Source organism: Dermacentor albipictus, unplaced genomic scaffold (genome assembly GCF_038994185.2).
Source record: "Dermacentor albipictus isolate Rhodes 1998 colony unplaced genomic scaffold, USDA_Dalb.pri_finalv2 scaffold_249, whole genome shotgun sequence".
NCBI classification, from domain to species: domain Eukaryota; kingdom Metazoa; phylum Arthropoda; class Arachnida; order Ixodida; family Ixodidae; genus Dermacentor; species Dermacentor albipictus.
Window position 1 is genome coordinate 1 of NW_027225803.1, and position 59,430 is coordinate 59,430.

Here is a 59,430-nt window from a genome sequence, read left to right on the forward strand (position 1 = left end):
GGTGTGCCTTCATGGCTGCTAGAATGCCCTCTCGGCGGCCGCCCGCACGTAGGCAGCAGTGCTCCGGACTGAAATTCAGAGCCGCGCCATGCCAGTGCCGCATCGCTGTAGCAGTGGCTGGCGAGCGGAAATGGGTTAGCACGTTCACGAAGCAGCAGTGCGTAAGGGATATTTTACACTGTTATTACAAATGTATGTGTGAGTGGCTTTAAAAGGGGGAAAAGGAAGAGATAAGTACAGCGCTGTTACTGCCTCTCGTGCGAGGGCACCTTCACGGCGCTGTACGGGTGAGGGGAAAGGGATAAGAAAGGGTAGTGAAGAAAACAGAGTATAAAAGTGAATTATTACAAATGTAAGCTCTCCGCACACTTACATAGCTAGCGGTTTCGCGCGCGCCCTGCGTATAGCTGCCTTCGTACGGGGCGACGGGAGAGGGAGGAGGTCGGAGCGCCGTCAACAATGCCCTCTCTCTCTTCCGTCCCCTAGAATGCTGAATTGGGCTCGCGCGCGCGTCTTACGCTGGTTTCGGTGACGTTATCTGCGAGGCTACGTAAGCTATCGCGACGAAATTTGACGGTCGTGTAGGCACCAGTGAGCGGTGCCGGCGTGCGAAATTTGAAACGCCTGAGGCGAAGAGAGCATGAACGCGCCCTGTTTTGCGACTAGTGATCAAGGGAACGATGTTGGCGTGGCTGAGTTTGAAGTTGTGCGCACGGTGTGCTTTGCGGCAATGACCAGAGTGCACTTGCAAGCGTATCCGAGCTACCGGTGAACAGAACGAGTAATCATAATTACGAGAACACAATAAACTTGTTCCTGGGGCGCGACACGAGCAGTGAGTGCGTGCAGCATAGGACAATAACGTTGTTGACACGTTCATTTATTTATTTATTTTTTTTCTCTTGGCGCGTCGAGCAAAAGAAGAAGTGAGGCGGGTTGAACATCAGCAGTCAGAGGTGCCAAAGAGAAACAACATGAGAAAAAAAAAAAAAAAAAGTAAGCTCCGCGATTGTGTTACGAAGCCACTTGTCTCGAACTCAGTGCGTGGCCTAAGAAGGGCTCAGTGCAGCCACCCGCGACTCACTCGCGAAGAGAGGCCGCGCTGCCCGTGAGCCAATCGGCGCGCGTTTCGCCTCCTCGCCCTCTTTTTTGCGGCGCGGCTTCCTCGCTCGGTCGCGGCGCAGGGACTCGGCATTCGCTCTCCTGACTCGCTTCGAAGCAGCAGCAACAGCCGAGATGTCTGGACGTGGCAAGGGCGGCAAGGGGCTCGGCAAGGGTGGCGCGAAGCGTCATCGTAAGGTGTTGCGTGACAACATCCAAGGCATCACCAAGCCTGCCATCCGTCGCCTCGCTCGCCGTGGTGGTGTCAAGCGTATCTCTGGCCTGATCTACGAGGAGACACGCGGTGTGCTCAAGGTGTTCCTCGAGAACGTGATCCGGGACGCCGTCACCTACACTGAGCACGCCAAGCGCAAGACCGTGACCGCCATGGACGTGGTGTATGCCTCAAGCGTCAGGGCCGCACCCTCTACGGTTTCGGAGGCTAAGCAGCACGCGTGCGCGCCGTCGTCTGCAAGCAGCGCATCAGCTCCTCTGAAGAACCCAACAGCCCTCTTCAGGGCTACCCACCTGGTGCTTCGGCAGTGACGCGCAGGATTTGCGATCTCCTGCTCCGTTAGCCCTCTTTTGCATGCCATTATCTCGCATTCGGCCGCACGAGACGCGCGGTGAACTTGGGTCAGGTGAGCGAGCGCAACCGCATGTATTTGCAAGGCGTGGTAGCATTGCTTTTCGCCCTCGCAAGGCGAGCTTTGCTCGATTGCATTTGCGCTCGCCACTGTGTGCTGTGTTGCTCCCATTTCAGTCGCCGTCAGTCTGTCCGAGTTGCGACGTGGCGGTCGTTCGTGCAGCTCAGTTGTCGCCTTTGGTTGGACCCTGGTAGAGGCAACCAGAGTGGAATGATGATTAAAAGCAAGAGGTAATCATAAGCTCGTCGATGCGCATTTTGTCGCTTTGAAGTGGCTCGCTTCCTCTACTCCCTTGGAGAAGAGTACGAGCCGCGCGGCAGCGGGCGCATTTCAGTTAGGTAAGTTTTATATTTGACAAAGATAGCTCATGTGGGTACGCAACAAAGCAAAGCACGAGGAAAATATTGCCGGGCACGGGCCAGTGTGTAACAGCTGAAAGCGAGTTTTCTACAGGCAGCGTTTATTTGTTCTTTCCAGTGCAAGCGTTAAATGATTGAGCCTACTGTGTCTTAGCTCAATTCGCATGGCTTCGTTGGTTTGCGTGTGTGCGTCGGAGAAAGAATAACGAGCCAGTCCTCTTGCCCTACGAGCTGAGCGCCCGTCGTGTCCCTCGTCTAGCCTGCGGTTGTTGCAAGCCACCACCGTGCGATTCACAATTGTGTAACTCTTTTGAGCGACGCAAATGAATGCTAAGGTGAGATTAGCTAGTTAACTTTCGCTAGAACCGAGCTCACTGCGTTGTATTCAAACGGACGAGGGTGCGCGCGGTGGACACCGAGGCGCGTGCTGTTTTCATTGATGCTGTTGTTTGTGATACTTGTGTACAGGGTCACAGTGGGATTTCTTATTAGCGCGCTATAGGTGATAAGCAGTTGGTTCGATGCCTACGTGGCTCTTCTTGCAAGCCAATGCACTCCTTAGTTGACCAGAACAAGCGGAAAATAAAATAGAGGAGCAGAGCGGCGAAGTGTGCTTACTGAGACAGAAATATGCTTGCACAGTGCAGACTCACTTTCTCTCGTTATTTCTATACGACTGGCTCTTTCGTCATGCGTGCGTGTAGGTGATGCTGGGCGACCCTTGTTCGCGCCATATACTTAGATCGGTCAGGAAGCGGGCGCTGGACATGCGCTGTATTTAAAGAAAACAAAACTTTTTCGAGCGACGTATCCGTGCATGCCACACGCCGCGCGAGCTGGGGAAAAAGAGAGAGAGGGATGGGCGATTTGAGCGGTGCATCACGTATTTGTCGAACTCTTCGCCGCCAGAGGGAGCCGCCTGTCCTACATACGAACATTTGTCCTTGTGGCAGCTTATGTCCGGCGTATTACGCGCTGTAAGGCGGTTGCGTAATGGCATGGACGCGCCAAAGTGCACAAGACTACCTCTTGCCGCTGCATCCCTGGAATTTCGTGTATGTGCAAGCTGCTGTACAGAAAGATTCCGAATTCGAACCGGCTCCCTCACTCGTGGCACATGTATTGGCACGCGAAGGTAAGAGAAACTGACACACGCCGGCCGTCGTCATTGCACGGATTTCGCATTCGTGTTGCGCTTAATGAAAGCCAAGCTCGCGCCTATTATTTTACATTTGTCCCACGAAGCCGCCGGGAAATAGCAACGTGAGGTGATGGCCAAACAAGTCAACAAATGGGGAAGGAACAGTCAGAGAAAATGTACGGGCCCCTTGCTTTGAAGAAGCGTGGCACCATTGGTTTATTTCTTTTCGCTTGTCTATGTTTGGATTACTACTGCGAAGTCACTGGCATGTGCGTGCAAAGGGCATAGCCGAGGACCAAGCAAGGCGTACACAGTGATGTGTACGCCTCTCATGACAACAACGGGTTGTCATGAGAGAACTACTGCAGCCATGTAAACAAGGTTCTTGTTGCATTGTGAGAAAGAAATGTCTGGTGGTGCTGTGACGTTCCTTTTTTCTTTTTTTTTTTCCTTCCATAATGCTCGAGTACTGGCAGGTTAAGAGGTACAAAGTTTCATATCTCAACAATACAAAGCGGTACCGCGATCGTGTGAGCTGCACACAACTACTCACGGAAGTTTTGTCTAAAAATTTTTATCCCACCGAAAACGCCTGTAACGTCTACGAAGGTATTGTAAAAGCCATACTCACACATGACTGGTATATCTCATCGAGGCGTGTAAATTGTGTTCCCTTTATACATATCGCCTTGTGCAATTAACAGAATTTCCAAATCCAGTTCCATCGCTGTGTGACGGAGCCTTCAAGCGCACAGTGGAACTGTTTTTTCTCTCTTCCATTTCACAGTTTTCCACACTCACTGGGAAAATAAAAAAAAAGAATATTAAGAAAGAGGCAGAGCTCGGCATCAGTTGAAAATTGCACTGTTGCAGGCGCGGCCTTTGAACATCTTCGTTTACACGCAATTAGGCGCACCAAATTCGGTGCATTAGTTGGCGAGGAAATACATTTCTCCCGGCGGCTGCCGAGCTGGAGCTTCGCTATAAGATGACAACAACGCCGTCGATCCTGTGGCGAAGTTGCGTGCGTGAATGAAATCGAAAAAGCTAGCTGACGAAATGTAGGCACTGTATAGAGCAAAGTGTTGCGTTTCATGAGTGTTTGTCAAAACATGGGTGTCCCTTGCAAGTGCGAAAACTGTGTGCCGAATGCGTGGCACGGGGAAGCCGCGCTTGGGATCGCGCCTGCGAAGCGTTGGTTGATGCTACCTTGACATATTGTTTAAGGACCCTTCATACACACGGAAGTACCGCTTGCCTGTCCATAGTTTTGAGGCCCCAATTAGTTGCCCATGTCTCCTAACGCGCGTTCAACACCTGTCAATATTGTATTCCAAATTCGCTCTTAGAGCGGAAGTACATCGTTTTCCCTGCAACTCTCAAGTGGTGCTGGTAGTCCGTACGTGAGTTTGTCGTTAATCTTGCGAGGCGCATGCGTTCTTCTATGCGTGGACGGCAAAGTGCGGTACTGGCATGTCTGCACATGCGAGACGGTTTGCCTCCGAGTGCGGCCAAAACACGACGTTGTTGCCCCTCGAGAAGGCACCGTGGCGCGCACTTGTAGTTCGTGAAACGAGCATCAGCATGATCAAATCAAGGCAGTGGACAAGCAGTAATGTACCCTAAACCTGCCACCCATCTCCGTCGCGCGGAGATCGCGATAACAGCTCCGATGGCGTTGGGCGTGGAGCGCTAACCACTGTCGAGATCAGTGGTGTGGTCTCACACTCGGCACTGGCAATTCGCGACGCGCGGCGGTATAAGCGAGATTGTGGTGTTGGCTGAAACGGAAGAGAACAGCGCGGCATGCTGTCGTGTTTAAACTCAATTAAACCGCCTGCGAATGTGCTTTCCTTAGCCGCGAACAGGGCGGCCGCGCGAAAACGTGCCTCCTCCAGCATCCTGGCGAACGGCGGCGGCGTGCGCACCGCCCGAGACGGCTGCGCTGGCGCTGGCCAATCGGCGGGTGACTTGGAGAGGAGAAGAGTAGTGCGGCGAAGCACGACGCGCGCGGCGCAGGGGTCATTTTCACTCCGGCAGTCGACGACTTCGGACGCTCGCTCCGTTCGCCATGGCCAGGACCAAGCAAACCGCCCGTAAGAGCACCGGTGGGAAGGCTCCGCGTAAGCAGCTTGCTACCAAGGCTGCTCGCAAGAGTGCACCTGCCACAGGAGGGGTTAAGAAACCGCATCGCTACAGGCCTGGGACCGTGGCCCTTCGTGAAATTCGCCGCTACCAGAAGTCGACCGAACTTCTCATCCGCAAGCTGCCGTTCCAGCGCTTGGTGAGGGAAATCGCTCAGGATTTCAAGACCGACCTCCGATTCCAGAGTTCGGCTGTGATGGCCCTTCAGGAGGCCAGCGAGGCCTACCTGGTCGGTCTCTTCGAGGACACCAACCTGTGCGCCATCCACGCCAAGCGCGTTACCATCATGCCGAAGGACATCCAGCTGGCCCGGCGCATCCGTGGCGAGCGCGCCTAAGTTCGGCCGCTGTCTGCGCCGCAGCCTCGGTCGGTCAGGCAAGCAACACAAAACGGTCCTTCTCAGGACCACCTACATGTTTGCTTCGGCCACGGGAGCACGCGAGACCACGTACTCCAACCGTACCCTCTCGGTCTGTCTGTTCTGTTGTTGTTTTTTTATTATTAATATTTGTGCGTGTGTGTCTGTGGTGGGCTGCCGGTGCGAGGTGTTGCCTCGTTTGGTATGCATATGGTAAGTATTGCGCGCGCTCGAGCACGAACAAGAAGAGAGAGGAAAATAAAAAAAAGAAACAAAATGCGCGTTCGTTGCGAAACGGTTCGCGCATTCATGCGAAGAAGCCGCGCCCCAAAACGAAATTAACGCGGCCGATGTTGCGTGCAAGCTTTCGTGTATTGGAATGCCATGCGTGCGTTTGTTCACGTTCCTCATGCATACCTGCCTGGCTCATAAGTAAGTGCATGCTGGTTGCGGATATGGCCCATTTGTTGTTTGTTTTTAAGGGCCCATATCACAGTCCACTACGCGAATTGCAGTGAGGCTCGTGCCTGTGCGCCCCCGGACACCCTGAAGCTCGCTTTCTATCTACATTCGTGCACTGACATGCCAGCTAGCTAGCAGCAGCAGCAGCGTCAGTTCAAGAGTGGGCACGGTTGCGATAATTCAAACAGAGGGAAACGGGCGCAGAGAACGGGATTGCCAAGCAAAACCCTGCCGTCACACGCATTTCGGTGGTCCTGACAAGGACCGTTGGGTTGTGCGACGAGCGCGACTGTAGTCCGGCGGCTGGGAGCTCGCTTACGCCTTCTTCTCGGTCTTCTTTGGGAGAAGCACCAGCTTGGATGTTGGGCAAGACGCCGCCCTGCGCGATCGTCACGCCGGAGAGCAGCTTGTTCAGCTCCTCGTCGTTGCGGATGGCGAGCTGCAGGTGGCGGGGATGATCCTGGTCTTCTTGTTGTCACGAGCCGCGTTGCCAGCGAGCTCGAGCACTTCGGCAGCCAGGTACTCGAGGACGGCCGCGAGGTAGACGGGAGCGCCCGCTCCGACGCGCTCGGCGTAGTTTCCCTTGCGCAGGAGACGGTGGATACGGCCCACGGGGAACTGGAGACCCGCGCGGCTGGAACGCGTCTTGCTCTTGCCCTTCGCCTTGCCGCCTTTGCCGCGTCCGGACATGCTGGTGCTGTTGCTGAGACTGAGGACGAAACAACGACTTGCACAGTCGCGATCGGTGAGCGATTTGAGCCGTGCTCGTAGCGCCTTCGCCGCTCTCGCCGCCGCCGGTCCCAAAGGAAAGCGCGAGCGAGCACGAGGGAGAGGGAGAGAAGCCGCGCGGACCAATGGCGAGCGCGGCAATGCGAGGTCCCGTCAACACCACCCTCCCGCCATAAAAGCGCGGCGCACGCGACCGGTCGCGCGTATTCCGATCTCGTTTGTTCGGCTACTGACACTGCCGCGATGCCTCCCCAGCCCAGCGGTAAGGCCGTGAAGAAGGCCGGCAAGGCGCAGAAGAACGTGCGCGCCACCGACAAGAAGAAGAAGAAGCGCCGCAGGAAGGAGAGCTTCTCCATCTATATCTACAAGGTGCTGAAGCAGGTGCACCCGGACACTGGAGTCTCCAGCAAGGCCATGTCTATCATGAACAGCTTCGTGAACGACATCTTCGAGCGTATCGCCGCGGAGTCGTCCCGTCTGGCTCACTACAACAAGCGCTCGACCATCACGAGCCGGGAGATCCAGACGGCCGTGCGTCTGCTGTTGCCCGGTGAGCTGGCCAAACACGCCGTGTCCGAGGGCACCAAAGCCGTCACCAAGTACACCAGCTCCAAGTAGGCGACCGAGCGCTCGTCCGCGCAGCCAACACCCAACGGCTCTTCTCAGAGCCACCCAAGGTGTCTGCATTGGCATTGGGATGTAGCGAGAATCTCGACAATTCCGTCCGTTCCCTCTGTTTGACGCTTCCTCGTTTGCAAACGCCAGGCGCGCGCTGTTTGCGTTCTCGTTGTGACAGCGCGTGCGCTGAAAGATTTGTAGCAGAAACGCACAGAACGCCATGCGCTCAGCACAACAACACACACACAAAAAGGGACTCTCACGCGCCGATAGGGCCATTTTACTCCGCATTGGCTGCTTCAACACAGCGCAGCGGATGTCTCGCCATTCAGTTCCGTTTGCCAGAACTGCACTGCTGGCGTTGATGAAACTCTCGCACACGTACTTCTCGACTGCGCCGCATATATCTCAGCTCGTGAAATCCTAATCGACGCCCAGGACTCCCCATAGCCCGTCCCGAGGACTTTCTGTTTCCTAGGGGTCTTGCGGGTTTACTCAAAAGAGCCTTCCCAGCTCTCATTGATTTCTTTGAGTCGTCGAACCTTACCACGCGGCCATCGGCGCCGTTTCACGCTTCTTTTCTTCACGGCCTTACGCTCGTCCTCTCCCGTATTTGTTTCTCTTCACTCCTTTATTCGCCTTACCCTCCCCCGTGCAGTACTGTTGAGGTGACCTCCTAAGCGAGAGACTGTTGCGGTACTGCACTCTTCTCTTCTTTTACCAGTTCAACGTCACTTACTACTACTTCTTGTTTACAAACACGCGGCGCGCGCTGTCGGACAGCGCGTGTGCTACAACTTTTGTAGCAGAGCCGCACAGGAAGCCATGGGCTCAGCACAACAACACGCACAAAGCAAGTATGGGATGGGGCGCGTGAGGCGACTCTGCGCGAGCGGCCACGTTCGCCTGCACTAATTACCACGGCGCGTGTTTCACACACCTAGGACGATGAGGCGGTCGTTGCTGCACATTTACTTAATTCTGGTGTAGCGTAACTTTTAAAAGCAGGCAGCCCTCATCCCTCTTTTGTTTTTTTCACGCTTTATGTCTTCTCTTGTTTCGACGCGCTTTTAAAAGCGGGTCCTGAGGTGTGCCTTCATGGCTGCTAGAATGCCCTCTCGGCGGCCGCCCGCACGTAGGCAGCAGTGCTCCGGACTGAAATTCAGAGCCGCGCCATGCCAGTGCCGCATCGCTGTAGCAGTGGCTGGCGAGCGGAAATGGGTTAGCACGTTCACGAAGCAGCAGTGCGTAAGGGATATTTTACACTGTTATTACAAATGTATGTGTGAGTGGCTTTAAAAGGGGGAAAAGGAAGAGATAAGTACAGCGCTGTTACTGCCTCTCGTGCGAGGGCACCTTCACGGCGCTGTACGGGTGAGGGGAAAGGGATAAGAAAGGGTAGTGAAGAAAACAGAGTATAAAAGTGAATTATTACAAATGTAAGCTCTCCGCACACTTACATAGCTAGCGGTTTCGCGCGCGCCCTGCGTATAGCTGCCTTCGTACGGGGCGACGGGAGAGGGAGGAGGTCGGAGCGCCGTCAACAATGCCCTCTCTCTCTTCCGTCCCCTAGAATGCTGAATTGGGCTCGCGCGCGCGTCTTACGCTGGTTTCGGTGACGTTATCTGCGAGGCTACGTAAGCTATCGCGACGAAATTTGACGGTCGTGTAGGCACCAGTGAGCGGTGCCGGCGTGCGAAATTTGAAACGCCTGAGGCGAAGAGAGCATGAACGCGCCCTGTTTTGCGACTAGTGATCAAGGGAACGATGTTGGCGTGGCTGAGTTTGAAGTTGTGCGCACGGTGTGCTTTGCGGCAATGACCAGAGTGCACTTGCAAGCGTATCCGAGCTACCGGTGAACAGAACGAGTAATCATAATTACGAGAACACAATAAACTTGTTCCTGGGGCGCGACACGAGCAGTGAGTGCGTGCAGCATAGGACAATAACGTTGTTGACACGTTCATTTATTTATTTATTTTTTTTCTCTTGGCGCGTCGAGCAAAAGAAGAAGTGAGGCGGGTTGAACATCAGCAGTCAGAGGTGCCAAAGAGAAACAACATGAGAAAAAAAAAAAAAAAAAGTAAGCTCCGCGATTGTGTTACGAAGCCACTTGTCTCGAACTCAGTGCGTGGCCTAAGAAGGGCTCAGTGCAGCCACCCGCGACTCACTCGCGAAGAGAGGCCGCGCTGCCCGTGAGCCAATCGGCGCGCGTTTCGCCTCCTCGCCCTCTTTTTTGCGGCGCGGCTTCCTCGCTCGGTCGCGGCGCAGGGACTCGGCATTCGCTCTCCTGACTCGCTTCGAAGCAGCAGCAACAGCCGAGATGTCTGGACGTGGCAAGGGCGGCAAGGGGCTCGGCAAGGGTGGCGCGAAGCGTCATCGTAAGGTGTTGCGTGACAACATCCAAGGCATCACCAAGCCTGCCATCCGTCGCCTCGCTCGCCGTGGTGGTGTCAAGCGTATCTCTGGCCTGATCTACGAGGAGACACGCGGTGTGCTCAAGGTGTTCCTCGAGAACGTGATCCGGGACGCCGTCACCTACACTGAGCACGCCAAGCGCAAGACCGTGACCGCCATGGACGTGGTGTATGCCCTCAAGCGTCAGGGCCGCACCCTCTACGGTTTCGGAGGCTAAGCAGCACGCGTGCGCGCCGTCGTCTGCAAGCAGCGCATCAGCTCCTCTGAAGAACCCAACAGCCCTCTTCAGGGCTACCCACCTGGTGCTTCGGCAGTGACGCGCAGGATTTGCGATCTCCTGCTCCGTTAGCCCTCTTTTGCATGCCATTATCTCGCATTCGGCCGCACGAGACGCGCGGTGAACTTGGGTCAGGTGAGCGAGCGCAACCGCATGTATTTGCAAGGCGTGGTAGCATTGCTTTTCGCCCTCGCAAGGCGAGCTTTGCTCGATTGCATTTGCGCTCGCCACTGTGTGCTGTGTTGCTCCCATTTCAGTCGCCGTCAGTCTGTCCGAGTTGCGACGTGGCGGTCGTTCGTGCAGCTCAGTTGTCGCCTTTGGTTGGACCCTGGTAGAGGCAACCAGAGTGGAATGATGATTAAAAGCAAGAGGTAATCATAAGCTCGTCGATGCGCATTTTGTCGCTTTGAAGTGGCTCGCTTCCTCTACTCCCTTGGAGAAGAGTACGAGCCGCGCGGCAGCGGGCGCATTTCAGTTAGGTAAGTTTTATATTTGACAAAGATAGCTCATGTGGGTACGCAACAAAGCAAAGCACGAGGAAAATATTGCCGGGCACGGGCCAGTGTGTAACAGCTGAAAGCGAGTTTTCTACAGGCAGCGTTTATTTGTTCTTTCCAGTGCAAGCGTTAAATGATTGAGCCTACTGTGTCTTAGCTCAATTCGCATGGCTTCGTTGGTTTGCGTGTGTGCGTCGGAGAAAGAATAACGAGCCAGTCCTCTTGCCCTACGAGCTGAGCGCCCGTCGTGTCCCTCGTCTAGCCTGCGGTTGTTGCAAGCCACCACCGTGCGATTCACAATTGTGTAACTCTTTTGAGCGACGCAAATGAATGCTAAGGTGAGATTAGCTAGTTAACTTTCGCTAGAACCGAGCTCACTGCGTTGTATTCAAACGGACGAGGGTGCGCGCGGTGGACACCGAGGCGCGTGCTGTTTTCATTGATGCTGTTGTTTGTGATACTTGTGTACAGGGTCACAGTGGGATTTCTTATTAGCGCGCTATAGGTGATAAGCAGTTGGTTCGATGCCTACGTGGCTCTTCTTGCAAGCCAATGCACTCCTTAGTTGACCAGAACAAGCGGAAAATAAAATAGAGGAGCAGAGCGGCGAAGTGTGCTTACTGAGACAGAAATATGCTTGCACAGTGCAGACTCACTTTCTCTCGTTATTTCTATACGACTGGCTCTTTCGTCATGCGTGCGTGTAGGTGATGCTGGGCGACCCTTGTTCGCGCCATATACTTAGATCGGTCAGGAAGCGGGCGCTGGACATGCGCTGTATTTAAAGAAAACAAAACTTTTTCGAGCGACGTATCCGTGCATGCCACACGCCGCGCGAGCTGGGGAAAAAGAGAGAGAGGGATGGGCGATTTGAGCGGTGCATCACGTATTTGTCGAACTCTTCGCCGCCAGAGGGAGCCGCCTGTCCTACATACGAACATTTGTCCTTGTGGCAGCTTATGTCCGGCGTATTACGCGCTGTAAGGCGGTTGCGTAATGGCATGGACGCGCCAAAGTGCACAAGACTACCTCTTGCCGCTGCATCCCTGGAATTTCGTGTATGTGCAAGCTGCTGTACAGAGAGAGAGGTTCTTGTTTGGGAAGGAAATAATTGGGTTAATGTGCAGTGCAGTAACTGTCTCTCGGATGAGGACACCTCAACCGCACTGCACAAGAGGGATAGGGAATGGAAAGAAGGGTGAGATAGACGCGGCAGCGACTGCCCTGACAGCGCGCGGGCAGGTTGTTTGCATTCGCTTGTAAGGCGCGGTGACGCTCCTAGTCGCGGTGAAGCAGCAAAGCTTCCTGTGCCGCTATAGCCGCGTCGCACATCTGTCGGATGTTGCTGTCGATGGCTGGGCACTGGTCTAGTACGGCACGGAGTGCAGCCGCGAGGGCGGCTATGAGTGCGTCCCTGGGGTCGTTGCTTGGTGCGGTTTGAGGGCCGCGTGACGACTCGGGAGCGGCCGTCTGGGTGTTGCGGCCACGCAGGGCGTCACTGTAGGATCGGCCCTGCGGGGCGCGAGCATCCTTCGAAGGTGTGGCTAGATGCGGCTCGTGTGATGTGGCGCCGGCCAGCTGAAGCGCCTTCTTCCTCGAGAGGGGCCGCTCGGACGAAGACAACAGCACGGCCGCCTTCCTTTCGCGTTGCCACTCCGGACAGCTCGGCTCTGTCGAGGGATGTCGACCACCGCAATTCACGCAGCGTGCCTTCTCCGCGGGGCAGCCTCCTGTAGGATGCGACTCACCGCAGCGGAGGCAGCGGGCGTCGCGGAAACAGGTGGCACCGGCGTGTCCGAAAACGCCGCAGCGGTCGCACTGTAACGGTCGAGGAAGTCGGGCACGAACGGCACGCAGCTGCTTGAAAAGCCGCACGCTTGGAGGCACCACACTCCCGACGAAAGTGACGGTGACGCACGCGCCACTCCGCGAGCATGCCAGCACCGCGACGGGCGCTTCCAGGTTCTCGCGAACTGTGCGGGCGTCGAAGGAAGGGTCGACCCGATGGATGACACCCACACAGGAGTTGTTGTGGAGAGCCTTGGGGCGCACCGTCACGCCGCCGAGGTCGCACACGTCGAGGAGGGGCGCCAAGTCGGCGCCGCGCATCACGTCTGCAGCCACCACATTCCGGCGGAAGTTGACGCGAACGCGTCTCACGCCTGGCACACAGGAGAGCTGGGCAGCGATACCGTCCCGTGTGAGTGCGAGGAAACTCGCCTTGCGCCCGGTGGGACGGTAGAGTACCGTGACGTCGGTATCGCGGGCGACGCCATCGTCAACGGGTGGGGCGAGCGGCTCAAAGTCGACGAGCCGTCGGCGACGGCGTCTCCTTCGTGCGGCTTGTTTTTGCTGCGCCGCTGCCGGCTGGCAGGCTTGGGCATCCTCGGCGGCCGCAGGCAGCAGCGGAGGATTTTCCTGATTGAGCTCCCTTGATCCCCCGGCAGCTGGAGCAGGGGTGGGCGCACTCGGCCGGCTCTCGTTGGGCGAGGGGCCGTCAGCTGGTCTGTCGTCGTCGACGGGAGCAGCCACCGCCGCCGCGCGCGAGCCCTCCCCCGCCGCAGGAGCGGTGGGCTCGATGTTGGAGAGTGGGGGCGACGCGCAGGCCGCCGGCGACGACAGTGATGGGGTATCCGGCCGGACAGGACTTGCCTCGGGCGAGGCCGTCGTGTCCATACAGGAGGACGAAGTGTCGGCACCAATCATACTTGCGGTTGGCAAGAAGAAGCTGCCGGCACTCTCGTCGGTGTCGCCCATCGACGCGCAGCTAGCACCGTCGTCGGTGGAGGCAGCCGAAGTGGGGGCCTCTGTGGTGGTATCCGTTGAGGCGGACGGTGCGGCGTCGTGGCCGCTGGGACTCGTCTTCTTCTGCACATCAAACGGAAAAGCGCGGAAGGGAGCGTCCGTGGATGATGGGGCGCGCACGGTCGGCGTCCCACTCTCGCGCGACGGCAGGCATGACGGCGAGGAGTCCGTCGAATCAGCCGACAGCGCACGCAGCGCGCGAGCCTTCAGCCCACGCTTCCATCGTAGCGCGGGAGGCGATCCGCCGGTGCGTGGTTGTTGTCCACGCGGCTGGTGCTGCCGGGCCCGTCGGTGCTCAGAGTCGGTGAGGCCAGGAGTTGCCTTCTTCGGCCTCTGCCGATGCTGCTGCTTCGGAGCGTCACCCATGAGATGGGGCCTCCGTGTAGCAGCGCGGCTCAGGTAATCGGGCCAGCTGCCGTGCGAGCCCTGAAAAGGGCTGCGCTCGTAAGCGCGGTCGAAGGAGGAGACGCACGCGCGCAAGTAGTGGCGGGCGAGCCGTAGTCGTCGGAGCGAGGGGCGATGCGACCGCTCGCTTCGAAGGTCCGGGAATGGAAAGATTCCGAATTCGAACCGGCTCCCTCACTCGTGGCACATGTATTGGCACGCGAAGGTAAGAGAAACTGACACACGCCGGCCGTCGTCATTGCACGGATTTCGCATTCGTGTTGCGCTTAATGAAAGCCAAGCTCGCGCCTATTATTTTACATTTGTCCCACGAAGCCGCCGGGAAATAGCAACGTGAGGTGATGGCCAAACAAGTCAACAAATGGGGAAGGAACAGTCAGAGAAAATGTACGGGCCCCTTGCTTTGAAGAAGCGTGGCACCATTGGTTTATTTCTTTTCGCTTGTCTATGTTTGGATTACTACTGCGAAGTCACTGGCATGTGCGTGCAAAGGGCATAGCCGAGGACCAAGCAAGGCGTACACAGTGATGTGTACGCCTCTCATGACAACAACGGGTTGTCATGAGAGAACTACTGCAGCCATGTAAACAAGGTTCTTGTTGCATGTGAGAAAGAAATGTCTGGTGGTGCTGTGACGTTCCTTTTTTCTTTTTTTTTTTCCTTCCATAATGCTCGAGTACTGGCAGGTTAAGAGGTACAAAGTTTCATATCTCAACAATACAAAGCGGTACCGCGATCGTGTGAGCTGCACACAACTACTCACGGAAGTTTTGTCTAAAAATTTTTATCCCACCGAAAACGCCTGTAACGTCTACGAAGGTATTGTAAAAGCCATACTCACACATGACTGGTATATCTCATCGAGGCGTGTAAATTGTGTTCCCTTTATACATATCGCCTTGTGCAATTAACAGAATTTCCAAATCCAGTTCCATCGCTGTGTGACGGAGCCTTCAAGCGCACAGTGGAACTGTTTTTTCTCTCTTCCATTTCACAGTTTTCCACACTCACTGGGAAAATAAAAAAAAAAGAATATTAAGAAAGAGGCAGAGCTCGGCATCAGTTGAAAATTGCACTGTTGCAGGCGCGGCCTTTGAACATCTTCGTTTACACGCAATTAGGCGCACCAAATTCGGTGCATTAGTTGGCGAGGAAATACATTTCTCCCGGCGGCTGCCGAGCTGGAGCTTCGCTATAAGATGACAACAACGCCGTCGATCCTGTGGCGAAGTTGCGTGCGTGAATGAAATCGAAAAAGCTAGCTGACGAAATGTAGGCACTGTATAGAGCAAAGTGTTGCGTTTCATGAGTGTTTGTCAAAACATGGGTGTCCCTTGCAAGTGCGAAAACTGTGTGCCGAATGCGTGGCACGGGGAAGCCGCGCTTGGGATCGCGCCTGCGAAGCGTTGGTTGATGCTACCTTGACATATTGTTTAAGGACCCTTCATACACACGGAAGTACCGCTTGCCTGTCCATAGTTTTGAGGCCCCAATTAGTTGCCCATGTCTCCTAACGCGCGTTCAACACCTGTCAATATTGTATTCCAAATTCGCTCTTAGAGCGGAAGTACATCGTTTTCCCTGCAACTCTCAAGTGGTGCTGGTAGTCCGTACGTGAGTTTGTCGTTAATCTTGCGAGGCGCATGCGTTCTTCTATGCGTGGACGGCAAAGTGCGGTACTGGCATGTCTGCACATGCGAGACGGTTTGCCTCCGAGTGCGGCCAAAACACGACGTTGTTGCCCCTCGAGAAGGCACCGTGGCGCGCACTTGTAGTTCGTGAAACGAGCATCAGCATGATCAAATCAAGGCAGTGGACAAGCAGTAATGTACCCTAAACCTGCCACCCATCTCCGTCGCGCGGAGATCGCGATAACAGCTCCGATGGCGTTGGGCGTGGAGCGCTAACCACTGTCGAGATCAGTGGTGTGGTCTCACACTCGGCACTGGCAATTCGCGACGCGCGGCGGTATAAGCGAGATTGTGGTGTTGGCTGAAACGGAAGAGAACAGCGCGGCATGCTGTCGTGTTTAAACTCAATTAAACCGCCTGCGAATGTGCTTTCCTTAGCCGCGAACAGGGCGGCCGCGCGAAAACGTGCCTCCTCCAGCATCCTGGCGAACGGCGGCGGCGTGCGCACCGCCCGAGACGGCTGCGCTGGCGCTGGCCAATCGGCGGGTGACTTGGAGAGGAGAAGAGTAGTGCGGCGAAGCACGACGCGCGCGGCGCAGGGGTCATTTTCACTCCGGCAGTCGACGACTTCGGACGCTCGCTCCGTTCGCCATGGCCAGGACCAAGCAAACCGCCCGTAAGAGCACCGGTGGGAAGGCTCCGCGTAAGCAGCTTGCTACCAAGGCTGCTCGCAAGAGTGCACCTGCCACAGGAGGGGTTAAGAAACCGCATCGCTACAGGCCTGGGACCGTGGCCCTTCGTGAAATTCGCCGCTACCAGAAGTCGACCGAACTTCTCATCCGCAAGCTGCCGTTCCAGCGCTTGGTGAGGGAAATCGCTCAGGATTTCAAGACCGACCTCCGATTCCAGAGTTCGGCTGTGATGGCCCTTCAGGAGGCCAGCGAGGCCTACCTGGTCGGTCTCTTCGAGGACACCAACCTGTGCGCCATCCACGCCAAGCGCGTTACCATCATGCCGAAGGACATCCAGCTGGCCCGGCGCATCCGTGGCGAGCGCGCCTAAGTTCGGCCGCTGTCTGCGCCGCAGCCTCGGTCGGTCAGGCAAGCAACACAAAACGGTCCTTCTCAGGACCACCTACATGTTTGCTTCGGCCACGGGAGCACGCGAGACCACGTACTCCAACCGTACCCTCTCGGTCTGTCTGTTCTGTTGTTGTTTTTTTATTATTAATATTTGTGCGTGTGTGTCTGTGGTGGGCTGCCGGTGCGAGGTGTTGCCTCGTTTGGTATGCATATGGTAAGTATTGCGCGCGCTCGAGCACGAACAAGAAGAGAGAGGAAAATAAAAAAAAGAAACAAAATGCGCGTTCGTTGCGAAACGGTTCGCGCATTCATGCGAAGAAGCCGCGCCCCAAAACGAAATTAACGCGGCCGATGTTGCGTGCAAGCTTTCGTGTATTGGAATGCCATGCGTGCGTTTGTTCACGTTCCTCATGCATACCTGCCTGGCTCATAAGTAAGTGCATGCTGGTTGCGGATATGGCCCATTTGTTGTTTGTTTTTAAGGGCCCATATCACAGTCCACTACGCGAATTGCAGTGAGGCTCGTGCCTGTGCGCCCCCGGACACCCTGAAGCTCGCTTTCTATCTACATTCGTGCACTGACATGCCAGCTAGCTAGCAGCAGCAGCAGCGTCAGTTCAAGAGTGGGCACGGTTGCGATAATTCAAACAGAGGGAAACGGGCGCAGAGAACGGGATTGCCAAGCAAAACCCTGCCGTCACACGCATTTCGGTGGTCCTGACAAGGACCGTTGGGTTGTGCGACGAGCGCGACTGTAGTCCGGCGGCTGGGAGCTCGCTTACGCCTTCTTCTCGGTCTTCTTTGGGAGAAGCACAGCTTGGATGTTGGGCAAGACGCCGCCCTGCGCGATCGTCACGCCGGAGAGCAGCTTGTTCAGCTCCTCGTCGTTGCGGATGGCGAGCTGCAGGTGGCGGGGGATGATCCTGGTCTTCTTGTTGTCACGAGCCGCGTTGCCAGCGAGCTCGAGCACTTCGGCAGCCAGGTACTCGAGGACGGCCGCGAGGTAGACGGGAGCGCCCGCTCCGACGCGCTCGGCGTAGTTTCCCTTGCGCAGGAGACGGTGGATACGGCCCACGGGGAACTGGAGACCCGCGCGGCTGGAACGCGTCTTGCTCTTGCCCTTCGCCTTGCCGCCTTTGCCGCGTCCGGACATGCTGGTGCTGTTGCTGAGACTGAGGACGAAACAACGACTTGCACAGTCGCGATCGGTGAGCGATTTGAGCCGTGCTCGTAGCGCCTTCGCCGCTCTCGCCGCCGCCGGTCCCAAAGGAAAGCGCGAGCGAGCACGAGGGAGAGGGAGAGAAGCCGCGCGGACCAATGGCGAGCGCGGCAATGCGAGGTCCCGTCAACACCACCCTCCCGCCATAAAAGCGCGGCGCACGCGACCGGTCGCGCGTATTCCGATCTCGTTTGTTCGGCTACTGACACTGCCGCGATGCCTCCCCAGCCCAGCGGTAAGGCCGTGAAGAAGGCCGGCAAGGCGCAGAAGAACGTGCGCGCCACCGACAAGAAGAAGAAGAAGCGCCGCAGGAAGGAGAGCTTCTCCATCTATATCTACAAGGTGCTGAAGCAGGTGCACCCGGACACTGGAGTCTCCAGCAAGGCCATGTCTATCATGAACAGCTTCGTGAACGACATCTTCGAGCGTATCGCCGCGGAGTCGTCCCGTCTGGCTCACTACAACAAGCGCTCGACCATCACGAGCCGGGAGATCCAGACGGCCGTGCGTCTGCTGTTGCCCGGTGAGCTGGCCAAACACGCCGTGTCCGAGGGCACCAAAGCCGTCACCAAGTACACCAGCTCCAAGTAGGCGACCGAGCGCTCGTCCGCGCAGCCAACACCCAACGGCTCTTCTCAGAGCCACCCAAGGTGTCTGCATTGGCATTGGGATGTAGCGAGAATCTCGACAATTCCGTCCGTTCCCTCTGTTTGACGCTTCCTCGTTTGCAAACGCCAGGCGCGCGCTGTTTGCGTTCTCGTTGTGACAGCGCGTGCGCTGAAAGATTTGTAGCAGAAACGCACAGAACGCCATGCGCTCAGCACAACAACACACACACAAAAAGGGACTCTCACGCGCCGATAGGGCCATTTTACTCCGCATTGGCTGCTTCAACACAGCGCAGCGGATGTCTCGCCATTCAGTTCCGTTTGCCAGAACTGCACTGCTGGCGTTGATGAAACTCTCGCACACGTACTTCTCGACTGCGCCGCATATATCTCAGCTCGTGAAATCCTAATCGACGCCCAGGACTCCCCATAGCCCGTCCCGAGGACTTTCTGTTTCCTAGGGGTCTTGCGGGTTTACTCAAAAGAGCCTTCCCAGCTCTCATTGATTTCTTTGAGTCGTCGAACCTTACCACGCGGCCATCGGCGCCGTTTCACGCTTCTTTTCTTCACGGCCTTACGCTCGTCCTCTCCCGTATTTGTTTCTCTTCACTCCTTTATTCGCCTTACCCTCCCCCGTGCAGTACTGTTGAGGTGACCTCCTAAGCGAGAGACTGTTGCGGTACTGCACTCTTCTCTTCTTTTACCAGTTCAACGTCACTTACTACTACTTCTTGTTTACAAACACGCGGCGCGCGCTGTCGGACAGCGCGTGTGCTACAACTTTTGTAGCAGAGCCGCACAGGAAGCCATGGGCTCAGCACAACAACACGCACAAAGCAAGTATGGGATGGGGCGCGTGAGGCGACTCTGCGCGAGCGGCCACGTTCGCCTGCACTAATTACCACGGCGCGTGTTTCACACACCTAGGACGATGAGGCGGTCGTTGCTGCACATTTACTTAATTCTGGTGTAGCGTAACTTTTAAAAGCAGGCAGCCCTCATCCCTCTTTTGTTTTTTTCACGCTTTATGTCTTCTCTTGTTTCGACGCGCTTTTAAAAGCGGGTCCTGAGGTGTGCCTTCATGGCTGCTAGAATGCCCTCTCGGCGGCCGCCCGCACGTAGGCAGCAGTGCTCCGGACTGAAATTCAGAGCCGCGCCATGCCAGTGCCGCATCGCTGTAGCAGTGGCTGGCGAGCGGAAATGGGTTAGCACGTTCACGAAGCAGCAGTGCGTAAGGGATATTTTACACTGTTATTACAAATGTATGTGTGAGTGGCTTTAAAAGGGGGAAAAGGAAGAGATAAGTACAGCGCTGTTACTGCCTCTCGTGCGAGGGCACCTTCACGGCGCTGTACGGGTGAGGGGAAAGGGATAAGAAAGGGTAGTGAAGAAAACAGAGTATAAAAGTGAATTATTACAAATGTAAGCTCTCCGCACACTTACATAGCTAGCGGTTTCGCGCGCGCCCTGCGTATAGCTGCCTTCGTACGGGGCGACGGGAGAGGGAGGAGGTCGGAGCGCCGTCAACAATGCCCTCTCTCTCTTCCGTCCCCTAGAATGCTGAATTGGGCTCGCGCGCGCGTCTTACGCTGGTTTCGGTGACGTTATCTGCGAGGCTACGTAAGCTATCGCGACGAAATTTGACGGTCGTGTAGGCACCAGTGAGCGGTGCCGGCGTGCGAAATTTGAAACGCCTGAGGCGAAGAGAGCATGAACGCGCCCTGTTTTGCGACTAGTGATCAAGGGAACGATGTTGGCGTGGCTGAGTTTGAAGTTGTGCGCACGGTGTGCTTTGCGGCAATGACCAGAGTGCACTTGCAAGCGTATCCGAGCTACCGGTGAACAGAACGAGTAATCATAATTACGAGAACACAATAAACTTGTTCCTGGGGCGCGACACGAGCAGTGAGTGCGTGCAGCATAGGACAATAACGTTGTTGACACGTTCATTTATTTATTTATTTTTTTTCTCTTGGCGCGTCGAGCAAAAGAAGAAGTGAGGCGGGTTGAACATCAGCAGTCAGAGGTGCCAAAGAGAAACAACATGAGAAAAAAAAAAAAAAAAAGTAAGCTCCGCGATTGTGTTACGAAGCCACTTGTCTCGAACTCAGTGCGTGGCCTAAGAAGGGCTCAGTGCAGCCACCCGCGACTCACTCGCGAAGAGAGGCCGCGCTGCCCGTGAGCCAATCGGCGCGCGTTTCGCCTCCTCGCCCTGAGACGTTCCCGGACCTTCGAAGCGAGCGGTCGCATCGCCCCTCGCTCCGACGACTACGGCTCGCCCGCCACTACTTGCGCGCGTGCGTCTCCTCCTTCGACCGCGCTTACGAGCGCAGCCCTTTTCAGGGCTCGCACGGCAGCTGGCTCGATTGCCTGAGCCACGCTGCTACACGGAGGCCCCATCTCATGGGTGACGCTCCGAAGCAGCAGCATCGGCAGAGGCCGAAGAAGGCAACTCCTGGCCTCACCGACTCTGAGCACCGACGGGCCCGGCAGCACCAGCCGCGTGGACAACAACCACGCACCGGCGGATCGCCTCCCGCGCTACGATGGAAGCGTGGGCTGAAGGCTCGCGCGCTGCGTGCGCTGTCGGCTGATTCGACGGACTCCTCGCCGTCATGCCCGCCTTCGCGCGAGAGTGGGACGCCGACCGCGCGCGCCCCATCATCCACGGACACTCCCTTCCGCGCATTTCCGTTTGATGTGCGGAAGACGACTCCCAGCGGCCACGACGCCGCCCCGTCCGCCTCCACGGACACCACCACCGAGGCCCCCACTTCGGCTGCCTCCACCGACGACGGTGCTAGCTGCGCGTCGATGGGCGACACCGACGAGAGTGCCGGCAGCTTCTTCTTGCCAACCGCAAGTATGATTGGTGCCGACACTTCGTCCTCCTGTATGGACGCGACGGCCTCGCCCGAGGCAAGTCCTGTCCGGCCGGATACCCCATCACTGTCGTCGCCGGCGGCCTGCGCGTCGCCCCCACTCTCCAACATCGAGCCCACCGCTCCTGCGGCGGGGGAGGGCTCGCGCGCGGCGGCGGTGGCTGCTCCCGTCGACGACGACAGACCAGCTGACGGCCCCTCGCCCAACGAGAGCCGGCCGAGTGCGCCCACCCCTGCTCCAGCTGCCGGGGGATCAAGGGAGCTCAATCAGGAAAATCCTCCGCTGCTGCCTGCGGCCGCCGAGGATACCCAAGCCTGCCAGCCGGCAGCGGCGCAGCAAAAACAAGCCGCACGAAGGAGACGCCGTCGCCGACGGCTCGTCGACTTTGAGCCGCTCGCCCCACCCGTTGACGATGGCGTCGCCCGCGATACCGACGTCACGGTACTCTACCGTCCCACCGGGCGCAAGGCGAGTTTCCTCGCACTCACACGGGACGGTATCGCTGCCCAGCTCTCCTGTGTGCCAGGCGTGAGACGCGTTCGCGTCAACTTCCGCCGGAATGTGGTGGCTGCAGACGTGATGCGCGGCGCCGACTTGGCGCCCCTCCTCGACGTGTGCGACCTCGGCGGCGTGACGGTGCGCCCCAAGGCTCTCCACAACAACTCCTGTGTGGGTGTCATCCATGGGGTCGACCCTTCCTTCGACGCCCGCACAGTTCGCGAGAACCTGGAAGCGCCCGTCGCGGTGCTGGCATGCTCGCGGAGTGGCGCGTGTGTCACCGTCACTTTCGTCGGGAGTGTGGTGCCTCCAAGCGTGCGGCTTTTCAAGCAGCTGCGTGCCGTTCGTGCCCGACTTCCTCGACCGTTACAGTGCGACCGCTGCGGCGTTTTCGGACACGCCGGCGCCACCTGTTTCCGCGACGCCCGCTGCCTCCGCTGCGGTGAGTCGCATCCTACAGGAGGCTGCCCCGCGGAGAAGGCACGCTGCGTGAATTGCGGTGGTCGACATCCCTCGACAGAGCCGAGCTGTCCGGAGTGGCAACGCGAAAGGAAGGCGGCCGTGCTGTTGTCTTCGTCCGAGCGGCCCCTCTCGAGGAAGAAGGCGCTTCAGCTGGCCGGCGCCACATCACGCGAGCCGCATCTAGCCACACCTTCGAAGGATGCTCGCGCCCCGCAGGGCCGATCCTACAGTGACGCCCTGCGTGGCCGCAACACCCAGACGGCCGCTCCCGAGTCGTCACGCGGCCCTCAAACCGCACCAAGCAACGACCCCAGGGATGCACTCATAGCCGCCCTCGCGGCTGCACTCCGTGCCGTACTAGACCAGTGCCCAGCCATCGACAGCAACATCCGACAGATGTGCGACGCGGCTATAGCGGCACAGGAAGCTTTGCTGCTTCACCGCGACTAGGAGCGTCACCGCGCCTTACAAGCGAATGCAAACAACCTGCCCGCGCGCTGTCAGGGCAGTCGCCGCCGCGTCTATCTCACCCTTCTTTCCATTCCCTATCCCTCTTGTGCAGTGCGGTTGAGGTGTCCTCATCCGAGAGACAGTTACTGCACTGCACATTAACCCAATTATTTCCTTCCCAAACAAGAACCTCTCTCTCTCCTCGCCCTCTTTTTTGCGGCGCGGCTTCCTCGCTCGGTCGCGGCGCAGGGACTCGGCATTCGCTCTCCTGACTCGCTTCGAAGCAGCAGCAACAGCCGAGATGTCTGGACGTGGCAAGGGCGGCAAGGGGCTCGGCAAGGGTGGCGCGAAGCGTCATCGTAAGGTGTTGCGTGACAACATCCAAGGCATCACCAAGCCTGCCATCCGTCGCCTCGCTCGCCGTGGTGGTGTCAAGCGTATCTCTGGCCTGATCTACGAGGAGACACGCGGTGTGCTCAAGGTGTTCCTCGAGAACGTGATCCGGGACGCCGTCACCTACACTGAGCACGCCAAGCGCAAGACCGTGACCGCCATGGACGTGGTGTATGCCCTCAAGCGTCAGGGCCGCACCCTCTACGGTTTCGGAGGCTAAGCAGCACGCGTGCGCGCCGTCGTCTGCAAGCAGCGCATCAGCTCCTCTGAAGAACCCAACAGCCCTCTTCAGGGCTACCCACCTGGTGCTTCGGCAGTGACGCGCAGGATTTGCGATCTCCTGCTCCGTTAGCCCTCTTTTGCATGCCATTATCTCGCATTCGGCCGCACGAGACGCGCGGTGAACTTGGGTCAGGTGAGCGAGCGCAACCGCATGTATTTGCAAGGCGTGGTAGCATTGCTTTTCGCCCTCGCAAGGCGAGCTTTGCTCGATTGCATTTGCGCTCGCCACTGTGTGCTGTGTTGCTCCCATTTCAGTCGCCGTCAGTCTGTCCGAGTTGCGACGTGGCGGTCGTTCGTGCAGCTCAGTTGTCGCCTTTGGTTGGACCCTGGTAGAGGCAACCAGAGTGGAATGATGATTAAAAGCAAGAGGTAATCATAAGCTCGTCGATGCGCATTTTGTCGCTTTGAAGTGGCTCGCTTCCTCTACTCCCTTGGAGAAGAGTACGAGCCGCGCGGCAGCGGGCGCATTTCAGTTAGGTAAGTTTTATATTTGACAAAGATAGCTCATGTGGGTACGCAACAAAGCAAAGCACGAGGAAAATATTGCCGGGCACGGGCCAGTGTGTAACAGCTGAAAGCGAGTTTTCTACAGGCAGCGTTTATTTGTTCTTTCCAGTGCAAGCGTTAAATGATTGAGCCTACTGTGTCTTAGCTCAATTCGCATGGCTTCGTTGGTTTGCGTGTGTGCGTCGGAGAAAGAATAACGAGCCAGTCCTCTTGCCCTACGAGCTGAGCGCCCGTCGTGTCCCTCGTCTAGCCTGCGGTTGTTGCAAGCCACCACCGTGCGATTCACAATTGTGTAACTCTTTTGAGCGACGCAAATGAATGCTAAGGTGAGATTAGCTAGTTAACTTTCGCTAGAACCGAGCTCACTGCGTTGTATTCAAACGGACGAGGGTGCGCGCGGTGGACACCGAGGCGCGTGCTGTTTTCATTGATGCTGTTGTTTGTGATACTTGTGTACAGGGTCACAGTGGGATTTCTTATTAGCGCGCTATAGGTGATAAGCAGTTGGTTCGATGCCTACGTGGCTCTTCTTGCAAGCCAATGCACTCCTTAGTTGACCAGAACAAGCGGAAAATAAAATAGAGGAGCAGAGCGGCGAAGTGTGCTTACTGAGACAGAAATATGCTTGCACAGTGCAGACTCACTTTCTCTCGTTATTTCTATACGACTGGCTCTTTCGTCATGCGTGCGTGTAGGTGATGCTGGGCGACCCTTGTTCGCGCCATATACTTAGATCGGTCAGGAAGCGGGCGCTGGACATGCGCTGTATTTAAAGAAAACAAAACTTTTTCGAGCGACGTATCCGTGCATGCCACACGCCGCGCGAGCTGGGGAAAAAGAGAGAGAGGGATGGGCGATTTGAGCGGTGCATCACGTATTTGTCGAACTCTTCGCCGCCAGAGGGAGCCGCCTGTCCTACATACGAACATTTGTCCTTGTGGCAGCTTATGTCCGGCGTATTACGCGCTGTAAGGCGGTTGCGTAATGGCATGGACGCGCCAAAGTGCACAAGACTACCTCTTGCCGCTGCATCCCTGGAATTTCGTGTATGTGCAAGCTGCTGTACAGAAAGATTCCGAATTCGAACCGGCTCCCTCACTCGTGGCACATGTATTGGCACGCGAAGGTAAGAGAAACTGACACACGCCGGCCGTCGTCATTGCACGGATTTCGCATTCGTGTTGCGCTTAATGAAAGCCAAGCTCGCGCCTATTATTTTACATTTGTCCCACGAAGCCGCCGGGAAATAGCAACGTGAGGTGATGGCCAAACAAGTCAACAAATGGGGAAGGAACAGTCAGAGAAAATGTACGGGCCCCTTGCTTTGAAGAAGCGTGGCACCATTGGTTTATTTCTTTTCGCTTGTCTATGTTTGGATTACTACTGCGAAGTCACTGGCATGTGCGTGCAAAGGGCATAGCCGAGGACCAAGCAAGGCGTACACAGTGATGTGTACGCCTCTCATGACAACAACGGGTTGTCATGAGAGAACTACTGCAGCCATGTAAACAAGGTTCTTGTTGCATGTGAGAAAGAAATGTCTGGTGGTGCTGTGACGTTCCTTTTTTCTTTTTTTTTTTCCTTCCATAATGCTCGAGTACTGGCAGGTTAAGAGGTACAAAGTTTCATATCTCAACAATACAAAGCGGTACCGCGATCGTGTGAGCTGCACACAACTACTCACGGAAGTTTTGTCTAAAAATTTTTATCCCACCGAAAACGCCTGTAACGTCTACGAAGGTATTGTAAAAGCCATACTCACACATGACTGGTATATCTCATCGAGGCGTGTAAATTGTGTTCCCTTTATACATATCGCCTTGTGCAATTAACAGAATTTCCAAATCCAGTTCCATCGCTGTGTGACGGAGCCTTCAAGCGCACAGTGGAACTGTTTTTTCTCTCTTCCATTTCACAGTTTTCCACACTCACTGGGAAAATAAAAAAAAAAGAATATTAAGAAAGAGGCAGAGCTCGGCATCAGTTGAAAATTGCACTGTTGCAGGCGCGGCCTTTGAACATCTTCGTTTACACGCAATTAGGCGCACCAAATTCGGTGCATTAGTTGGCGAGGAAATACATTTCTCCCGGCGGCTGCCGAGCTGGAGCTTCGCTATAAGATGACAACAACGCCGTCGATCCTGTGGCGAAGTTGCGTGCGTGAATGAAATCGAAAAAGCTAGCTGACGAAATGTAGGCACTGTATAGAGCAAAGTGTTGCGTTTCATGAGTGTTTGTCAAAACATGGGTGTCCCTTGCAAGTGCGAAAACTGTGTGCCGAATGCGTGGCACGGGGAAGCCGCGCTTGGGATCGCGCCTGCGAAGCGTTGGTTGATGCTACCTTGACATATTGTTTAAGGACCCTTCATACACACGGAAGTACCGCTTGCCTGTCCATAGTTTTGAGGCCCCAATTAGTTGCCCATGTCTCCTAACGCGCGTTCAACACCTGTCAATATTGTATTCCAAATTCGCTCTTAGAGCGGAAGTACATCGTTTTCCCTGCAACTCTCAAGTGGTGCTGGTAGTCCGTACGTGAGTTTGTCGTTAATCTTGCGAGGCGCATGCGTTCTTCTATGCGTGGACGGCAAAGTGCGGTACTGGCATGTCTGCACATGCGAGACGGTTTGCCTCCGAGTGCGGCCAAAACACGACGTTGTTGCCCCTCGAGAAGGCACCGTGGCGCGCACTTGTAGTTCGTGAAACGAGCATCAGCATGATCAAATCAAGGCAGTGGACAAGCAGTAATGTACCCTAAACCTGCCACCCATCTCCGTCGCGCGGAGATCGCGATAACAGCTCCGATGGCGTTGGGCGTGGAGCGCTAACCACTGTCGAGATCAGTGGTGTGGTCTCACACTCGGCACTGGCAATTCGCGACGCGCGGCGGTATAAGCGAGATTGTGGTGTTGGCTGAAACGGAAGAGAACAGCGCGGCATGCTGTCGTGTTTAAACTCAATTAAACCGCCTGCGAATGTGCTTTCCTTAGCCGCGAACAGGGCGGCCGCGCGAAAACGTGCCTCCTCCAGCATCCTGGCGAACGGCGGCGGCGTGCGCACCGCCCGAGACGGCTGCGCTGGCGCTGGCCAATCGGCGGGTGACTTGGAGAGGAGAAGAGTAGTGCGGCGAAGCACGACGCGCGCGGCGCAGGGGTCATTTTCACTCCGGCAGTCGACGACTTCGGACGCTCGCTCCGTTCGCCATGGCCAGGACCAAGCAAACCGCCCGTAAGAGCACCGGTGGGAAGGCTCCGCGTAAGCAGCTTGCTACCAAGGCTGCTCGCAAGAGTGCACCTGCCACAGGAGGGGTTAAGAAACCGCATCGCTACAGGCCTGGGACCGTGGCCCTTCGTGAAATTCGCCGCTACCAGAAGTCGACCGAACTTCTCATCCGCAAGCTGCCGTTCCAGCGCTTGGTGAGGGAAATCGCTCAGGATTTCAAGACCGACCTCCGATTCCAGAGTTCGGCTGTGATGGCCCTTCAGGAGGCCAGCGAGGCCTACCTGGTCGGTCTCTTCGAGGACACCAACCTGTGCGCCATCCACGCCAAGCGCGTTACCATCATGCCGAAGGACATCCAGCTGGCCCGGCGCATCCGTGGCGAGCGCGCCTAAGTTCGGCCGCTGTCTGCGCCGCAGCCTCGGTCGGTCAGGCAAGCAACACAAAACGGTCCTTCTCAGGACCACCTACATGTTTGCTTCGGCCACGGGAGCACGCGAGACCACGTACTCCAACCGTACCCTCTCGGTCTGTCTGTTCTGTTGTTGTTTTTTTATTATTAATATTTGTGCGTGTGTGTCTGTGGTGGGCTGCCGGTGCGAGGTGTTGCCTCGTTTGGTATGCATATGGTAAGTATTGCGCGCGCTCGAGCACGAACAAGAAGAGAGAGGAAAATAAAAAAAAGAAACAAAATGCGCGTTCGTTGCGAAACGGTTCGCGCATTCATGCGAAGAAGCCGCGCCCCAAAACGAAATTAACGCGGCCGATGTTGCGTGCAAGCTTTCGTGTATTGGAATGCCATGCGTGCGTTTGTTCACGTTCCTCATGCATACCTGCCTGGCTCATAAGTAAGTGCATGCTGGTTGCGGATATGGCCCATTTGTTGTTTGTTTTTAAGGGCCCATATCACAGTCCACTACGCGAATTGCAGTGAGGCTCGTGCCTGTGCGCCCCCGGACACCCTGAAGCTCGCTTTCTATCTACATTCGTGCACTGACATGCCAGCTAGCTAGCAGCAGCAGCAGCGTCAGTTCAAGAGTGGGCACGGTTGCGATAATTCAAACAGAGGGAAACGGGCGCAGAGAACGGGATTGCCAAGCAAAACCCTGCCGTCACACGCATTTCGGTGGTCCTGACAAGGACCGTTGGGTTGTGCGACGAGCGCGACTGTAGTCCGGCGGCTGGGAGCTCGCTTACGCCTTCTTCTCGGTCTTCTTTGGGAGAAGCACAGCTTGGATGTTGGGCAAGACGCCGCCCTGCGCGATCGTCACGCCGGAGAGCAGCTTGTTCAGCTCCTCGTCGTTGCGGATGGCGAGCTGCAGGTGGCGGGGGATGATCCTGGTCTTCTTGTTGTCACGAGCCGCGTTGCCAGCGAGCTCGAGCACTTCGGCAGCCAGGTACTCGAGGACGGCCGCGAGGTAGACGGGAGCGCCCGCTCCGACGCGCTCGGCGTAGTTTCCCTTGCGCAGGAGACGGTGGATACGGCCCACGGGGAACTGGAGACCCGCGCGGCTGGAACGCGTCTTGCTCTTGCCCTTCGCCTTGCCGCCTTTGCCGCGTCCGGACATGCTGGTGCTGTTGCTGAGACTGAGGACGAAACAACGACTTGCACAGTCGCGATCGGTGAGCGATTTGAGCCGTGCTCGTAGCGCCTTCGCCGCTCTCGCCGCCGCCGGTCCCAAAGGAAAGCGCGAGCGAGCACGAGGGAGAGGGAGAGAAGCCGCGCGGACCAATGGCGAGCGCGGCAATGCGAGGTCCCGTCAACACCACCCTCCCGCCATAAAAGCGCGGCGCACGCGACCGGTCGCGCGTATTCCGATCTCGTTTGTTCGGCTACTGACACTGCCGCGATGCCTCCCCAGCCCAGCGGTAAGGCCGTGAAGAAGGCCGGCAAGGCGCAGAAGAACGTGCGCGCCACCGACAAGAAGAAGAAGAAGCGCCGCAGGAAGGAGAGCTTCTCCATCTATATCTACAAGGTGCTGAAGCAGGTGCACCCGGACACTGGAGTCTCCAGCAAGGCCATGTCTATCATGAACAGCTTCGTGAACGACATCTTCGAGCGTATCGCCGCGGAGTCGTCCCGTCTGGCTCACTACAACAAGCGCTCGACCATCACGAGCCGGGAGATCCAGACGGCCGTGCGTCTGCTGTTGCCCGGTGAGCTGGCCAAACACGCCGTGTCCGAGGGCACCAAAGCCGTCACCAAGTACACCAGCTCCAAGTAGGCGACCGAGCGCTCGTCCGCGCAGCCAACACCCAACGGCTCTTCTCAGAGCCACCCAAGGTGTCTGCATTGGCATTGGGATGTAGCGAGAATCTCGACAATTCCGTCCGTTCCCTCTGTTTGACGCTTCCTCGTTTGCAAACGCCAGGCGCGCGCTGTTTGCGTTCTCGTTGTGACAGCGCGTGCGCTGAAAGATTTGTAGCAGAAACGCACAGAACGCCATGCGCTCAGCACAACAACACACACACAAAAAGGGACTCTCACGCGCCGATAGGGCCATTTTACTCCGCATTGGCTGCTTCAACACAGCGCAGCGGATGTCTCGCCATTCAGTTCCGTTTGCCAGAACTGCACTGCTGGCGTTGATGAAACTCTCGCACACGTACTTCTCGACTGCGCCGCATATATCTCAGCTCGTGAAATCCTAATCGACGCCCAGGACTCCCCATAGCCCGTCCCGAGGACTTTCTGTTTCCTAGGGGTCTTGCGGGTTTACTCAAAAGAGCCTTCCCAGCTCTCATTGATTTCTTTGAGTCGTCGAACCTTACCACGCGGCCATCGGCGCCGTTTCACGCTTCTTTTCTTCACGGCCTTACGCTCGTCCTCTCCCGTATTTGTTTCTCTTCACTCCTTTATTCGCCTTACCCTCCCCCGTGCAGTACTGTTGAGGTGACCTCCTAAGCGAGAGACTGTTGCGGTACTGCACTCTTCTCTTCTTTTACCAGTTCAACGTCACTTACTACTACTTCTTGTTTACAAACACGCGGCGCGCGCTGTCGGACAGCGCGTGTGCTACAACTTTTGTAGCAGAGCCGCACAGGAAGCCATGGGCTCAGCACAACAACACGCACAAAGCAAGTATGGGATGGGGCGCGTGAGGCGACTCTGCGCGAGCGGCCACGTTCGCCTGCACTAATTACCACGGCGCGTGTTTCACACACCTAGGACGATGAGGCGGTCGTTGCTGCACATTTACTTAATTCTGGTGTAGCGTAACTTTTAAAAGCAGGCAGCCCTCATCCCTCTTTTGTTTTTTTCACGCTTTATGTCTTCTCTTGTTTCGACGCGCTTTTAAAAGCGGGTCCTGAGGTGTGCCTTCATGGCTGCTAGAATGCCCTCTCGGCGGCCGCCCGCACGTAGGCAGCAGTGCTCCGGACTGAAATTCAGAGCCGCGCCATGCCAGTGCCGCATCGCTGTAGCAGTGGCTGGCGAGCGGAAATGGGTTAGCACGTTCACGAAGCAGCAGTGCGTAAGGGATATTTTACACTGTTATTACAAATGTATGTGTGAGTGGCTTTAAAAGGGGGAAAAGGAAGAGATAAGTACAGCGCTGTTACTGCCTCTCGTGCGAGGGCACCTTCACGGCGCTGTACGGGTGAGGGGAAAGGGATAAGAAAGGGTAGTGAAGAAAACAGAGTATAAAAGTGAATTATTACAAATGTATGTGAGTGGTTTTAGAAGGGGAAAAGGAAGAGATAAGTACAGCGCTGTTACTGCCTCTCGTGCGAGGGCACCTCCACGGCGCTGTACGGGTGAGGGGAAAAGGACAAAAAGAGTAGAGAAAAAATAGAGTAAAGAGTGATAGATAGCCCAGCGGTAAGGGTACGTCAGGAAGGCGCGGCGGCTACAGCCGCTCGTACAGATCGGCACCGTCCAAAAATTCAAGCAGCGCCACGAAGGCGCGTCCGGTCAACGACGAGTGCGCCACCGGGAACAGGAGCGCCTCGGTGTTGTCGCACGGCAGTCCGAGGCGGCGGTAAGCGCTCGTGAGCGCGTCGCGCTGAGCAGAGTACGCAGGGCACCGTAACAGCACGTGCTCCAAGTCCTCCACATCGGCGCACTTGAGGCAAAGAGGGCTCCCCGTACCTTGGATGCGGTGTGTCCTTGCCGCGGTGCGGTAGCAGCCGATGCGGAGGCGAAGCAGCAGCGCCCGGTCTCGTCGGTGAAGGCCCGAACGTGGCAGCAACTTTGGCGGCTTGCCACTGGCGACGCGGGCGTCCGGGTGTCTCGCTCGTAGCATGCCGGCCACGGTGTGACGGGCGACGTCAAAGGGAGTCACCACGAGCGACCGGGGCACTGGCGCAGTGTGTGCGGCCTTCGCGAGCCGGTCCGCTTCCTCGTTCCCGTGTATGCCGATGTGGGCAGGCACCCACTGCAGAACGAGGTCGCATCCCTGCTCGCAAACGCCACGCATCTTGTGTAGGAGGCGCTGAATCAGCGGGGGTCCCTGGTCGGCTCTGGACAGCATGTGTAGTGCCGCACGGGAGTCCGTCAGGATGGCCGCCGCAGGGATGCGCCGCTGGTAAATGAGCTCGGCCGCCAAGTCGATGGCCGCCAGCTCCGCGTGCGTAGATGAGACCGCGTTCAAAACGCGGCACTGACTGTGCGCGGGGATCTCAGGAGCTACGCACGCGGCAGCAGCAGCACCGTCCCGCAAGACGGAGCCGTCGGTGAAGACGAGCACCCGGCCGGCCAGCTGCTCGCTGATGGCTGCAGCCGTCTCTTGTTGCAAGGCGCAGAGCGCTGTATTGCGCTTGCCTCGAACGCCAGGGATGGTCGTGCGGACGAGCAGACGACGCTCTCGATGCGGGGGCGGAGCAAGCCACGCACACGTGGCGCCACCCCGTACCAGGCTGGCGAACTGGGCGGCGCGGCGACCCATGCCGGAGCTCGGGAGAGAGTGCAGCCGGCCGATCAGCTGCTGGCCGTGCCGCGAGCGATGTAGGCGCTCCACGTGGTTGAGGGCGCGCCCCTCGGCACGGAGAGAGATGGGTGTCTCCCCCGCCTCGGCGAGAGTGGCGCCGCTCTGTGAAGATCGCGGGAGGCACAGGAACTGGCGGATGACGGCTCGGTGATCCGCGTCCATCACCTTCCATTGCGTTGGCTGCAGGTCCGCCAGCGGTAGAGCGTACAAGATCCGCGCTGAGGCCACGGAATTGTAGAGGCGTAGTGCGAGAGACGGCGAGCAGCCCTGGCCACGAGCGAGCAGGGATCGCGCAGCGCCCGCCACCTGCGCGGCACCTTTCCGCAGGGCAGCTACTGCAGCACACCAGTTCAGCCGTCGGTCGATGACAAGGCCAAGGTAGCGAACCCGCTTCTCCCACGGAAGTAGCACTCCATGGAGGGTGAAGCGCGGCGTGCGGTACTGCCCATCGTACTTTGGGTGCACGATGAGCGCCTTGGTCTTGGCTGCCGAGAGGGTGAGGCCGATGCCGCTGATGTAAGCATCGACCCCGTCCAGCGCGCGCTGCACACAAGCACGCACCGCATAGCCGACGCTGGTGGGGCCGATCGCGAACAACGCGATGTCGTCCGCGTACACTGCGACACGAACCTCGTGCGCCGGGAACTGGGGAATGTAGTCGGGGATGCGTGCCAGCGCGAGGTTGAACAGGAATGGGCTAAGCACGCTGCCCTGCGGCACTCCTGTCACAACCGCACGCGGCCGACTGAGCGCTCCTCCAACGCGCACCCGCATCGTCCGGCCGCCAAGGAAAGCTGCGATGTAGCCGCGCATTCGTCCGCACACTCCGAGCGCATCGAGAGCGTCCATGATGGTGGCGTGTGGCAGACGGTCGAAGGCGCTCTCGACGTCGAGGAGAACGAGGTAGCCTGCCTCGCCTCGATGCTTCGCTGTCTCCAGCGTGGCGATCACGTCGGCAAGGCAGTCTGCTGTGGCCCGGAGTCGTCGGAAGCCGCTCTGCTCCGCCGCAAAGGTGTCGAGCGCCGCCGTGATCCACTCGAGCCGCCGCAGCGCCATGGCCTCGAGCACCTTGCCAGCAGCGGAGGTGAGCGAGACGGGCCGGTACGAGGCAGGATTGCTGGCTGCCTTGCCAGCCTTGAGCAGCGGGACGACCACCGCCTCGTTCCACTCGACCGGGATGCTGCCGGTCCGCCAGACGTGGTTGTAGGCGTCGAGCAGCAGCAGGAGCTGGTCACCATCCAGGTTCCTAAGCATCTGATATGTGACGCCATCGGAACCTGGTGCTGAGCGGCGCTTCCTCGATGTGAGCACTGTGCGAAGCTCACCGATAGTAAAGTCAGCCTCGCACAGCGCCCTGATGTCCTCGAGGATCCCGGCCGATGGGAAGTATCGCTCCGGGGCATGCAGCTCGCGCCTTGGGTGCGGTTGCGGCTGCAGCACGTGCGGCGCCGGTGGACGGACGGTGGGCGGCGGGCAGAACGTCTCAGCGAGGAGCTCGGCCAGCTGACCGTTCGTGATGCCGCGCGCCACGGCGATGGAGAGGGCGGGGCAGCGTGGAAGGCGGGGCCGCAGGATCGCCCCCAGGATTCGCCACGGGCTCGATCGCACGCTCGCCCGTTCCAGCGACGAGCAGAGGCTGGACCAGCTGGCGTTGCGGCGCTGCTTCGCGTGGCGACGGCATACCGCGTCCAGCCGGTTGTACACAGTCCAATGTTCGCGCTGGCCCGAGCGCAGCGCTAGCCTCTCGGCTCTGCGACGCGCAGCGCGGAGGTTCAGCTGTTTGATGTCAGGAACGGGCGTCCCGGCCGGCACGACACAGCGAGTCGACGCGGCACGCGCGCACTGCGCGATGTGTTGAAAAAACATGCCGCCCTCCGAGACTGGCACAGTAGCACACAGTTCCCGGAATCGCGGCCAATTCACAACACTGTACGCACGCGTCGGCAGGTGGGCGGCACGGCGGGGCTCGAGGTGGATGGGGTAGTGGTCGGACCCTCGCATGTCGGGGCTGCGGCGCCAGATGTAATGGCAGCGTTCCGACACTAGCGAGAGATCCAACACACTTCCCTCGCAGCCACGACGGGCGAAGGTGATAACGCCTGTGTTGGCTATCAGCAGACCCGCCTGCTGGATGGCGTCAAGTAGGTCCCGGCCACTGCTGTCGGTGTGGCGCGAACCCCACGCAGTGTTGTGCGAGTTGAAGTCACCGCACATCACAAGGTCTCCGCGCACACGCTGTGACAGCCGGACGACCATCTCCTTGTCCCAGCGGCCGCCGCAGCACGCGTAAACACTCGCGACGCACGTGTCGGTTGTTCCGATTCGCACGGTCACCGCCACGCACTCGACGCCCGTGCACGGCAAATCGTCCACACTCACCACGGCTTGAGGGAGCCCAGCGCGTACGTAAAGTGACGCGCGAGATCGCCCAGCCGGATGAGTGGAATCGGTACACGGAATGGCCGTGCATGACGCCTGTTCGCAGCCAGCAGCACTGTGGTAGCTGACGAAGCCCGGCAGATTGAGCTCTCCCGGGCGGACGTGGGTTTCTTGCAAAGCAAGCACGTCGCATCCGTCCGAAAGAGCCCCATCCGCCAGCTCTGGATGTCGGCGGCGCATTGAACGAACATTCCATTGAACAATGCGCGGCCGTTGCCCCACTGGTGTGCTAGCCATGCTGGATCAGGGCGTCATGCATTTCCAGTGCTGCCACACACATGTGGCGCGCTGGGGAGTCGGCAGGTACCGATTCCAAAAGTGCACGCAATGCCGACGCGAGCGTCGTTATGACGAGGTCACGTGCATCGGGTGTTGTCGTGCTGCGGGGCTGGGCAGAGCTGCTCTCGGCGGCTGGCTGCGGCGCTGTGTTGCCGGCCAGCACGTCACGGAATGATCGGCCCGGCTGAACCAACGGCGATGATCGTGGCTCGGGCGCGCGCTGTGCTGTGGTGGTGGCCGGCTGCTGATTCCGCGCGGCAGGGGCATTGCTCCTCGCGAGAACCAGGGCTTGTTTGCGCGTGATGCGCGGAACGGTTCTCGCGAGTATGCTCGCCACCCGCCGCTCGAGCTGCCAGTTGGGGCAGCGTGGCTCTGTCGACTCGTGCGGGCCTCGGCAGTTGATGCATCGGGTCCGCTTTGAGGTACAGGCGGTCGTCGCGTGCGACCCCGCGCACTGGAGACAGCGCGGGTCGCGAGAGCAAGTCGCTGTGGCGTGCCCGAAGAGGCCGCATCGACCGCACTGCAACGGCCGCGGTAGCTGCGGGCGCACGATGCGGCGCTGCCTGAACAGGTGCACCTCCTCCGGCACGCCTCTGCCTGTGAATCGCAGTGTTGCGACATCGCCGCTTCGGGTGACGGCGAGTACGGGCACCCGGCTCTCGATACCCTCAAGGATGGAAGGCCCATCGATCGCCGGGTCCACGTTGAAGAGCGTGCCCGTGCAAGAGTCGGCGATAAGTGCCTTCGCCTTGACGGGCACGTCGCAAATCACCCGAACGGCGAGCAGCGCAGACAGGTCCGTGCCTGGCAGCGCGTCGACGGCCACGACGTTCCGTCGCAAGTTCGGCCGGACTCGATGTGTCCCCGAAACACCGGCCAGGAATGCGGCAATTGCATCGCGTGATGCCGCAAGGAAATGGGCCTTCCTCCCGAGCGGTCTGTAAAGGACGGTTTCCCGTCCTTCACTGGTCGATGCGGTGTCTTGTGCCGCAGGAGGGGCGCTTGAACGTACGCCGGTTTTAGCGACGGTGGTGATGGTCACCGGCCGCACGTTCCGGCGCTTACGCCGGCTGTTTTTTTTCCTACCCGGCTGCTTCGCGCCGGGGAGGAGAGGGTCCGCGGGTGGAGGCGGGGCATCGCCTTGCGTGTGCGCCGTGACGTCGCAGGGTGGCGCATGCGCCGTGGAGACGCTCTCGGGAGCATCGCTCTCCGCCGCGCGCGCGCTCGCCTCGGTCTCGGCGTGGGCGCCTTCCGGTTCCGGGGGCTCGTGCGGCGTACGATTAGGCACGGCTTCCTCAGTTGGTTCAGCAGTAGCGGGGGCGCCGACCCTTTCTTCTTGGGCGCTGGGCGACGGGGAACGGCTGCTCGCCGAGTCCGTGGCCAGTGTCAGCTGGCTGTCCTCGCTGCTGCTCTCGCTGGTTGACGAGTAGGAGCAGGAAGGCGGGCAGCTGCTAGAGCGGCGCGAGCTGGCGGTGTCGTCGTCGCTCTCGCTGCCGGTGTTGTCTCCGCCGTCGTCGTCGTTGTGCGGGGCAGCACGGCCGCGTCGACGACGCTGTGTTGCGACTGGGGCAGTGTCCCTGCAGGTTCCCGAGCGTAGGAACCTCGGGGATGGGGCTGCAGCCTCGACAGGCTGCTCCTCGTTCTCGGCGGTGGCGCAAAACTGCCGTCTCGCTTCCGCAAGAAGCAGTTTGAGCGCCGGCGAGTGCGCTGAGGTGGGGCCGCGTGGCCCCTGCACTGGGTTGTCGGAGACGGACATCCTCAGTGCAGTGGAAAGAAGCCCTGGACGAAGGTACCTCCGACTGCGTGTGCACCCTTGGGAGCCCTAAAAAGGGCTACGCTCGAAAGCGCGGTCGTAGGTGCAGCACACGGGCGGCATGGAGGTTGGTTGGTGAGTTCGATCGGAGACGTTCGAACAGGTCCGAGGCGCTGAAGGAACTCTATTACAAATGTAAGCTCTCCGCACACTTACATAGCTAGCGGTTTCGCGCGCGCCCTGCGTATAGCTGCCTTCGTACGGGGCGACGGGAGAGGGAGGAGGTCGGAGCGCCGTCAACAATGCCCTCTCTCTCTTCCGTCCCCTAGAATGCTGAATTGGGCTCGCGCGCGCGTCTTACGCTGGTTTCGGTGACGTTATCTGCGAGGCTACGTAAGCTATCGCGACGAAATTTGACGGTCGTGTAGGCACCAGTGAGCGGTGCCGGCGTGCGAAATTTGAAACGCCTGAGGCGAAGAGAGCATGAACGCGCCCTGTTTTGCGACTAGTGATCAAGGGAACGATGTTGGCGTGGCTGAGTTTGAAGTTGTGCGCACGGTGTGCTTTGCGGCAATGACCAGAGTGCACTTGCAAGCGTATCCGAGCTACCGGTGAACAGAACGAGTAATCATAATTACGAGAACACAATAAACTTGTTCCTGGGGCGCGACACGAGCAGTGAGTGCGTGCAGCATAGGACAATAACGTTGTTGACACGTTCATTTATTTATTTATTTTTTTTCTCTTGGCGCGTCGAGCAAAAGAAGAAGTGAGGCGGGTTGAACATCAGCAGTCAGAGGTGCCAAAGAGAAACAACATGAGAAAAAAAAAAAAAAAAAGTAAGCTCCGCGATTGTGTTACGAAGCCACTTGTCTCGAACTCAGTGCGTGGCCTAAGAAGGGCTCAGTGCAGCCACCCGCGACTCACTCGCGAAGAGAGGCCGCGCTGCCCGTGAGCCAATCGGCGCGCGTTTCGCCTCCTCGCCCTCTTTTTTGCGGCGCGGCTTCCTCGCTCGGTCGCGGCGCAGGGACTCGGCATTCGCTCTCCTGACTCGCTTCGAAGCAGCAGCAACAGCCGAGATGTCTGGACGTGGCAAGGGCGGCAAGGGGCTCGGCAAGGGTGGCGCGAAGCGTCATCGTAAGGTGTTGCGTGACAACATCCAAGGCATCACCAAGCCTGCCATCCGTCGCCTCGCTCGCCGTGGTGGTGTCAAGCGTATCTCTGGCCTGATCTACGAGGAGACACGCGGTGTGCTCAAGGTGTTCCTCGAGAACGTGATCCGGGACGCCGTCACCTACACTGAGCACGCCAAGCGCAAGACCGTGACCGCCATGGACGTGGTGTATGCCCTCAAGCGTCAGGGCCGCACCCTCTACGGTTTCGGAGGCTAAGCAGCACGCGTGCGCGCCGTCGTCTGCAAGCAGCGCATCAGCTCCTCTGAAGAACCCAACAGCCCTCTTCAGGGCTACCCACCTGGTGCTTCGGCAGTGACGCGCAGGATTTGCGATCTCCTGCTCCGTTAGCCCTCTTTTGCATGCCATTATCTCGCATTCGGCCGCACGAGACGCGCGGTGAACTTGGGTCAGGTGAGCGAGCGCAACCGCATGTATTTGCAAGGCGTGGTAGCATTGCTTTTCGCCCTCGCAAGGCGAGCTTTGCTCGATTGCATTTGCGCTCGCCACTGTGTGCTGTGTTGCTCCCATTTCAGTCGCCGTCAGTCTGTCCGAGTTGCGACGTGGCGGTCGTTCGTGCAGCTCAGTTGTCGCCTTTGGTTGGACCCTGGTAGAGGCAACCAGAGTGGAATGATGATTAAAAGCAAGAGGTAATCATAAGCTCGTCGATGCGCATTTTGTCGCTTTGAAGTGGCTCGCTTCCTCTACTCCCTTGGAGAAGAGTACGAGCCGCGCGGCAGCGGGCGCATTTCAGTTAGGTAAGTTTTATATTTGACAAAGATAGCTCATGTGGGTACGCAACAAAGCAAAGCACGAGGAAAATATTGCCGGGCACGGGCCAGTGTGTAACAGCTGAAAGCGAGTTTTCTACAGGCAGCGTTTATTTGTTCTTTCCAGTGCAAGCGTTAAATGATTGAGCCTACTGTGTCTTAGCTCAATTCGCATGGCTTCGTTGGTTTGCGTGTGTGCGTCGGAGAAAGAATAACGAGCCAGTCCTCTTGCCCTACGAGCTGAGCGCCCGTCGTGTCCCTCGTCTAGCCTGCGGTTGTTGCAAGCCACCACCGTGCGATTCACAATTGTGTAACTCTTTTGAGCGACGCAAATGAATGCTAAGGTGAGATTAGCTAGTTAACTTTCGCTAGAACCGAGCTCACTGCGTTGTATTCAAACGGACGAGGGTGCGCGCGGTGGACACCGAGGCGCGTGCTGTTTTCATTGATGCTGTTGTTTGTGATACTTGTGTACAGGGTCACAGTGGGATTTCTTATTAGCGCGCTATAGGTGATAAGCAGTTGGTTCGATGCCTACGTGGCTCTTCTTGCAAGCCAATGCACTCCTTAGTTGACCAGAACAAGCGGAAAATAAAATAGAGGAGCAGAGCGGCGAAGTGTGCTTACTGAGACAGAAATATGCTTGCACAGTGCAGACTCACTTTCTCTCGTTATTTCTATACGACTGGCTCTTTCGTCATGCGTGCGTGTAGGTGATGCTGGGCGACCCTTGTTCGCGCCATATACTTAGATCGGTCAGGAAGCGGGCGCTGGACATGCGCTGTATTTAAAGAAAACAAAACTTTTTCGAGCGACGTATCCGTGCATGCCACACGCCGCGCGAGCTGGGGAAAAAGAGAGAGAGGGATGGGCGATTTGAGCGGTGCATCACGTATTTGTCGAACTCTTCGCCGCCAGAGGGAGCCGCCTGTCCTACATACGAACATTTGTCCTTGTGGCAGCTTATGTCCGGCGTATTACGCGCTGTAAGGCGGTTGCGTAATGGCATGGACGCGCCAAAGTGCACAAGACTACCTCTTGCCGCTGCATCCCTGGAATTTCGTGTATGTGCAAGCTGCTGTACAGAAAGATTCCGAATTCGAACCGGCTCCCTCACTCGTGGCACATGTATTGGCACGCGAAGGTAAGAGAAACTGACACACGCCGGCCGTCGTCATTGCACGGATTTCGCATTCGTGTTGCGCTTAATGAAAGCCAAGCTCGCGCCTATTATTTTACATTTGTCCCACGAAGCCGCCGGGAAATAGCAACGTGAGGTGATGGCCAAACAAGTCAACAAATGGGGAAGGAACAGTCAGAGAAAATGTACGGGCCCCTTGCTTTGAAGAAGCGTGGCACCATTGGTTTATTTCTTTTCGCTTGTCTATGTTTGGATTACTACTGCGAAGTCACTGGCATGTGCGTGCAAAGGGCATAGCCGAGGACCAAGCAAGGCGTACACAGTGATGTGTACGCCTCTCATGACAACAACGGGTTGTCATGAGAGAACTACTGCAGCCATGTAAACAAGGTTCTTGTTGCATGTGAGAAAGAAATGTCTGGTGGTGCTGTGACGTTCCTTTTTTCTTTTTTTTTTTCCTTCCATAATGCTCGAGTACTGGCAGGTTAAGAGGTACAAAGTTTCATATCTCAACAATACAAAGCGGTACCGCGATCGTGTGAGCTGCACACAACTACTCACGGAAGTTTTGTCTAAAAATTTTTATCCCACCGAAAACGCCTGTAACGTCTACGAAGGTATTGTAAAAGCCATACTCACACATGACTGGTATATCTCATCGAGGCGTGTAAATTGTGTTCCCTTTATACATATCGCCTTGTGCAATTAACAGAATTTCCAAATCCAGTTCCATCGCTGTGTGACGGAGCCTTCAAGCGCACAGTGGAACTGTTTTTTCTCTCTTCCATTTCACAGTTTTCCACACTCACTGGGAAAATAAAAAAAAAGAATATTAAGAAAGAGGCAGAGCTCGGCATCAGTTGAAAATTGCACTGTTGCAGGCGCGGCCTTTGAACATCTTCGTTTACACGCAATTAGGCGCACCAAATTCGGTGCATTAGTTGGCGAGGAAATACATTTCTCCCGGCGGCTGCCGAGCTGGAGCTTCGCTATAAGATGACAACAACGCCGTCGATCCTGTGGCGAAGTTGCGTGCGTGAATGAAATCGAAAAAGCTAGCTGACGAAATGTAGGCACTGTATAGAGCAAAGTGTTGCGTTTCATGAGTGTTTGTCAAAACATGGGTGTCCCTTGCAAGTGCGAAAACTGTGTGCCGAATGCGTGGCACGGGGAAGCCGCGCTTGGGATCGCGCCTGCGAAGCGTTGGTTGATGCTACCTTGACATATTGTTTAAGGACCCTTCATACACACGGAAGTACCGCTTGCCTGTCCATAGTTTTGAGGCCCCAATTAGTTGCCCATGTCTCCTAACGCGCGTTCAACACCTGTCAATATTGTATTCCAAATTCGCTCTTAGAGCGGAAGTACATCGTTTTCCCTGCAACTCTCAAGTGGTGCTGGTAGTCCGTACGTGAGTTTGTCGTTAATCTTGCGAGGCGCATGCGTTCTTCTATGCGTGGACGGCAAAGTGCGGTACTGGCATGTCTGCACATGCGAGACGGTTTGCCTCCGAGTGCGGCCAAAACACGACGTTGTTGCCCCTCGAGAAGGCACCGTGGCGCGCACTTGTAGTTCGTGAAACGAGCATCAGCATGATCAAATCAAGGCAGTGGACAAGCAGTAATGTACCCTAAACCTGCCACCCATCTCCGTCGCGCGGAGATCGCGATAACAGCTCCGATGGCGTTGGGCGTGGAGCGCTAACCACTGTCGAGATCAGTGGTGTGGTCTCACACTCGGCACTGGCAATTCGCGACGCGCGGCGGTATAAGCGAGATTGTGGTGTTGGCTGAAACGGAAGAGAACAGCGCGGCATGCTGTCGTGTTTAAACTCAATTAAACCGCCTGCGAATGTGCTTTCCTTAGCCGCGAACAGGGCGGCCGCGCGAAAACGTGCCTCCTCCAGCATCCTGGCGAACGGCGGCGGCGTGCGCACCGCCCGAGACGGCTGCGCTGGCGCTGGCCAATCGGCGGGTGACTTGGAGAGGAGAAGAGTAGTGCGGCGAAGCACGACGCGCGCGGCGCAGGGGTCATTTTCACTCCGGCAGTCGACGACTTCGGACGCTCGCTCCGTTCGCCATGGCCAGGACCAAGCAAACCGCCCGTAAGAGCACCGGTGGGAAGGCTCCGCGTAAGCAGCTTGCTACCAAGGCTGCTCGCAAGAGTGCACCTGCCACAGGAGGGGTTAAGAAACCGCATCGCTACAGGCCTGGGACCGTGGCCCTTCGTGAAATTCGCCGCTACCAGAAGTCGACCGAACTTCTCATCCGCAAGCTGCCGTTCCAGCGCTTGGTGAGGGAAATCGCTCAGGATTTCAAGACCGACCTCCGATTCCAGAGTTCGGCTGTGATGGCCCTTCAGGAGGCCAGCGAGGCCTACCTGGTCGGTCTCTTCGAGGACACCAACCTGTGCGCCATCCACGCCAAGCGCGTTACCATCATGCCGAAGGACATCCAGCTGGCCCGGCGCATCCGTGGCGAGCGCGCCTAAGTTCGGCCGCTGTCTGCGCCGCAGCCTCGGTCGGTCAGGCAAGCAACACAAAACGGTCCTTCTCAGGACCACCTACATGTTTGCTTCGGCCACGGGAGCACGCGAGACCACGTACTCCAACCGTACCCTCTCGGTCTGTCTGTTCTGTTGTTGTTTTTTTATTATTAATATTTGTGCGTGTGTGTCTGTGGTGGGCTGCCGGTGCGAGGTGTTGCCTCGTTTGGTATGCATATGGTAAGTATTGCGCGCGCTCGAGCACGAACAAGAAGAGAGAGGAAAATAAAAAAAAGAAACAAAATGCGCGTTCGTTGCGAAACGGTTCGCGCATTCATGCGAAGAAGCCGCGCCCCAAAACGAAATTAACGCGGCCGATGTTGCGTGCAAGCTTTCGTGTATTGGAATGCCATGCGTGCGTTTGTTCACGTTCCTCATGCATACCTGCCTGGCTCATAAGTAAGTGCATGCTGGTTGCGGATATGGCCCATTTGTTGTTTGTTTTTAAGGGCCCATATCACAGTCCACTACGCGAATTGCAGTGAGGCTCGTGCCTGTGCGCCCCCGGACACCCTGAAGCTCGCTTTCTATCTACATTCGTGCACTGACATGCCAGCTAGCTAGCAGCAGCAGCAGCGTCAGTTCAAGAGTGGGCACGGTTGCGATAATTCAAACAGAGGGAAACGGGCGCAGAGAACGGGATTGCCAAGCAAAACCCTGCCGTCACACGCATTTCGGTGGTCCTGACAAGGACCGTTGGGTTGTGCGACGAGCGCGACTGTAGTCCGGCGGCTGGGAGCTCGCTTACGCCTTCTTCTCGGTCTTCTTTGGGAGAAGCACAGCTTGGATGTTGGGCAAGACGCCGCCCTGCGCGATCGTCACGCCGGAGAGCAGCTTGTTCAGCTCCTCGTCGTTGCGGATGGCGAGCTGCAGGTGGCGGGGGATGATCCTGGTCTTCTTGTTGTCACGAGCCGCGTTGCCAGCGAGCTCGAGCACTTCGGCAGCCAGGTACTCGAGGACGGCCGCGAGGTAGACGGGAGCGCCCGCTCCGACGCGCTCGGCGTAGTTTCCCTTGCGCAGGAGACGGTGGATACGGCCCACGGGGAACTGGAGACCCGCGCGGCTGGAACGCGTCTTGCTCTTGCCCTTCGCCTTGCCGCCTTTGCCGCGTCCGGACATGCTGGTGCTGTTGCTGAGACTGAGGACGAAACAACGACTTGCACAGTCGCGATCGGTGAGCGATTTGAGCCGTGCTCGTAGCGCCTTCGCCGCTCTCGCCGCCGCCGGTCCCAAAGGAAAGCGCGAGCGAGCACGAGGGAGAGGGAGAGAAGCCGCGCGGACCAATGGCGAGCGCGGCAATGCGAGGTCCCGTCAACACCACCCTCCCGCCATAAAAGCGCGGCGCACGCGACCGGTCGCGCGTATTCCGATCTCGTTTGTTCGGCTACTGACACTGCCGCGATGCCTCCCCAGCCCAGCGGTAAGGCCGTGAAGAAGGCCGGCAAGGCGCAGAAGAACGTGCGCGCCACCGACAAGAAGAAGAAGAAGCGCCGCAGGAAGGAGAGCTTCTCCATCTATATCTACAAGGTGCTGAAGCAGGTGCACCCGGACACTGGAGTCTCCAGCAAGGCCATGTCTATCATGAACAGCTTCGTGAACGACATCTTCGAGCGTATCGCCGCGGAGTCGTCCCGTCTGGCTCACTACAACAAGCGCTCGACCATCACGAGCCGGGAGATCCAGACGGCCGTGCGTCTGCTGTTGCCCGGTGAGCTGGCCAAACACGCCGTGTCCGAGGGCACCAAAGCCGTCACCAAGTACACCAGCTCCAAGTAGGCGACCGAGCGCTCGTCCGCGCAGCCAACACCCAACGGCTCTTCTCAGAGCCACCCAAGGTGTCTGCATTGGCATTGGGATGTAGCGAGAATCTCGACAATTCCGTCCGTTCCCTCTGTTTGACGCTTCCTCGTTTGCAAACGCCAGGCGCGCGCTGTTTGCGTTCTCGTTGTGACAGCGCGTGCGCTGAAAGATTTGTAGCAGAAACGCACAGAACGCCATGCGCTCAGCACAACAACACACACACAAAAAGGGACTCTCACGCGCCGATAGGGCCATTTTACTCCGCATTGGCTGCTTCAACACAGCGCAGCGGATGTCTCGCCATTCAGTTCCGTTTGCCAGAACTGCACTGCTGGCGTTGATGAAACTCTCGCACACGTACTTCTCGACTGCGCCGCATATATCTCAGCTCGTGAAATCCTAATCGACGCCCAGGACTCCCCATAGCCCGTCCCGAGGACTTTCTGTTTCCTAGGGGTCTTGCGGGTTTACTCAAAAGAGCCTTCCCAGCTCTCATTGATTTCTTTGAGTCGTCGAACCTTACCACGCGGCCATCGGCGCCGTTTCACGCTTCTTTTCTTCACGGCCTTACGCTCGTCCTCTCCCGTATTTGTTTCTCTTCACTCCTTTATTCGCCTTACCCTCCCCCGTGCAGTACTGTTGAGGTGACCTCCTAAGCGAGAGACTGTTGCGGTACTGCACTCTTCTCTTCTTTTACCAGTTCAACGTCACTTACTACTACTTCTTGTTTACAAACACGCGGCGCGCGCTGTCGGACAGCGCGTGTGCTACAACTTTTGTAGCAGAGCCGCACAGGAAGCCATGGGCTCAGCACAACAACACGCACAAAGCAAGTATGGGATGGGGCGCGTGAGGCGACTCTGCGCGAGCGGCCACGTTCGCCTGCACTAATTACCACGGCGCGTGTTTCACACACCTAGGACGATGAGGCGGTCGTTGCTGCACATTTACTTAATTCTGGTGTAGCGTAACTTTTAAAAGCAGGCAGCCCTCATCCCTCTTTTGTTTTTTTCACGCTTTATGTCTTCTCTTGTTTCGACGCGCTTTTAAAAGCGGGTCCTGAGGTGTGCCTTCATGGCTGCTAGAATGCCCTCTCGGCGGCCGCCCGCACGTAGGCAGCAGTGCTCCGGACTGAAATTCAGAGCCGCGCCATGCCAGTGCCGCATCGCTGTAGCAGTGGCTGGCGAGCGGAAATGGGTTAGCACGTTCACGAAGCAGCAGTGCGTAAGGGATATTTTACACTGTTATTACAAATGTATGTGTGAGTGGCTTTAAAAGGGGGAAAAGGAAGAGATAAGTACAGCGCTGTTACTGCCTCTCGTGCGAGGGCACCTTCACGGCGCTGTACGGGTGAGGGGAAAGGGATAAGAAAGGGTAGTGAAGAAAACAGAGTATAAAAGTGAATTATTACAAATGTAAGCTCTCTGCACACTTACATAGCTAGCGGTTTCGCGCGCGCCCTGCGTATAGCTGCCTTCGTACGGGGCGACGGGAGAGGGAGGAGGTCGGAGCGCCGTCAACAATGCCCTCTCTCTCTTCCGTCCCCTAGAATGCTGAATTGGGCTCGCGCGCGCGTCTTACGCTGGTTTCGGTGACGTTATCTGCGAGGCTACGTAAGCTATCGCGACGAAATTTGACGGTCGTGTAGGCACCAGTGAGCGGTGCCGGCGTGCGAAATTTGAAACGCCTGAGGCGAAGAGAGCATGAACGCGCCCTGTTTTGCGACTAGTGATCAAGGGAACGATGTTGGCGTGGCTGAGTTTGAAGTTGTGCGCACGGTGTGCTTTGCGGCAATGACCAGAGTGCACTTGCAAGCGTATCCGAGCTACCGGTGAACAGAACGAGTAATCATAATTACGAGAACACAATAAACTTGTTCCTGGGGCGCGACACGAGCAGTGAGTGCGTGCAGCATAGGACAATAACGTTGTTGACACGTTCATTTATTTATTTATTTTTTTTCTCTTGGCGCGTCGAGCAAAAGAAGAAGTGAGGCGGGTTGAACATCAGCAGTCAGAGGTGCCAAAGAGAAACAACATGAGAAAAAAAAAAAAAAAAAGTAAGCTCCGCGATTGTGTTACGAAGCCACTTGTCTCGAACTCAGTGCGTGGCCTAAGAAGGGCTCAGTGCAGCCACCCGCGACTCACTCGCGAAGAGAGGCCGCGCTGCCCGTGAGCCAATCGGCGCGCGTTTCGCCTCCTCGCCCTCTTTTTTGCGGCGCGGCTTCCTCGCTCGGTCGCGGCGCAGGGACTCGGCATTCGCTCTCCTGACTCGCTTCGAAGCAGCAGCAACAGCCGAGATGTCTGGACGTGGCAAGGGCGGCAAGGGGCTCGGCAAGGGTGGCGCGAAGCGTCATCGTAAGGTGTTGCGTGACAACATCCAAGGCATCACCAAGCCTGCCATCCGTCGCCTCGCTCGCCGTGGTGGTGTCAAGCGTATCTCTGGCCTGATCTACGAGGAGACACGCGGTGTGCTCAAGGTGTTCCTCGAGAACGTGATCCGGGACGCCGTCACCTACACTGAGCACGCCAAGCGCAAGACCGTGACCGCCATGGACGTGGTGTATGCCCTCAAGCGTCAGGGCCGCACCCTCTACGGTTTCGGAGGCTAAGCAGCACGCGTGCGCGCCGTCGTCTGCAAGCAGCGCATCAGCTCCTCTGAAGAACCCAACAGCCCTCTTCAGGGCTACCCACCTGGTGCTTCGGCAGTGACGCGCAGGATTTGCGATCTCCTGCTCCGTTAGCCCTCTTTTGCATGCCATTATCTCGCATTCGGCCGCACGAGACGCGCGGTGAACTTGGGTCAGGTGAGCGAGCGCAACCGCATGTATTTGCAAGGCGTGGTAGCATTGCTTTTCGCCCTCGCAAGGCGAGCTTTGCTCGATTGCATTTGCGCTCGCCACTGTGTGCTGTGTTGCTCCCATTTCAGTCGCCGTCAGTCTGTCCGAGTTGCGACGTGGCGGTCGTTCGTGCAGCTCAGTTGTCGCCTTTGGTTGGACCCTGGTAGAGGCAACCAGAGTGGAATGATGATTAAAAGCAAGAGGTAATCATAAGCTCGTCGATGCGCATTTTGTCGCTTTGAAGTGGCTCGCTTCCTCTACTCCCTTGGAGAAGAGTACGAGCCGCGCGGCAGCGGGCGCATTTCAGTTAGGTAAGTTTTATATTTGACAAAGATAGCTCATGTGGGTACGCAACAAAGCAAAGCACGAGGAAAATATTGCCGGGCACGGGCCAGTGTGTAACAGCTGAAAGCGAGTTTTCTACAGGCAGCGTTTATTTGTTCTTTCCAGTGCAAGCGTTAAATGATTGAGCCTACTGTGTCTTAGCTCAATTCGCATGGCTTCGTTGGTTTGCGTGTGTGCGTCGGAGAAAGAATAACGAGCCAGTCCTCTTGCCCTACGAGCTGAGCGCCCGTCGTGTCCCTCGTCTAGCCTGCGGTTGTTGCAAGCCACCACCGTGCGATTCACAATTGTGTAACTCTTTTGAGCGACGCAAATGAATGCTAAGGTGAGATTAGCTAGTTAACTTTCGCTAGAACCGAGCTCACTGCGTTGTATTCAAACGGACGAGGGTGCGCGCGGTGGACACCGAGGCGCGTGCTGTTTTCATTGATGCTGTTGTTTGTGATACTTGTGTACAGGGTCACAGTGGGATTTCTTATTAGCGCGCTATAGGTGATAAGCAGTTGGTTCGATGCCTACGTGGCTCTTCTTGCAAGCCAATGCACTCCTTAGTTGACCAGAACAAGCGGAAAATAAAATAGAGGAGCAGAGCGGCGAAGTGTGCTTACTGAGACAGAAATATGCTTGCACAGTGCAGACTCACTTTCTCTCGTTATTTCTATACGACTGGCTCTTTCGTCATGCGTGCGTGTAGGTGATGCTGGGCGACCCTTGTTCGCGCCATATACTTAGATCGGTCAGGAAGCGGGCGCTGGACATGCGCTGTATTTAAAGAAAACAAAACTTTTTCGAGCGACGTATCCGTGCATGCCACACGCCGCGCGAGCTGGGGAAAAAGAGAGAGAGGGATGGGCGATTTGAGCGGTGCATCACGTATTTGTCGAACTCTTCGCCGCCAGAGGGAGCCGCCTGTCCTACATACGAACATTTGTCCTTGTGGCAGCTTATGTCCGGCGTATTACGCGCTGTAAGGCGGTTGCGTAATGGCATGGACGCGCCAAAGTGCACAAGACTACCTCTTGCCGCTGCATCCCTGGAATTTCGTGTATGTGCAAGCTGCTGTACAGAAAGATTCCGAATTCGAACCGGCTCCCTCACTCGTGGCACATGTATTGGCACGCGAAGGTAAGAGAAACTGACACACGCCGGCCGTCGTCATTGCACGGATTTCGCATTCGTGTTGCGCTTAATGAAAGCCAAGCTCGCGCCTATTATTTTACATTTGTCCCACGAAGCCGCCGGGAAATAGCAACGTGAGGTGATGGCCAAACAAGTCAACAAATGGGGAAGGAACAGTCAGAGAAAATGTACGGGCCCCTTGCTTTGAAGAAGCGTGGCACCATTGGTTTATTTCTTTTCGCTTGTCTATGTTTGGATTACTACTGCGAAGTCACTGGCATGTGCGTGCAAAGGGCATAGCCGAGGACCAAGCAAGGCGTACACAGTGATGTGTACGCCTCTCATGACAACAACGGGTTGTCATGAGAGAACTACTGCAGCCATGTAAACAAGGTTCTTGTTGCATGTGAGAAAGAAATGTCTGGTGGTGCTGTGACGTTCCTTTTTTCTTTTTTTTTTTCCTTCCATAATGCTCGAGTACTGGCAGGTTAAGAGGTACAAAGTTTCATATCTCAACAATACAAAGCGGTACCGCGATCGTGTGAGCTGCACACAACTACTCACGGAAGTTTTGTCTAAAAATTTTTATCCCACCGAAAACGCCTGTAACGTCTACGAAGGTATTGTAAAAGCCATACTCACACATGACTGGTATATCTCATCGAGGCGTGTAAATTGTGTTCCCTTTATACATATCGCCTTGTGCAATTAACAGAATTTCCAAATCCAGTTCCATCGCTGTGTGACGGAGCCTTCAAGCGCACAGTGGAACTGTTTTTTCTCTCTTCCATTTCACAGTTTTCCACACTCACTGGGAAAATAAAAAAAAAAGAATATTAAGAAAGAGGCAGAGCTCGGCATCAGTTGAAAATTGCACTGTTGCAGGCGCGGCCTTTGAACATCTTCGTTTACACGCAATTAGGCGCACCAAATTCGGTGCATTAGTTGGCGAGGAAATACATTTCTCCCGGCGGCTGCCGAGCTGGAGCTTCGCTATAAGATGACAACAACGCCGTCGATCCTGTGGCGAAGTTGCGTGCGTGAATGAAATCGAAAAAGCTAGCTGACGAAATGTAGGCACTGTATAGAGCAAAGTGTTGCGTTTCATGAGTGTTTGTCAAAACATGGGTGTCCCTTGCAAGTGCGAAAACTGTGTGCCGAATGCGTGGCACGGGGAAGCCGCGCTTGGGATCGCGCCTGCGAAGCGTTGGTTGATGCTACCTTGACATATTGTTTAAGGACCCTTCATACACACGGAAGTACCGCTTGCCTGTCCATAGTTTTGAGGCCCCAATTAGTTGCCCATGTCTCCTAACGCGCGTTCAACACCTGTCAATATTGTATTCCAAATTCGCTCTTAGAGCGGAAGTACATCGTTTTCCCTGCAACTCTCAAGTGGTGCTGGTAGTCCGTACGTGAGTTTGTCGTTAATCTTGCGAGGCGCATGCGTTCTTCTATGCGTGGACGGCAAAGTGCGGTACTGGCATGTCTGCACATGCGAGACGGTTTGCCTCCGAGTGCGGCCAAAACACGACGTTGTTGCCCCTCGAGAAGGCACCGTGGCGCGCACTTGTAGTTCGTGAAACGAGCATCAGCATGATCAAATCAAGGCAGTGGACAAGCAGTAATGTACCCTAAACCTGCCACCCATCTCCGTCGCGCGGAGATCGCGATAACAGCTCCGATGGCGTTGGGCGTGGAGCGCTAACCACTGTCGAGATCAGTGGTGTGGTCTCACACTCGGCACTGGCAATTCGCGACGCGCGGCGGTATAAGCGAGATTGTGGTGTTGGCTGAAACGGAAGAGAACAGCGCGGCATGCTGTCGTGTTTAAACTCAATTAAACCGCCTGCGAATGTGCTTTCCTTAGCCGCGAACAGGGCGGCCGCGCGAAAACGTGCCTCCTCCAGCATCCTGGCGAACGGCGGCGGCGTGCGCACCGCCCGAGACGGCTGCGCTGGCGCTGGCCAATCGGCGGGTGACTTGGAGAGGAGAAGAGTAGTGCGGCGAAGCACGACGCGCGCGGCGCAGGGGTCATTTTCACTCCGGCAGTCGACGACTTCGGACGCTCGCTCCGTTCGCCATGGCCAGGACCAAGCAAACCGCCCGTAAGAGCACCGGTGGGAAGGCTCCGCGTAAGCAGCTTGCTACCAAGGCTGCTCGCAAGAGTGCACCTGCCACAGGAGGGGTTAAGAAACCGCATCGCTACAGGCCTGGGACCGTGGCCCTTCGTGAAATTCGCCGCTACCAGAAGTCGACCGAACTTCTCATCCGCAAGCTGCCGTTCCAGCGCTTGGTGAGGGAAATCGCTCAGGATTTCAAGACCGACCTCCGATTCCAGAGTTCGGCTGTGATGGCCCTTCAGGAGGCCAGCGAGGCCTACCTGGTCGGTCTCTTCGAGGACACCAACCTGTGCGCCATCCACGCCAAGCGCGTTACCATCATGCCGAAGGACATCCAGCTGGCCCGGCGCATCCGTGGCGAGCGCGCCTAAGTTCGGCCGCTGTCTGCGCCGCAGCCTCGGTCGGTCAGGCAAGCAACACAAAACGGTCCTTCTCAGGACCACCTACATGTTTGCTTCGGCCACGGGAGCACGCGAGACCACGTACTCCAACCGTACCCTCTCGGTCTGTCTGTTCTGTTGTTGTTTTTTTATTATTAATATTTGTGCGTGTGTGTCTGTGGTGGGCTGCCGGTGCGAGGTGTTGCCTCGTTTGGTATGCATATGGTAAGTATTGCGCGCGCTCGAGCACGAACAAGAAGAGAGAGGAAAATAAAAAAAAGAAACAAAATGCGCGTTCGTTGCGAAACGGTTCGCGCATTCATGCGAAGAAGCCGCGCCCCAAAACGAAATTAACGCGGCCGATGTTGCGTGCAAGCTTTCGTGTATTGGAATGCCATGCGTGCGTTTGTTCACGTTCCTCATGCATACCTGCCTGGCTCATAAGTAAGTGCATGCTGGTTGCGGATATGGCCCATTTGTTGTTTGTTTTTAAGGGCCCATATCACAGTCCACTACGCGAATTGCAGTGAGGCTCGTGCCTGTGCGCCCCCGGACACCCTGAAGCTCGCTTTCTATCTACATTCGTGCACTGACATGCCAGCTAGCTAGCAGCAGCAGCAGCGTCAGTTCAAGAGTGGGCACGGTTGCGATAATTCAAACAGAGGGAAACGGGCGCAGAGAACGGGATTGCCAAGCAAAACCCTGCCGTCACACGCATTTCGGTGGTCCTGACAAGGACCGTTGGGTTGTGCGACGAGCGCGACTGTAGTCCGGCGGCTGGGAGCTCGCTTACGCCTTCTTCTCGGTCTTCTTTGGGAGAAGCACAGCTTGGATGTTGGGCAAGACGCCGCCCTGCGCGATCGTCACGCCGGAGAGCAGCTTGTTCAGCTCCTCGTCGTTGCGGATGGCGAGCTGCAGGTGGCGGGGGATGATCCTGGTCTTCTTGTTGTCACGAGCCGCGTTGCCAGCGAGCTCGAGCACTTCGGCAGCCAGGTACTCGAGGACGGCCGCGAGGTAGACGGGAGCGCCCGCTCCGACGCGCTCGGCGTAGTTTCCCTTGCGCAGGAGACGGTGGATACGGCCCACGGGGAACTGGAGACCCGCGCGGCTGGAACGCGTCTTGCTCTTGCCCTTCGCCTTGCCGCCTTTGCCGCGTCCGGACATGCTGGTGCTGTTGCTGAGACTGAGGACGAAACAACGACTTGCACAGTCGCGATCGGTGAGCGATTTGAGCCGTGCTCGTAGCGCCTTCGCCGCTCTCGCCGCCGCCGGTCCCAAAGGAAAGCGCGAGCGAGCACGAGGGAGAGGGAGAGAAGCCGCGCGGACCAATGGCGAGCGCGGCAATGCGAGGTCCCGTCAACACCACCCTCCCGCCATAAAAGCGCGGCGCACGCGACCGGTCGCGCGTATTCCGATCTCGTTTGTTCGGCTACTGACACTGCCGCGATGCCTCCCCAGCCCAGCGGTAAGGCCGTGAAGAAGGCCGGCAAGGCGCAGAAGAACGTGCGCGCCACCGACAAGAAGAAGAAGAAGCGCCGCAGGAAGGAGAGCTTCTCCATCTATATCTACAAGGTGCTGAAGCAGGTGCACCCGGACACTGGAGTCTCCAGCAAGGCCATGTCTATCATGAACAGCTTCGTGAACGACATCTTCGAGCGTATCGCCGCGGAGTCGTCCCGTCTGGCTCACTACAACAAGCGCTCGACCATCACGAGCCGGGAGATCCAGACGGCCGTGCGTCTGCTGTTGCCCGGTGAGCTGGCCAAACACGCCGTGTCCGAGGGCACCAAAGCCGTCACCAAGTACACCAGCTCCAAGTAGGCGACCGAGCGCTCGTCCGCGCAGCCAACACCCAACGGCTCTTCTCAGAGCCACCCAAGGTGTCTGCATTGGCATTGGGATGTAGCGAGAATCTCGACAATTCCGTCCGTTCCCTCTGTTTGACGCTTCCTCGTTTGCAAACGCCAGGCGCGCGCTGTTTGCGTTCTCGTTGTGACAGCGCGTGCGCTGAAAGATTTGTAGCAGAAACGCACAGAACGCCATGCGCTCAGCACAACAACACACACACAAAAAGGGACTCTCACGCGCCGATAGGGCCATTTTACTCCGCATTGGCTGCTTCAACACAGCGCAGCGGATGTCTCGCCATTCAGTTCCGTTTGCCAGAACTGCACTGCTGGCGTTGATGAAACTCTCGCACACGTACTTCTCGACTGCGCCGCATATATCTCAGCTCGTGAAATCCTAATCGACGCCCAGGACTCCCCATAGCCCGTCCCGAGGACTTTCTGTTTCCTAGGGGTCTTGCGGGTTTACTCAAAAGAGCCTTCCCAGCTCTCATTGATTTCTTTGAGTCGTCGAACCTTACCACGCGGCCATCGGCGCCGTTTCACGCTTCTTTTCTTCACGGCCTTACGCTCGTCCTCTCCCGTATTTGTTTCTCTTCACTCCTTTATTCGCCTTACCCTCCCCCGTGCAGTACTGTTGAGGTGACCTCCTAAGCGAGAGACTGTTGCGGTACTGCACTCTTCTCTTCTTTTACCAGTTCAACGTCACTTACTACTACTTCTTGTTTACAAACACGCGGCGCGCGCTGTCGGACAGCGCGTGTGCTACAACTTTTGTAGCAGAGCCGCACAGGAAGCCATGGGCTCAGCACAACAACACGCACAAAGCAAGTATGGGATGGGGCGCGTGAGGCGACTCTGCGCGAGCGGCCACGTTCGCCTGCACTAATTACCACGGCGCGTGTTTCACACACCTAGGACGATGAGGCGGTCGTTGCTGCACATTTACTTAATTCTGGTGTAGCGTAACTTTTAAAAGCAGGCAGCCCTCATCCCTCTTTTGTTTTTTTCACGCTTTATGTCTTCTCTTGTTTCGACGCGCTTTTAAAAGCGGGTCCTGAGGTGTGCCTTCATGGCTGCTAGAATGCCCTCTCGGCGGCCGCCCGCACGTAGGCAGCAGTGCTCCGGACTGAAATTCAGAGCCGCGCCATGCCAGTGCCGCATCGCTGTAGCAGTGGCTGGCGAGCGGAAATGGGTTAGCACGTTCACGAAGCAGCAGTGCGTAAGGGATATTTTACACTGTTATTACAAATGTATGTGTGAGTGGCTTTAAAAGGGGGAAAAGGAAGAGATAAGTACAGCGCTGTTACTGCCTCTCGTGCGAGGAGTTCGCCTCGGACAGCCGACCGAGAAGGTCACGTTTTGAGCTCCGTCCGCGTTTCATTTTATTTTCGCTTTTTAGTTATTTCCTTTTATAAGTTATTTATTCCAGTTAATTACGCAGTTCGATCCACTTCCCGCGGTATGTAGCGCCGTTCTAGCGCACCCTTAATGGGTGACCCAGCAGCGGAAGAGGATTTGTTCTTCGCGCCCAGCAACACTCCTGGCCGCTCGAGGAACATGGAATTCCTCTTCACCGCAACCCCGCGGCTCATGCCAGAGCCCCGGCTCCCCAAGGATGATGGCCCGTCAACGCGGCTTACGACCATCAAGCGCAAGCGAGCGGCGCCCATCAAGAAGCGAGGCACAAACCGTGTAGGGCGACATCCTCGCACCGGCACAGCCACCTCCCCCGCCACTCGCAAAACGAAGCGCCGCAAGACGGCTCTTCCTACTGAAGCGGCATCTCCCCCTGCGGACCTGCCACGTGCACATTCCAACCCAAGCACGTCACCCGCTGGCGAGCTCGCAAAGCTCCAAGGCCTTCTGAAGACCCCCCTCCGCTCCTCCCCACTTCGAGAGCAGCCGGGGGTTTCAGAGAATGTCACGGTCAGCGGAGGAAGCCTCCCAGAAAGCGAGGCGACGTCATCGTCGTCCCCCTCCTCCTCGTCGTCTCCCTCCTCCTCAACTGACAGCCGGGACTACATTTCCTCCTCCCCAGAGCAGTCGCCTCCTACACAGCCCCCCTCCCTGGAGGCAAGCGTGGCCATCAATGACTTGGAGGGCGAGAGATCAAGAGAGGAGAACCCCGCTCCCTCGGGGAACAGCCGGCCAAGCTGTGTACTCGGCCCCCTCCTTCCCCTGACAGAGGACACCTTCCCTTCCCTTCCTCCTCCCGGCCCACCGCCAGCCCCTCACCGGGTGCCGCATACAATCCCACCGCTGGCGAAGACGAGCGAGGGAGAAAAACCGGCCCCGGCGACCCCCTCTCCCAAGGCGCAGCCGAGCATGCCAGCTGCAGCGAGGGCAACGACGGGTGCCACGCCCCCCTCCCGAAAGCGAAACCGCCGACGCCGCCGACGCGGCCGCCGCCGTACTTCGCGAGCAGAGGCCGCCCTCGCGCCCATCCGGGAGCCCTGCGACACCGTGCTGTTTCGCCCCGTGGGCCAGCGGAACTTTCGTTCATTATCGAAAGAGGCCATCGCGGCACAACTCTCGAAGGTGGCTGGCGCGCACCGCGTCCGCGTCAACTTTCGGCTGAATGTTGTAGCCGTTGATGCGCTGCCGGACTCATCACTGGCACCCCTTCTAGCGGTGGCGGACATCTGCGATGTCCCTGTGCGTGCTGCAGCAGCCCCAAGGGATTCGTGCACCGGTGTCCTTTTCGGCGTCGACACGTCCCTCGACCCGGACACTGTGCGCACGAACATTGACTCTGCGGTGCCCGTTCTCGGCTGCTATCGCGCGGGGCCCAACTTCGTCGTGCGCTTCTCGGGCAGCACACCACCTCAGGAGATTGCGCTGTTCAAGATGCGTCGGGCCGTCAACCCAAGGCGGCCCCGCCCCACGCAGTGTCGCCTGTGTGGAGCCTTCGGCCATGTCAGCGAGGCCTGCGTGTCGGCGCGCCGCTGCCTGAGGTGTGGTGGCAGCCATGCGATGGCTGACTGCACTGCCAGGAGTGCGAAGTGCCTCCACTGTGGCGGCCGACACAGCGCGACCGAGCCTCGCTGCTCTCACTGGCAGCGGGAACGCCGCATTGCCGAGACGGTCGCGTCGTCGATCGAGCCGATCACGCGCCACCAGGCTGCCGCCATCGTCCGTGACGCCGAGAAGACAGCGCCGCGAGGCCCTCAACCCCTCGCCGCCCCTCGAGCTTCATCGCGCGTCGACGACAGCCGCACGTTCGCCGATGTCGCGAATGGCCGTCCGGCGAGGCCGCCTGTCGCAGGCAACACGTCGACCCCCTCGCCGGCGGTCACTGTGGCTCCCACTGACCCGCGCGACGCAGTGATTGCGCTCCTCGCTGCCGCACTGAAGTGCGCCACGGAACTTTTGCCGCACGACTCGCCTGCTCGTACGCTGTGTGCCGCTGCTCTCGCCGCCCATGGGGCACTGACCCACCATGGCAGTTAGAGCTCAGGGTGTTCCTCGGCCGCGCATTTTGCAGTGGAACTGCAATTCCCTGCGCTGCCGGCACTCGGAGCTCGTCGAGCATCTTCCTCTGTGCGACTACGATGTCCTCGCCTTCCAGGAGACGTATGTGCGTGCAGAGGAGGTCTCGCTGCCTGGTTACGTTGGCTACAGCAGTGCCAGTGAGTGCGCTTTCGCACACTGTACTTCTGCGCCTTGCCACGACAGCGCCCATCCGCAGACGCGCCCCCGTGTTGCGCTGTACATCCGCGCCACCCTCCCGCACGTCCTCATCGACACAAGCCATCTGTGCAGTGCTGTGGTAGAGTGCGTGGCCGCTACCGTGCGCGTCTGCGGCGCCGACACCTCTGTGGCATCTGTCTACATGCGCCCAGGTGGCGGTCGCAGCGGCCGCCCGCAGAACGATTTCACCTACCTCACGCGCCTCATTCCCTCGCTTTCGGCAGACTGTGTCGTCTGTGGGGACTTTAACGCTCACCACCGTAGCTGGGGAGGTGGTCACAGTGATCTCCGAGGTAAAGCGCTCCTTGCCACCGCGTCAACGCTGGGCCTGTCCATCCTAAACAGCGGGAGGCCCACGTTTGTGCGCCGCGGCATACAAACCTCGTCGATCGATCTGGCACTTGTCTCGGAGCGCTGCTCATATTTCTGGCAACGCGCACCGGACACTGCCGGATCGGATCACTTTCCTATCACCCTATCGCCCACCTCCCACAGCCGCGGAGTTGTTCGCGTGTGCGTTGTGGTTAGGTGGTCGCTTTTCCGCGATTTGTGTGACGAGTGGTCGCGCGACGCCGATTTTTTCGCGCACATAGCGGACTCAGCTAGGCGCGCGTCGACGAGTGTTGTTGTGCCGGCCGGCACTCCCTGCCCGGACATAAAGTTGTTGAACATTCGCGCCGCCCGCCGCCGTGCCCAGCGCCGCGCCATCCGCACGAGTGCCGCGTCTGACTGGACCATATATAACAGACTGGACGCTGTGTGCCGACGGCATGCCAGGCAGCTGCGCCGCCGCAGCTGGGCTAGACTTTGCGCGTCGCTTGCTGACCCACAGAACCAACACCGTGGCTGGCGCATCATGCGCTCTATGGTGAATCCGAGGACCCCACGATGGCCAGTTCTCGGCATCGCTGTTGCCCGCGGCATCACCGAGATGGCGCTCGCCGAACTGCTAGCAGACTCCTTCGCTGCCGCCAACGCCTCAACAGCACCCGGCGTCCCTGCGGCTGCATTGCGGGCGCTCTATACGGCTGTGTTCGTGGGAGGGGGAGATCGCGCGCATACCGCGCGGGCGATTGACAGCCTGTGCAGCGACGACTTCACCTTCCACGAGCAGCAGCGCGTCCTGCACCGCAGGCGACGCCGCACCGCCCCCGGAGCAGACGGCATCACACACCAGATGCTTCGCAACCTCGACGACGCCCAGCGGCAGCACCTCCTAGACGCCTACAATGCCGTCTTCCGTGAGGGCTCCCTGCCGGAGTCGTGGCGCTCTGCTGTCGTGGTGCCGGTGCTGAAGCGCGGAAAACCCTCACGCGAGCTCGCCTCATACAGGCCGGTCTCACTCACATCTGTGCCGGGAAAGACCATGGAGGCGATGGCACTACACCGACTCCAGTGGATTGCGCAAGCCCGCGACGCCCTCCCGCCAGAACAGTGCGGTTTCCGAGCACAGCGCTCCACTGCAGACTGCCTCGCTATTGTGGTCGGCACGCTGGAACAAGCCAGGCGCGCCGGAGAGGCCGCGTTCCTCCTCCTCCTCGATGTACGCAGCGCTTTCGACACTCTCCCGCACGAATCTGTCATCTGTGCTGTGCGTGCGCTCGGTGTTGCGGGCAACCTGCTTGCCTACGTCCAGGCTTTCCTGGCCGACAGGAAGTTCGCCGTCCGCGTCGGCAGGGCCACCAGCTCGCCTCGGCCAGTGACCACCGGTGTGCCTCAGGGTAGTGTGTTGAGCCCATTTCTGTTTAACCTCACCCTCGCTCCCATCATCGAGTGCATACCGAAAGCTGGCCGATTCCCTGTGCGTGCTGTTGTGTACGCGGACGACGTCGCACTCTACGTCCGGGGGCCGACGTCCGCCATCACCGAGATGCGACGCGGACTACAGGAAGCTTTGGATTCGGTCGCTGGCTTCCTCCGTGCCATCGGCCTAGAGCTATCAGCGACCAAGAGTGAGGCGATAATGGTGCACCCTCGCGCTGCCGCACGCCGCCACACCGGCCGTGTGCTCATCGATGGTGTGCCACTAAGCTGGGAACCGACGGTGTCCTACCTCGGTCTAACCATCGACCATCGCCTCACCTGGGTCGCGGAAGTGAAACGCCTACGCGCCGCCTCTCTCCGTGTGGAACGTGCGGTTCGCCGCCTCCTCGCGCGCGGGCAAGGCTGCGCCCCTTCCTTCGCCGTCCGTGTTTATGGAGCGATGGCGCTATCGCGGGTGTTCTACGCTCTGCCGCTCTGTGATGTGCGCGACTCCCTGTGGCGCGCCGTTGACCGCGACCATCGCAGGGTGCTTCGTGTGTGCCACGGCCTTCCCCGCGTGTCGAGAGTGGCAGAAACGCTCGCCGAAACTGGCGCCTGGCCCCCCTCACTGACGGCCGATCTCCGCGCGCTCGGCCACATCGAGCGCCTCTCTAGAGCCCCCGGCACGAGCCCCATCCTGTCGCTCATACGGGATCTCCCTGCGTCACGAGTGGGCAAGATGCTCCAGCTGTTCACGAACATTGTGGCTGATCCGCCGGCTCCACCACCAGACTGGCCGCCACCGAGTCTCGCCGTGCCCCTGGACGTGTGTCTCGAACTGCCAGGCGTCCGCTCCAAGCAACGCACGCCTCTCTGCGCCATCGTGCAGGAGGCTGCAGCGAGGATAGAGGACGACCTGGCAGGGAGAGCGCACCTGTACACGGATGGCTCGGTACTCGAGGACGGCTCTGCGGCTGCTGCTTGCTTCGCCCCGAGCCTCGCCATCGAGTCCCAGTGCCGCCTGCCCTGCCGAGCCACCTCCACCACCGCTGAGCTCGTGGGATTACACCTGGCTGCGGACGCGCTCGAGCAATCGCCGCACATCGCTCGCGCGGCGATCCTAACAGACTCGAGGCCCGCACTGCAGCAGCTTCTCCTCGAGGAGCGCGCCCCACTGCTCGCCCAGCGTGTTGCCTGCAGATTCCATGCCTTGCAGCAGCGGGGACTGGATCTGCGGCTGCAGTGGGTGCCATCACACGTTGGCGTCGCCGGGAATGAGGCCGTCGACGAGCTTGCGCGACGCGCACACGTTGTCAACACGC

The 59,430-nt window shown here is 57.7% G+C and overlaps 2 protein-coding genes across 2 annotated transcripts; both read right to left on the reverse strand.

Moving 5' to 3' along the window:
* Positions 1 to 22,938: 22,938 nt before the first annotated feature.
* Positions 22,939 to 34,743, reverse strand: LOC139053825 (uncharacterized). Its single transcript, XM_070530549.1, has 4 exons — positions 33,450 to 34,743; positions 32,797 to 33,092; positions 31,287 to 31,593; positions 22,939 to 22,946 (listed from the first exon to the last, which is right to left on the reverse strand). Exons 1-4 carry the CDS (start codon positions 34,741 to 34,743, stop codon positions 22,939 to 22,941), a joined length of 1,905 nt encoding a protein of 634 aa, XP_070386650.1.
* A 49-nt stretch (positions 34,744 to 34,792) lies between these two features.
* LOC139053826 (DNA translocase FtsK 1-like) lies at positions 34,793 to 36,598 on the reverse strand. Its single transcript, XM_070530550.1, has one exon. The coding sequence runs from the start codon at positions 36,596 to 36,598 to the stop codon at positions 34,793 to 34,795; it is 1,806 nt and encodes a 601-aa protein (XP_070386651.1).
* Between the last annotated feature and the right edge of the window lie 22,832 nt (positions 36,599 to 59,430).

Coding starts and splice junctions, on each gene's coding strand:
- LOC139053826 (XM_070530550.1), bottom strand. CDS start 36,598: ATGTCCGTCTCCGACAACCCAGTGCAGGGGCCACGCGGCCCCACCTCA.
- LOC139053825 (XM_070530549.1), bottom strand. CDS start 34,743: ATGCGCCGCCGACATCCAGAGCTGGCGGATGGGGCTCTTTCGGACGGA. Junction 33,093..33,449: donor CGAGGCTGACTTTACTATCG/GTGAGCTTCGCA, acceptor TCCGGGCCACAG/CAGACTGCCTTGCCGACGTG. Junction 31,594..32,796: donor TCCTGTTCAACCTCGCGCTG/GCACGCATCCCC, acceptor GTTTGCGAGCAG/GGATGCGACCTCGTTCTGCA.